This window comes from Lactuca virosa, chromosome 9 (assembly GCF_052849685.1).
Source record: "Lactuca virosa cultivar CGN04683 chromosome 9, Lactuca_virosa_CGN04683_v6, whole genome shotgun sequence".
Taxonomy (NCBI): Eukaryota; Viridiplantae; Streptophyta; class Magnoliopsida; order Asterales; family Asteraceae; genus Lactuca; species Lactuca virosa.
Window position 1 is genome coordinate 13003869 of NC_136434.1, and position 72089 is coordinate 13075957.

The 72089-nt window shown below is 37.8% G+C and overlaps 3 protein-coding genes across 4 annotated transcripts; all 3 read left to right on the top strand.

The window, feature by feature from the left end:
• Window positions 1-40309: 40309 nt before the first annotated feature.
• Window positions 40310-44586, top strand: LOC145136613 (peptidyl-prolyl cis-trans isomerase CYP63-like). 2 transcript variants are annotated; one of them, XM_079070723.1, is made up of 14 exons: window positions 40310-40434; window positions 40937-41032; window positions 41127-41181; window positions 41276-41364; window positions 41443-41467; window positions 41573-41611; window positions 41710-41827; window positions 41912-42072; window positions 42157-42481; window positions 42605-42711; window positions 43254-43449; window positions 43553-43843; window positions 43936-44016; window positions 44092-44586. In XM_079070723.1, the coding sequence occupies exons 2-14, from the start codon at window positions 40955-40957 to the stop codon at window positions 44366-44368; spliced, it is 1842 nt and encodes a 613-aa protein (XP_078926849.1). In that variant the 5' UTR covers window positions 40310-40434; window positions 40937-40954; the 3' UTR covers window positions 44369-44586. The 2 variants fall into 2 exon arrangements, with proteins under 2 accessions (XP_078926849.1, XP_078926850.1); XM_079070724.1 differs by having other exon boundaries at window positions 43553-43831.
• A 3214-nt stretch (window positions 44587-47800) lies between these two features.
• CARB (carbamoyl phosphate synthetase B) lies at window positions 47801-51964 on the top strand. The gene is made up of 4 exons (XM_079072895.1): window positions 47801-49287; window positions 49368-50060; window positions 50141-51656; window positions 51752-51964. The coding sequence occupies exons 1-4, from the start codon at window positions 47956-47958 to the stop codon at window positions 51784-51786; spliced, it is 3576 nt and encodes a 1191-aa protein (XP_078929021.1). The 5' UTR covers window positions 47801-47955; the 3' UTR covers window positions 51787-51964.
• A 5684-nt stretch (window positions 51965-57648) lies between these two features.
• LOC145138948 (uncharacterized) lies at window positions 57649-59017 on the top strand. The gene is made up of 4 exons (XM_079072938.1): window positions 57649-57945; window positions 58020-58172; window positions 58248-58497; window positions 58572-59017. The coding sequence occupies exons 1-4, from the start codon at window positions 57649-57651 to the stop codon at window positions 59015-59017; spliced, it is 1146 nt and encodes a 381-aa protein (XP_078929064.1).
• The last annotated feature ends 13072 nt before the right edge of the window (window positions 59018-72089 follow it).

Below are 72089 nucleotides of genomic sequence, written 5' to 3' on the forward strand. Positions count from 1 at the left end.
TTCCTTCGAATAAGTATCTAACTCTTAGACTTCTTGACTGCAGGCAGTGCTCGATCTTACACCCACTCTTTATCTTACGTTAGACTTTCAATTGTGACCTTCACGTCACAATCTCGATCTTTACTGGAGAAAAACTCAAGATGGTTTCTTTGATTACTGCAATGGACCGATGCGTCATATTCTAATGACCTATCATCGTGTAATGCAACGTTTAGACTCAGGTCTTGTAGAGTCAAATTCCAGAATGGAATATACCTTCCTTCATGTTCTAATGTGATATAATCACATTTTAACATGTAGCATTTCTAGCTACCAACTTCTTTAACAACGAGCGTGATACTTCTATTGATCGCTTTGATTTCAATCTTCTGGTTTAAGTCAGATGTGACATTGAACTTGGTTCTCTGAAGCACGTAACATACTCGTCTTAGTCGGACTCGATTTGATATGACCACTAGGGTCGGAATAACAATCATCTTCTTAGTCATTACCGCAACGATGGTAACGACATACTTGAATAAAACGAAATCAATTACTAGCTTCTTGGTAACCTTGTGACCTTCCCTGATCCAAGTGTGAGTCATGTGCTTCCGGTAGTATAGGCCTGTACTACCATTCACACCTACTCATACTCGTCCCGAGTATTGTCTCGCAGTTTTCCAAGTCACCATAGAAGAAAATCACATAACAGTTTAACACACCAGATAAAAAAACGAAGGTATTATTATTATTTCTTGAAACTATTACATAGGTGTTCAAGTTCACCCTAGACTATGCCTCTAATAGGCTACATCATATGATTCTATTTCCTTGGCTACTTCATAACTCGATCTTCGGGCATGAATTCCTCATCCTCGATTCCTTGTGTTGTTTTCTGCTTCGTCGAGGATCATGTGGAATGCCCTTGGCCTTAGTGGCGTTTCTGACCTTGGTGCCTCGTTTTTCTCCGGGCAGTCTTTAGAAACATGCCCTTCTTTGTTACATCTGTAGCACACCTTCTTGTTGGATGCGCACTTGCTGGTGTAATGCCCTGTCTTTCCACATTTGTAGCAAGTCACCTCCTCCTTACATTTCCCAAAGTGTTTCTTTTTACACTTCTCGCACCACTTAGCTTCACCTCCTCCTCCTCCTTCAGTCTTTGAGAATTTCCTTTCTTTGTTGGATTTTGAAGATCCTTCATACTTCCTTTTCTCGCCAACTTCAGCTCTCTCCAGACCCTTTTCCCTAATCTGGATCTTAACATTCCTGGTTGCTCTAACGGCTGTTTTCAAGGTAGTTGCCATTTTGACTGTTGGGCCAAAGTCTGTGGGCAGTCCGTTAGCAAACCTATCGATCTTGGAGAGTTCAGTAGGCACCAAGTAGGGGAATAGCTTCATCCTCTCGATGAATGCGATGGCATACTCATCCACACTCATCTTTCCTTTCTTCAGGTTCTGAAATTCATTGTTTAGGTCTATCAGATCTATCTCTGAGCAGTACTGCATTTTCAACTGCTCCACGAATGCTTCCCAAGACATTCGCATGGCTTCTCCTCGTGGAATTGTATCTGCCAACAACTTCCACCAACTTAGCACTCCAATCTTTAGTTGTCTGACTGCAAAGACGGTCTTTTGCTTGTCGCTACAGTCATAACTCTCAAACACTATCTCCATTTCGGAGATCCAGTCCATAATCTCAACCGGTTTCGGGCTTTCGGAAATCTTGGTGGCTTGGCACCCAAGAAGTTCTTATACATTCGTCCATCCTTGTCGTTTCCCCTCTCCGGGCCATTCCTTCGTTCTCATTGAGTCCCAACTTGACTCACAGGGCGACTATAGTTCCCTTCCTCTGATTGCTCGAGAATCAGATCAGGTTGCTCAATGGGCATGGTAGGTTCATCCCTATTTTCATGCAACATCCTCCTCATTTCTTCCCTTTGTTCAGCTAACATAGCCTGAATCATGGCTTGTACTCCAGCCATGGTGATTGGTTCAGGTGTAGCTTCTACTACAACAGGTATTTTCTCAATCACTGGGGGCTGTTGATTCCTATTTCCATTTGCGTTCCCGACACCACTTCGGGTTCTTGCCATTTCGATCTATACACCAATTCAGACGTTCGGTGTGTAATGACGAGAATTAAGATAGGAAAGATTTTATTTACGATCGACTTGTAAATTTCCCTATTACTCCGAAAAGTTACATGCCAGTTCTAATACCGTAATTATACGTTTAGAAATCTGAACACATAAAGTTTCCAGATCCGGTCGGCAACAGACCATAGATCCGATCAAACGATAGCATAAAGCATCACAAATCATTTAGCACATAAAATCATGTTAGGCATTTTCCCTAAATAAGCTAGTGCTTGCGTCTATTTAGGTGTACTACCTAAAATATATTAGACACACTCCTCACAATCATCGCTTAGCATTCTAAGTTTAAGTCTAGAAATAAATCTTTATCCCTAGTTCGCTTATGTTAATGCTCTGATACCAACTGTGACATCCCCATTTTTCACGGCCAGAAAAGACCGATTTTGTTTATGCTTTATAAAAATCAGAGTACCCTTTTTAATAATAATGTTGCAGAATTTGTTCCCAGAAAAACATGATAAATACGTTATCAAATCATTTCCGAAGAAATGTATTTTATTCATTTTAAAACATTGGGATGTCATCGTCAATACAGAAACATAAGCATAAACAGAACTTACATTCGTTATCACTAGTGATTTATATCTCCTTAATCTCTCAGTGTAATGTAACTTCATATCGACACCTGTGATACAAATAAACCGAGTGAGTCAGATTGGGAAACCTGGTGAGTACATAGGGTTTTCAACCCACAGTAATATAATTATTATGTTTAAACATCAAACAATCAACCCAATTTCCCATCCCCATTATCTTCTTTACTCTTAAGGATCTACCCTAAGAATCAGTTATTCCTCGTTCATTCATTACTAAGGATCATCCTAAGGAATCGGCACGAAGTCCATCGTTGCCACGGTTTACACAACGGGCACTAAGTCTGCATAGTCGCCAAGGTTTAGGCACCAAGTCTGCATGGTCGCCGGGGTTTAGGCACCAATTCTGCATGATCGCCAAGGTTTAGGCACCAAGTCTGCATGATCGCCATGGTTTAGAGTACACCGGGTGAACACATCGTTCACAACACCTACAGGTTGCGAGTCTGCTAATGTTCCATTGGACTGTCTATAATAGTCTGTGGTTGTCATCCATACTCTGTTAGATGACGGGGCTACGCTTGGGTAAAAGGCTTCTCTCATTGTTCACCTCCCACCCTTATCTCATGGTCTATATCACCTCTTATCTCAACATTCAATTCATATTTCATCTACCCATGTCTTACCCAACATATTTTGTAGATATAAAATACATATACAGTTTAAATCATTTAAAACATGTATAAAATCTTTCATTCAGCATAGACAACAAGTATTCAGACAATATGCACACATAGCACGTAATTTATATTAAAATACTTCATATCTATGTGTAAGATGAAAGTAACTATGCACTCACCTGATAAGGTGGTGACTCGGTACTCGGACATCGCTTCGTTTACTTAAAACAACTTCTTTCGTAGTATCATTACCACTAGAGTTTAGTCTAAGGTTCGACGAGACTAATTAATACTCTAGCTATTATTACTATTATATAAGCATTAAACAATACTCTTCACCCACTATGTACAGACAGGGGCCAGGCATGGAACACCGGAGGGCATGATCATTTTGGCATAATGCACTTCTGAATCCAGCAACCCAAGTGGCCCTCCAAACCAGATTCCCCGTACCGTGAGTGGTTAAAAAGATATTATAAAAACACTTATATAACTCATAATAATATCCCAAATAATTATTATAAGGTCCTAATAAATTAACATATTGAAACATAAGTTATACTAAAGATAGGGTAGGCGTAGCTTACTTACAACGGGTTTTTCTCAAAACCGGGCTCCGCTTGGAGCAGCGTTTCTGAGCCGAAAGGCTCTTTTCTCGGGGCTTCCTTCGGGTGCTAGGGGGTTTACCAAGACTTTAGGGGGCTTAATGGGAGCTAGAGAGAGGTTCTAGAGAGATAAAGAGAAGTTGGAAGGTGTGAGAAATGAGGGTGCCCCGACACTCTATTTATAGGCTGGAAATCACCAAAACTCATTGAGTTGGCCTCCAACTCGTTGAGTTCCAGGCCAGGTGTCACCATCTGTTGGCTAGCCTTGGGGAGGAAGCAACGGCCAGGATTTCGCCACGTCACCCGATTTCGCACAGCAGCCTCCCGGCTTAGAAAAATCATAACTCTCGCATACGAGCTCCGTTTTCGACGTTATTTATATCCACGCGTAGGTAAAGACATGATCTACAACTTTCCTTTTGACTCTGTCGGATAATTCTTGACCGATATTAAATTTAACAGTAGGAGAAGATTAGACTATTAAATGACCGCGAAGAATTTGTAACTCCTTTATACGGACTCCGTTTTCGTCTGTCTTTGTATCGTTGAGTTCCTATTAATGATATCTTCAACTCTCATTTAGGTCGCATAGGCCAAAAACCGCTTGAACTAAAATTCGAGTTTCGGGTCGTGCACTGCTATGTCAAATCTTAGAAAATTCATAGCTTCCTTATACGAAGTCAGATTTGGGCGTTCTTTTTTTGTATGTTATCGGTTTAACGTATACTACAACTTTTTTTTAGATTATTAAGGCTAAAAACTCCTCTATTGTAAATTCACTACTTACGTCTCCCGATGTCGTGCCGGTTTTGCCGAAAAACTTCGACGGGCCATAACTTCTTCGTTATAACTCGGATTTCGGCGTTCTTTATATGTACGGAATCCTTGTAACATACACTACAACTTTTATTATTATTATTCAGTCTAAATAATCTTCTACCAAAAAGTCGTTTTCAACACTTATTGTCTCTATAATGACTAGCCCGGATCTACGGGCGTTACATTCTTCATCGGAATCGGGAGAAACTATTCCGAGGATGGTTTCGGTAGATCTGGATAGATCATTGATGGAAGTGTTAGGATTGGTCAGCAACTCGTTGAGAGTTTGGCAGAAAGTGGCCTCAATACGGGCGAACTATCGGTAAGTTAGGTTATTGTAGATTTCAGGTCTCAGAAGGTAGAAGTGGCTTGCAAGGGTTGAAGGTTCGGGTGTTATTTCCAAGATAGGAGTCTTGATTGCCTTGGGAAGACCATTGATTCCGCAGGGGTGATGGTAGTAACCCCGGGATGGTAGGTGTCAGTACTCGTGGAAACATCAGTTGGTTCATGGCAGTTAGTGGTGGCCGCGGGTATGGCGCGGGAGCTGTAGTCGGGGTAGGTGACCGCACCAGACTTCAAGGACGAAGTCTAGTTTAAGTGGGGGATACTTGTAACACCCGGTATCCAGAAGGCTAATTAAGGAAAGAAAATCTTCAATTAAGAGGCCAACTCGTTGAGTTTAAGGGTGAGAACTCGATGTGTTGGAATAATTGGACACGCAAGAATTTAAAAACCAACTCGACGAGTTGGATGGGGTTTGGGAAACCCTAAAATTAGGACTTTGCACCCTATTTAAACAACTTAAGCCCTAGGGTTTTGCCTCATTTCCAGACTCCAAGTCTCTAACCCTAAACCTCCAAACGCGAAAGCATATTTGAGTGATTATGAGCCATTTTGAGTGTTTTGTGGGTGCTTGAAGCTCTTGGAAGGGAGGGAAGCTTGAAGGAGCAAGGAGGAGTTACTAAACCCATAAAGCTTACTCTATTATCGACATTTTCTGGTAATCAAGTCTTAAACTTGCCAAGTAGTTGATTTGATCTCCATTTAGTGTCCCTTTTTTTTGTTTTGGTCCAAAGGAGATTATTAGTGAGGAGCTGGACGTCCCAAGTGAAAAACACTTCAGATCTAGGCTCTGAGGGGCTTTCATAGCATAAAGGTGCCAACTTTGTGGCCCTGGAAGCCCCATGGAACATCTAAGCTCTTGTTTTGACCTTTCAAGCTCCAAATGGTCATGTATGTGGGTAAAGTTTAAGACTTTACATGCCCTTCTAGTCCCTGGAGTCCAGATTTATGTTCTTATGTCTTATCTCGAAGTTTTGAGGACTCTTGGATTTAGATTTAAGCCTTTTTGGGTTAGGGTTTGAGCTTATTCTCTTTATGAAGGGATTAATGGGTAAAGTTGGAAACTTTATCCTTCTAAAAGGTATTTCCAGTCTAGATCTAGGGTATTGGGTTTAGATCTGAAGAAAAATGGCTTAATGCATTAAGAAGGAGGAAACAGACTGAAGAAATCGACAAGTTCATGAAGGAACTCGGCGAGTTGATGTGAGTATGACCCGATTCTGTTGAAAAGGAAAGAACTCGATGAGTTAAGGGAGAACTCGACGAGTTGATTCATAGTATCATGATTCTGTGGTTTATGGGAACTCGCCGAGTTGAAGGACAACTCGATGAGTTGAGTCAAATCGTAGCATTGACTTTGACCACGAATTGGATGTTGACTTTGACCTTGACTTGACTTGACCGAGGTTGACCCCTGTAGGGTTATGAAGTACAGAATGGGTTCTAAAAGGTAGTTTCATGTAAGGGTTTGGGCCCAATTTGGAAAATTGGGCCATTGATGGGCTTTCATGGATTTTATAGTTTGGGCCTTGATGGGTCGGGATGAAACGGTCATTTCACCCCAAGTAAGGATTATGGATCATGGTTTGGAACCTAATTGTTAACCGGGTGATGTTTTGGTATGGATAGCTCGGGGAATTGTCAGGGCAACAACTAAGGGTTTCGTGCAGTACGCTTCAGCATTTGAGGTGAGTCTTCTCACTGTTTGTATGGGTCGAAGGAACCAATGTCGGCCCATTTGGTTTATGTTTAGTAGGAAGACCCGGGGGTTAGCCCTAGGCATTATGTATGAAAGACAAGGAGGTAGATCCTGGCATATTGTATGCTAATTAGCTAAGTAGAGTAGTATGTATGCTAGTTGTCTTTGTGATGCTTGCATGGAAGACCAGGATGTGGCTCTTGGTAGTTGTCTGTAAGACCCAGGGGGTGGCCCCCGGCTTGGCAAGAAAGAACACGTGGCGGCCCGTGGCATAATGGCAAGACTATGTGTGGCACATAGAACCTCTATTGACTACGATATATGTATGATATGTTTGGCTCACGATTATGTATGACAATATGTGATATATGTGTTGGATTAGTGTCTAAGTCCATAACTATAATTGGTATGTACTTGACCCGATTTGGCATGGTCCATTTGGGTTGCATGGCATCGGAACAATTTGGATAGACTTTTGTGAGAAAAATGATATTTATGATTTATTAATATATTATACGTTCTAGTATATTAATTTGAAATCATATTATTTAATTAGTATTGATCAAGAATTAATTTGGAATTAATTCTGTGATCAAAAGACACTAATTAAATATATGGGGATTGATTGTGTAAATCATTCATTCTTATATATGTGAGCTTATGATCCATAGTTCTCCATGTTGGGCTAAACCCATTGATACTCCATGGAGGTTTTAACCCATAGAACATGAAGAATATGGAAAGACATGATTTACATGGTGTAACCCTAATAGCCACAATATATAAAGACCCCACAGCTCAAGAAATCGGCTTGAAGGATTCATATGAGAGGGCTAGCCGATTTTGAGCATAATAACTTTTTTCTCAACTTATTCCAAGTTGTTGGTGGTGTTGTGTGAACCATTTTAGGTGTCACACTTGGGGCACTAGGCTCTTAAGCTCCATGGAATCAAGCTACAACCAAGAGGTATGTTATCCTAACTAGTATCTTGTATTGTTTATGTCAAATTGCATGCTAGTTATAGGTTAATGCCTTGGAAACCATTTGCATGTATAATTAGTGAAAACATAGATCCAAGGTATCTAGGGTTGTATGTGCACCATAGGATGTTGTAGTATACCAAAACCCATCAGTGGTATCATAGCCATGGGTTGTTTTCAATTATACTTGATGCTATTTGCAAGAAAAATCATTTTTTTTGGGATCTGCCAGTTCACCACGAGGTGGTAGAATTTACTACGACGTGGTGACTGTTCAGTGAAAAAAAATTAGTTTTTTGGTCTGTTTTGGATTAAAATCATTACCACAAAGTGTTTTTGTTCATAAAATTTGATTTTGATGTTATGGTAATGTTTATTCTCATCCAAATAAAGGATAATTGTCAAAGTTTCAAGACTTGTTTTAGTTTATGTGATTAGCTAAGTTCTTGAAAATTGTTGATATGAATTATCTTCACTTATGAGTTTGATCTTGTTCATAGAAAAATTACTTGATTATTGTGTTAATTGGTAATTTGATCTTTATGGTTTCATGAACTCCATAACTTGTCCTCAAGTTATGGAAATGAAGAGTTTTTCCTTTTAAAGTGTCATTAAAAGTCATAGGTTATGAAAATAGAAGAGTCTCTAATTTTAATATCATCGTAAAATGTTTTTTTATGTCTTCCATAACTTGTCCTCAAGTTATGGAACTTGAAAAGTTTTTCATAAAAACCATATTAAACTCATAAGTTTTTCATAAAGTAGAATTTACTACGACGTGGTGACTGTTCAGTGAAAAATTACTTGATTATTGTGTTAATTGGTAATTTGATATTTATGTTTTTATGAACTCCATAACTTGTCCTCATGTTATGGAAATGAAGAGTTTTTCCTTTTAAAGTGTCATTAAAAGTCATAGGTTATGAAAATGGAAGAGTCTCTAATTTTAATGTCATCATAAAACGTTTTTTATGTCTTCCATAACTTGTCCTCAAGTTATGGAACTTGAAAAGTTTTTCATAAAAATCATATTAAACTCATAAGTTATGGAAATCAAGAGTTTTTGAATTGTTCAAAACTTGCCCTCAAGTTTTGGAATTTGTAAAGTTTCCCCCATGAATACTTTAATTCCAAATTAAACCCTTAGAATTTTAAAAGTTAAAATTCAACCCTTATACTATTATAATATTATAGGTTTAATATTTATATATATGTATAAGAACAAAGTCGGTCTTACCGTTAGTATGCCTCATTCACGAAGCCGGTTTATAAGGGGGGTATAAGGTTACTACCTATAAAATGGCAGTTTAATGGGTGTCCACTCTCACCCACTGCTTCCTTGACTGGTGGAGGTTCGTTAGCCGAACGGGTTTGACAGGACGTTAATTCTCCCTTCATTAAAAGTATAATGATAAATACTAAGTAACTAAACTCTTATAAATTCCCAATCTTAGTTACTTAGGAAAATGTGAATTTGGTGCTAACCCGTGAAATTACACTTTGTACCTTGCTTAATTCGTTAGTGGAGCGTGTGTGGTTAACCGACACACTAACTTGGATTTAACAAGGTTGGCAAAGGGTGGCTTAAGGTTTATCATAGATCGGTGGAGCGCGTGTGGTTAACCGGCACATCGATTAGGTGATAAATATTAAGGCTACCAAGTATATTTTCATGGTTATTCACACATTGTTTGTGATCCTCGGCATCCCAGTCACAAACTTGAGATGGCACAATCGAGATTTAAACATGTCATTGAAAAGTTCAACGAATCTCAAAAGATCTAGGAGTTTCAAACCAATTAAAACCTAATTCCTATTTCGTTTTTCATGGTGGAAATTGGTGAATCGTCATTCGCCTACCTTCAAATATTTTATAGCTTGGATTACGGCATCCCTCTTCCAAGTTATAAAATGTTGTGTTGGGTCCTAGCCTTAATATTTCATATTGGGTGTTATATTAAGGACTTTAAATCAACTAACTTGAATTTATCCCATTGTAGATGTCTGGTTCAGACAACTATGACCTTCCCAAATCTCTTGAAACAAGCTTTCCTAATGAAGATGATGTCCCGTGGTTGGATCATGGAAATCATACTTCACTTCCTCCACCTCCTCCAATTATTCTCCCTAACCCACAAGTTCAAGGTCACTCAAGCCCTATTGGCAGGCAAAGTCTGTGTGTGCTCACATCTTGGAGATGAAGCCATATATAGACAGGTCGGGAGAGTTGGGTGTCAAAGTCTTGAGGAAGTTGGTCGTTGACTAGGTTCTTCAATCACTTCCTAAGTCATATAGTGAGTTCCTTTGGGACTACTATATGACAGACCATGACATGACTCTTAATGATCTTACCTATTTGCTTGATGCTGCTGAATCAGCAATGATTTGGAGCACTGGTAAAGCAAATTTGATTGGAAGATCGACTTCCCAAACTTCCATGGACATTGACAATGGTAACATTGGAAATCCAGAAAAGCTTTCTCTTCCCAATGGAAAGGGATCGACCATAGTCAACCTGGTTGACCAAATGGTAAAGATAAAGGCTAAGTCTGAGATAGTCCCATGTACCATTACCAAAGATTCCATATGTTTCTATTGCCAAAGGAATGGACATTGGTTGCGAAGCTGCCCTACTTACTTGAAGAATCATAAGGATTGTAAAGTCAGAATGTATGACTCTACTTCAGGTAAGTCCACTATCTAACTCTATTAAGTTCCTATTTGGAGATTCTTATCACATGATGTGACTAGGTTACATTTTGATGAATCAAAGGAAGCTTAAAAGAAGAGTAAGTTGATTCTGATCGCGAAGATCAGAATTTTGAGTTGCTGCTTAAGAGTTATGATATATTGCTTAGGAATAGATAACAACATGTTTTTCATATGCATTTGCATTGTAAGGATAAGTTTTTCCGCAAGATTTAAATAAAAGAAAAGTTTTGATTTTATTTATTTTTAAATTTCCTTACAATGGCATTTGTGAAAATTTGTTGTTTATGTGATTCCATTGATAACAACATTGGAAAATGGATCTGATTCTTTCGTTTGTGGTAGTGTCATAATTTACCAAATAAGGAAAGATTCTCATCACCCAAGGTTCAGTTGGATAGAAACTTGGAATCATGCAACTTGAATTGTATGTTGAATGAGAATTTTCATCTTTGGGAAATTAAGACTAATGCCTTGTTCACATGTATATGCGAGTCAAGTAAAGGACTGGGAAATCGGGTACACTTGGTTGTGCGCCCATCAGGTCCACCACAGAGAACGATAAGACTATTCGTCATGATTTACTAAAGTTTAGTAAATATGGTTATACTTACAGGTTTTAGTATAATTCTGAAACATTGGAAAAGGTTCAATGTTTGGCAGAACGAATGAGAATAATCAAATTAGGCAGAAAGATAAAAGTTTCTCCAATCTGAAAAGATGGGAGAGTACTTGAGTATCTTGTTATATGATTATCTTAGTGATTATGAAACCATATCACAATTGATTCTCTAAGGACATCTTAGTGTATTTGATTTACTAAGAAGAGGAATCATGAATTGTTGAATTGGTTAAATCAAAAAGATAAATCATACTTCGTTTCAAAATTGAGTCTTAGAGTGATACTCCAAGATTGTGACTTGAGTGACATAATCTTAAGAAGGTTTATAACACTTGTCAAATGTAGAGTAAAATGTTTTCTTACTCTTGTACATTTGAAATTGGTATGTTGTGATGTTTTGGATAAAACAAAGACCAACTAAGACCAATTGTGTGAAGTGTTTATCTTGATAAGTATCCGCACTAACTCTTGAATATTTGCTTTGTCAATGAATGGTTCTTGACAAGAGAATCTTACATGTCAAGAGGTAATTGGGAGTCTTAAAGATCTTGAAAAGTTTCAAGAACTAATTAAGGGTATTGTTTATCACTAGCACACGACTTGAGGTTTGTAACCTATCGTGTTGACATATTCTTGTTTCTGTGCCCATTCCAGTTAAAGTTGACTATGTATGTGAGTTCTATGAGTTCTCAGTTGTTTGCATAACTACCTGGAAGCAATGGTAGGCCCTTATGCTGCCAAGTGGCAAGAAGTTACGATTGAAACAAGTTCAATCCATATGAGTTTGTATTTGTCACTAGCCTCCTCTTGCGGTTATGACAAGTTCACATGGATAGGAACACATACACCATAGAAATCTAAGTGTCATAAGGGTTCTCTTCGATTCATGAAAATGATGGTGAGGAAACGCTTTCACTAAGTAGATTTTAAGTAGATAGCAATTGTGATGTTTGCATTCTAAAAGTCGTTAGTGGAGCGTGTGTGGTTAACCAGCACACTAACATGGACTTGTGAGAAATGACAAAGGTCTAAACAATTGAGACTATGATTACGGCATCCCTTTTCAGAGTTCTAAAGATTGTTTAGACATACATGTGAGCTATCTAAGAAAAGGTGTATGATTTTGACAAAGTCTTATCAAAGCATCTCGTATCGGAAATCTGAACTTTGGTAAGAAAGTAAATAAAGTATTGATTTCTAGAAGTCCAGCTGATTTCTGGATACATGTCAAAGCTAGTGGGAGCACAAGTGTTATGCTAGTAATTATCATGTTAGTGGGAGCATGATTATTATGTTAGGTGTTGCGAGTTAGCAATGTTAATTATAGAAAACAAAAGTTTCAATTTGCAAAATGTGCTTTGCAGGGTTTGAAAAGTTGTTTTGCTATAATTAAGGGAGAGGAAATTATACTTCATTTCAATTCTAAAAGCTTAGATTGAGATTTTAATCATCTTTAGTCAAGGATATATATATATATATATATATGAATTTTATGTTGGAATGGTTCAACATAAGGAAATTCTCTATATATTGTGTTCTCAAAATTCGATTATGATTACGACATCCCTCTTCATAGTCGTATTTTGAGAACATGGCAAATAAAAAATATTGTAGCAAAAGACTGATCTAGGATCATGTCTTTGTGTGAGACATCATGAATTGTGTCCCATATGCTTCGGATATAGGATCAATTACATGTGCTAGAATATTTATCCTTTCTAAATATTCCAAATGCCTAGGGCATTAAGAGGGGAAAAGGTCTAGAATTGGATATGACTAAAATGATTAAGCAATTATCGAGGACAATCTGAGGTTTACCAAAGATTGGTTGCTCATCGACAATTGGAAGTATAATGTTAATTTTGGAAGGACCATATTGACATATTTTGAAATGAGGCAACTCTTGTTCAGAAGTGATAGTCAAAATGGAATATGGAAATGTTTCCATAAGTGGAAGTTATTCATTAAATCTGTGTAAGATTGGAAAACTTAATGCAGGAAGGATGTTCAAAGGAATGTACTTTGAATGTGAGACTTCGTTTCCATGGAATTGCTCTCCATTGGAATACTTTGTAAATGTCTGTTGACAAGTCTTTGTGACTTTTGTGCATAGTCATTACAAGAGGATCAATGCATATAAGTTTAGAATCTAACGGACTTCAGTAAATGGCAAAGAATCTTGTATTCTTACATTTGCGGTGAGGATTTTGGATTGTGAAATGAGCATCATTGGAATCATGTTCAATTAGTCTATTTCACAAAGTAAGGATCATAGACAAACATAGTGTGCATACTTGGAGTATGGCATAACTATCGTTTGGACAAACATAGTGTGCATGCTTGGAGCATGGCATGACTATTGTTTTGATTCAAGTATAAAGTTGATTATTCGAAACATTATACAATGAATAATGAGTAATCAATATGGTGTTTAAATAAAATGTGTTTTATTTACTCTCAAAGGTGCTTGGGGCCATATAGGATTAGTATTATTCTTGTGTTTGACTTTGCATGTTTTGACTTCCCGAATAACTAGGTTATTTAAATTCTCCACAGTCAGTCATATGTTGGAAGTAGATATGAATGAAGACTGTCATGAAGTTGGCTTGTAGATGTCTAAAGTGTTGGACATAGCAAGAGTTGCTACAACATTCATGAGTGCTCCTGGAATGAGATTCGAGTATTGGATTAAACCCACGCTCATTGGACTCACTTCATGGATTTTATCACGAGTGATCATGAGACGATAATATCTTATATTCTTCAAACCAAGATATATGAGTTGCAGTCTACAAGTCGGTTACACATTGATTATGTGAAAACGCACCAGTAACTTGGTGTTATAAAACGCATTTTTGTGTGTGATTTGATAAGTATATAGAGCAAGCATATGAGTCGAAGTTTATCCATTCCTTTTACCCTTGGAGGGATAAAAACGATATATGTGGGCCCCTCGATGATTTGGTGACGACAAACGTAAGTGCTCGGCCGGGCCTGGACTGATTTGATTTGTTCAATTAGTCAGTCGTCATAAATCGGAAATCGGGAAACAACAAATGGACATAGAGAATGAGTATAATCCATGTCTCATTCCATATGATATCTAGAATGGAGGAATATATGATCCCTTATCTAATGGACGCGTCATTGATTTGTTTAGAGTACGACAACGACTTTTAAGAGCTACGATTGCTAGTCAGGTTTTGGGAGTCATACTTGCAATAATAGTTTTACACTTATCCAAGTGGGAGATTGTTGGATTAGTGTCTAAGTCCATAACTATAATTGGTATGTACTTGACCCGATTTGGCATGGTCCATTTGGGTTGCACGACATCGGAACAATTTGGATATACTTTTGTGAGAAAAATGATATTTATGATTTATTAATATATTATAAGTTCTAGTATGTTAATATGAAATCATATTATTTAATTAGTATTGATCAATAATTAATTTGGAATTAATTATGTGATCAAAAGACACTAATTAAATATATGGGGATTGATTGTGTAAATCATTCATTCTTATATATGTGGGCTTATGATCCATAGTTCTCCATGTTGGGCTAAACCCATAGAGTAACCCATGGATACTCCATGGAGGTTTTAACCCATGGCGCATGAAGAATATGGAAATACATGAGTTACATGGTGTAACCCTAATAACCACAATATATAAAGACCCCATAGCTCAAGAAATCGGCTCGAAGGATTCATATGAGAGGGCTAGCCGATTTTGAGCATAAGAACTTTTCTCTCAAGTTATTCCAAGTTGTTGGTGGTGTTGTGTGAACCATTTGAGGTGTCATACTTGGGGCACTAGGCTCTTAAGCTTCATAGAATCAAGCTACAACCAAGAGGTATGTTATCCTAACTAGTATCTTGTATTGTTTATGTCAAATTGCATGCTAGTTATAGGTTAATGCCTTGGAAACCATTTGCATGTATAATTAGTGAAAACATAGATCCAAAGTATTTAGGGTTGTATGTGCACCATAGGATGTTGTAGTATACCAAAACCCATCAATATGTGCTTATATGTTATGCAGTATCCGGTCGAAAGGGACCGAAGGGGTAGGCGAACACCCGCATATGCTAGGCAATATGTTATTGTATGATATGTGGTATTTGGAGAACTCACTAAGCTTTGTGCTTACGGTTTTCAGTTTTGGTTTCAGGTACCTCTAGTTTTCAGATAAAGGAGCTCGGGACGATCGCAGCGCATACACCCGTGTTTTCCGCAATAGGTGATTTCTGGGAATGAACCCTAATAAATGTTTTACTTGAAATGCTTAAGTTGCAAATGTGTTTTAGTTATATTAAAAATGAAATTTTTTGTTCTGAATTTTGGGATGTTACACAATATTTAACCTATTTTTTACTCCATTTTTAAGGAAAAAATAGAAGTGGGTTGGAGATTGTAACGCCCGTGTTTCTAAGCTAATCATTAATGTGATGATGCAATAGTTAGGGTCAATAATTGTAACATATTTGACGTAATAAAGAAGAATTATACGAATATTATGTGTTTCATGATTATTATAATATAATAAATTACGAAAAATCAGCCGAATCGTCCGTAAATCGTAAAAATAAGTGCGTCAAAACATATATATATATATATATATATATATATATATATATATATATATATATATATATAATTAAATATTTAGAAAGTACATGTCTTCCCGATCCCGAAAATATAAATTTGTTCGAAATCCGAATCCGTATGAATTAGATATGATTTTTATAAAATATAAAAGTCAGTCGCGCATAAGGATTGTGTGACGTAAAAAGCTACGAAGAGAATGGTTGACTTTTAGCTAATGCGACCAAAAAGAAAATCGTAGTACTCCTTAAAATAGGAATTTTGAGAAAAATAATGCTAAAAACGGAGTCCGTACGAGAGAGTTATGATTTTAGCAAAATCATTTAATTTTATAAAAATATGGACAAAAATATAAATTCAAAATTAGCCGACGGAGTCTAAACGAAAGTTGTAGATCTCGTCGATAGCTACATGTGGATACGAAGAACGTCAAAAACGGAGTTCGTATGAACGATTTATAATTTTTAACAGCGTATTTACGTATTAAAATAAAGTATAAATCATATATACGTATACATATATATACATATGTATATATCATTAGAAAGGTATCAACGATGCGGTTGTTATAAGACTAGTGTTGAGTACTTTCGACATTAGTTTAGTACAAATATCATTAAATCTATTTAAAATAGTATTATAAAGGGGTGTTTAGTCGTTTATATAACTATAAGGTTATTAAGTAACTATGGAGGGTAGTTTTTGAAAATTCAATCACTATAAATAAGAGCTTCTAGCTCTCATATTTCTTGCACCATTCTCTTGATTCAAGAGTTTTTCCCTTCTTATCCCCCGAGCATTTCGGTCTCTCGTGATTCGACTTTTCTTTCTGTAGTTTTAGTATAGTAAGGTGAGCGCTGAAGCCCTGCAAGAATCTTTCTTAGAAAGATTCAGCGACGAAGTTCTGCCCCTGCCGAGTCCAACTCCTAGCTAAGTAAGTTATGCTACCCTACTTTAAAAATAGCTTATAATATCGTTATTATGAACCTATAAATAAAATTTATCAATGATTCAAAGTCGTTATACTGATTGAACTACTTACGGGAGAGGTGTCTAGAATGGTCACGTTGGGTTTGGTTGTTGGATTTCAGAAAAGCTATATGCCGAAATGGTCCTGCCTCCCAACTGTCCTGCCTGGCTGATCCTTACTTGATAGATCATGAAGTAGACTTTGAGTTAATGATGAACCTAGACTAATAATTAGTCGCAATAAATATTAGACTAAAATCTAGTGGTAATAATACTAGGTTTTTTCGAAGGAAATCATATTGTTAAGAAGCGAAGTGTTGCTCGAATTTCGAGTCATCACTGTAACAAGTGAGTGCATAGTTACTTTCATCTTACACATAGATATGAAGTATTTTATATTAATTACGTGCTATGTGTGCATATTATCTGTTTACTTGATATCTATGATGGATGAACATTTTTATACGAGTTTTAAATGATTTAAACTGTATATGTATTTTATATCTACAAAAATGTTGGGGTAAAACATGGGTAGATGAAATAGACGATGTGCGATAAAATGATGAGAGGCCTCGATGTTGACGATGATCCAATCATCTAGCGGAGTATAGATGACGACCACAGACTATTCTAGACAGTCCAGTGGAACGCTAGCAGGCTCGCAACCTGTAGGTGTTTGTGAACGATGTGTTCACCGGTGTACTCCATCCCCCTCATGGTTGTCTTAAGGACATTTATTGCTGAGGAACCCCCTTAGCAGTAGTGTCCATCCCGATGATGATCCTTAGGCTAGGTCCCTTATGATTGGTGTTTTAGGGACGTAAAGTGAGGATAACGGGAACGGGTAATCGGGTTATTGTTGGTTGATGAAATTAATAAACTTATTTATTGTGGGTTAAAAACCCTATGTGCTCACCAGGCTCCCAAACCTGACCCACTCAATTTCTTGTATTACAGGTAGTGGCACTCGAGCATAGATGTGATGTTTGGATGAGGGATTACGGATTATAGGCATGTAGATATGAATAAATGTTGTAAGGCTTATATTGTACTGTTTATGCTTTTGATCTGTATCGAACATGACATCCCGAGGTTTTTAATGAAATACATTTCTTTGGAAATGCTTTGATAAATCTTTATCATATTTTCTTTTGGGAACAAATTCTGCAACATTTTTCTTTAAAATGTTACTCTGATTTTTAAAACAAGCATAAACAAAACCGGTCTTTTCTGGCCGTGAAAATAGGGATGTCACAGAGATGGTCTTAGAAGTTAGAAGTGGATTTTTCATTAACTACTTTAGGTGATGGTTGTGGGTTACAACAATGTCATATCATTCTTTGCTTCGTATTATTCTGCATTGTTTTTAGACCAATTTCAACCACAAAACATTAATAACACTAAAATAATGACTTTTTAACGTCAAAATTTTTCGTTCTAACCATATACTAAAATTTTATAAAAAAATATATTTTAATGATAATATAATAATTAATACTTTCCTTATATATAATGATCATATTTAACTTAAATATTATAAGATTTAAAATTAATAATAACTAGAATATGTCCCGCACGTTGCACGGGGTGGAATGTATTTTTGCATGTCTCTTCATGTGAATGTTAGCTAGCCTGTAACATCCCGATGTTGAGGTATTTTCAATTTTAACCCTAAGTATGAATAAACATTGCATTCTAGTCTTTGTGCATGAGAAAGGGTGCCAAATGGCCCATAGTGGCATTTGGGTAATTTCTAGCCAGAACTTAGTATGATGGGCGTACTCTTCGTACGCATGGCGTACATGCGAGGGACCTAGTACGTTGGGCGTACTCTTCGTACGTTGGGCGTACGTGCGAGGGCTCCAAACCCTAAATTTTAGGGTTTGCACCCTATTTAAACAAGTTTATGGCCCAAGACCTTCACCCTAATCAACCTCCAACTGAGAATTCGACCCTCTACCAAACCCTAAGTGAGAAGAGTGCTTTTGAGCTCATTTGTGTGCTTTTTTGGTGTTCTTGAAGAAGAAGAAGTTGGTGCAAGGAACTTGAAGATTGGAAGCAACTTAAATTTGGGATTCCCCACTTGCTAGCAACCTCTAGGAGGTAAAAAGTTCATAACTTGATCACTCTATCTTGTAGATCTAGTCATTATTCATTTAAGGCATTTTTGGTCTCAAATATGCATGTTCACAAAGGAAGGACCATCGATAGACATAATATGCATGTTCATAACATGGCATGACTAATGTTCTCTAATTCAAGTGGTTAGTTGATTACTCAAAACATTATACAATGAATAAATTTGTAATTGTTATGGTGATTAAATAATAGGAATTTATTTATGATCAATAGGTATGATACCATAGTCAATTAGTTTATCATTGTGTTTCGCTTTGCATGTTTTACTTTCCTAAGTAATTTTAATATTATTCAAAATTCCACAGTCGTTCATACTTTTGGAAGTAAGTAGTGAATTAAGACTGTCATGAATTGATTGTAGATTGTCGATGGAGGTTAAGAGATTGCAATTGGAATTTCTACAATATTCACGAGTACTTTGAAAATAGAGATTTTAAGTATTGGATAAATCTACACTTAGAGATTGCTTCATGGATTTTAATCACAAGTAATTCTAAGATGATAATATCTTCTATTCTTAAAGCATAGATATATAGTTCATAGTTTACAGATCAATTGTGCATTGGTTTACTCAAACACATCTCGTAACTGGATGTTATAAAGGGTTATTCCATGTGTGATATAATATGTAAATTGTATGACTATATATTCAATGTAATTCTTTCCTTTTGCTTGAATAAGGAAAAGCGATATTTGTGGCCCCTCGGTGATTTGAGTTGATCTATGAAAACCAGGCGCCTGGTCCAGACTAAATTGATGCGTTCGATTTTGTAGTCTAAATTAATCATAAATCGGGAAATCGGTAAACAAATAAATGAATATGAGGTTGGTCATTTAATCCATGACTAAGTTCATACGATATTTTGTAGAACGAAGGAATGGTTGATCACTTATCTTAGGGCCAACGTTTGATTTGAATCCGAGTCTGTTAGTGCCTTTAGAAAACACTCTTTGTTGTTTAGTTCAAGGTCTATACTTGCAATTATAGTTACTGTAACATCCATAAAATTTCAGTAAAATTTAAACTTTTCAAAACGACCCTTTATTAAAGAGGTGTTTACAAAAACGTTGTTTCCAAAACATTTAATTAAAACCGGAATCATTTACATGTAATTTCAAAAGATTGATGTCATCAGAGTATCCCAGAAATCATAAGTCTAAAAATGCGAGGATGTGTACAGTCACACCTTCGCCTTGCCAAAACTTCTGAAGCACCTGGAACAATAAACTGAAACCTTAAGCACAAAGCTTAGTGAGTTCCCCCAAAGTACCAGCACACAAACAGTAGCACATATACAAATAACAACATGCATATAGAGTCTTCAGCATGACTGGACCGCTTCACAGGGCCTTCAGCCTATCTGGACCACTCTCAGAGCCTTCAGCATGTCTGGACCTCCTCACCGGGCCTTCAGTATGTCTGGGTCGCTCTCAGAACCTTCAGCATGTCTGGTCCGCCTCGTTGGGCCTTCAGCCTGTCCGGACCGTTCTCCGGGCCTTCGGTCTAACTGGTACTCCCCGATGGGCCTTCAGTCTATCCAGGTCGCCCTGGGTATGTTGGCCTTCAGCACGAAACAGGCCCGCCTCAACCCAACCACACACTCACAAGCCATGTGGACATATAACAAATAGGCATACATATAATGTACCGATATAAACATTACCAGGTTTGTTGACTGGCAGCACAAAGCAGTACAGTCTCAACCCAACCATACTACATCAACACAAACTACTGGTGAACATATAGCCATAACATATAACACGCAGATCTAACCGATCCCTAAGCATAGCAACATCCTATCTACCAGGATACCGATCTAACAGATCACTACAATACTCAATCATAAGATAACCAGGATAACAATCCAAGGGTCAGCATTGGTGCCTTCGACCCTGTTAGTACAGTGAGAAAAAATCACCTCGAATGCAGAAGCTCCCCGGAAGAAATCCTTAGTTGCTGCCCCGCCGGCTTTCCGAGCTATCAATACCATAACCATATAAAATCTTAGTTAACATGCCAAAACCCTCAAGTTTGGCCCAAGGTCAAACTTGGTCAAAAGTCAACGGTCAACGGAAGTCAAAGTCAACAAATCAAACTTCAGGCTGAGTACGCCCAGCGTACTCAGCTCGTACGCCCAGCGTACTCAGCTCGTACGCATGGCGTACTTACCAACCAGAATCGGGACCCCATACGAGTACGCGCATCGTACTCCAAGGTACGCCCGACGTACCCGGCCAAATGGTACTTTTCCATTAAGTGCTTAATCTGTTAAGTCCTTTCATCCAACACTCAGATCTAGTCCCACAACATCATTCTAAGTCATAAAGCTTCCACCTTTATGACTTTCCATGTCTAGAAAAGGTCCAAAAGCTAAAACTTTAACTTACCAATCCATTAAGACATCATGAAACTCTCATGGAAGGTATAGAATGATCAATATTACATTTTTATGGATCCTAAAAGATCCATAATGGATAAAGTTTCCAACTTTATCCATTAGAATGGTCCAAACCACCAAGAACTAGCCTTTAAGCATCAAATGGGACCAAAAGTGCATCTTTTTCAACTTAATCCATTAAGTCCAAGTCTCCAACCTTCATATATGAATCACAATGATGTTTAGATGGATAAAGTTTCCAACTTTATCCATAACAAGGTCACAAACTTTCAAGATCTAAACTTTATGCACTAAAATGACCAAAAGCTCATAACATCCAAAACTAGCTAGATCTAACAAATACATCAACAAGATTCAAACTTTATACCTCTAGAAGATAGATCAAGGTGAAAAAAGTCCAGATCTACAAGCTCCATTGCAACCAAAACTTCTTCAAGAAGTTCCTTCTTCTCCAAGGTGCACCATACATACTCCAAAGCACTCCAAATCACCTTCTTTTAGCTCACAAGGCTCATCTAAGGTTAGAGTTTCATGAGAGGGGTGTTGGAGGGGTGGAGGCTGAGAATGGAGTGGGTTTGGGGGAGTTAAGGAGCTTAAATACGGCTTAAACCACGGAAATAGGGTTTGGGCACTGATTGCGTACGCCCAGCGTATTCAGGATTCCATTAGTACGCCCAGCGTACTCAGCTTGGCCCAAAACCAGCCTAACTTCAAACGGTCGTAACTTCTTCGTTCTAACTCCGTTTTTGACGTTCTTTATATCCACGAAAAGGTATTGAGGAGCTATACAACCCTATCTAATTACTTTTTACTTAAAACACATCGAACTAAAATCCATAATTCATAAAAGAAGTCTGAAACACTACATTCCCATTTTACCCTTTGACTCCAAAGTGCAAACCGAACTATTGGGTCACATATCTACATTACCCACATCAAAATGGGCCTAAATCTTACCTTTTCAAAGGCCCTAATCCTTATGATGACCACCCTTCGGGCCACAACCTCGAATTAGGAACTGATTCGGAACAGGGCGTTACAGTTACAGACTTATCCAAGTAGGAGACTGTTGGATTAAGGTGTTGAAGCCAATAACTAAATTGGTATATTTTTGTAATTAGAAGCAAATTTCTTTTTTAGTTGCCCTCATAGCTAGAACTTGATTAGAATGACATTTATAGAGAGATGATGACTTATTAGATTATTATATGATTAATAAACTAATTAGAAATTATGAAAAAAAAATGATTTGTTAATATATTATATGATTAATATATTAATAGGAAATAGATAGTTGATTTATTAATTTATTATGTGATTAATAAATTAATATGAGATCAATTGTTAAAGTAAATTGATTTGTTAATTTATATGGTTAATAAATTAATAAGAAAGCAATTGAAATTAATTAATTATTAATCATAATTAATATGTAAATAATTTAGGATTAATGGGAACTAATTAAAGGCGCAATGAGTGAATTGTAATTGTTCAATAGTTGAACAAAAAGGGCAATTCTAGAACCATCGAATGGAGGATGATCTTAAGAGCTTCCTTGGGGTTTCCAGAAGCCTATTGGATGCATATAAGGAAATGATTTTGTAACAGCCCAATTTTCACGCCCAAAATTTCATTTTTATAAATTACTTTAATTAAAACATTCGGAGAAAAAACATTGTCAAATCATAACATCTCATAAACCATGTATAATGTCTAAAAATCCAAATCATAAATAGTGATAATGTCAGAGCACAATCCCAAGGAAACTCATAGTGCGGAATCTGGGGTGTGTGTATGATGTGCAGCTACCGCGCCGGCTTCTTCCCTTTCGATGAAGAGGTACCTGAAACAAAACTGAAAACTGTAAGCACAAAGCTTAGTGAGCTCCCCCATCATACCACATACCATAAAATCACATAACATGCATATTCTGTCAAGCATATCTGGGTGCCCGACCTACCCCTTCGGCCCTGTCGACCGGATAATGCCTATCATATCTGGGTGCTGGCCTCCCCTTCGGTCCTATTGACCGGATACTGCCTAGCATATCTGGGTGCTGGCCTCCCCTTCGGTCTTGTCGACCGGATACCGGGGACTATTTCACCCCTCTACCACTACCACATAGCATGTATCACATAATCATATTCTATCTAGTATGACTACCCCTCTTTGGCCCTATCGACCAGAGATCTTAGGGACTATCTCCCCTACTGCTACTGGCATATAACATCATATCATACTAGCACATAACATATCAGGTAGTAGCAAACCTAGATAAATATCACAAAGACAATCATCTAATATACAACTCCTACTGTTGGGCCGGCATTGTGGCCGTAGACCCACCGCTACTGGAAGGTAACTCACCTCAAACGAGTAGTTGCTGAATATCTGTGCAGGGAATCTCTGACTGCTGCTGCTCCGGAAGTCCTCCGGCTATAATCCCCACAAAACACTTAATCAAAATCCTAATATCTACCCTTAGGGTAAAATGACTATTTTACCCCAGACCAAGCCCAAGTCAAAATCAAAGTCAAAGTCAAAGTCAACTTCCAGTTGACCCGACTCGCCGAGTTGGGTCGTCAACTCGTCGAGTCCATATCTCTTCAACTGTCCTCCTCCACGTCCCTACTCGTCGAGTTTAGCAACGACTCGACGAGTTCTCCTTCTAACACAACCTCATATGAACCTTCATCCGACTCGCCGAGCGGTATGAACACTCGTCGAGTCCGTCTTCATCCTAAGAACACGTCCTGTCCTCGACTCGCCGAGTTGTATGAACAACTCGTCGAGTTCATCTTCAAGGGTTGGGAGATTGCCTTGGACTCGCCGAGTCTGTTCTAGCACTCGTCGAGTCCCATGAACTCCATGTCTAAAATGAAGTCCAATGCGTGGGGTCACTCTTTCTGTACTGCTACAACCCTACTGACACCCAACTGAGTCCTTTTGACCCTCAACAGATATGGGACTCAAAGCCTTGGACTCGCCGAGTCCCAAGAACGGACTCGCCGAGTCGGTAACGTCCACACCCTAAATCCTCGATTTCTGATGTACAACTCATGACCAAAAGATAGATCTGGGCTCCTACAATCGTTCTAGCACGTAAAGTTACAAACTTTACGTGCATGCATGGGACTTTGTGTCCAAGAGGCCCTAAAACAAGTTCTTGGGTTGCATGGAGTCTTTCTTGGGTGTAAAAGCACCCCCTTTCTGCCTTGTGACCCCTTTAAGGACCTAGATCCGAAGCCTTGTCCCCAACCACGCTTGCATTCATGGTTGGCTACCTAAAATGGCTTATAAAAGCCCTAAATCTCCACAAAATGGGATCTAGAAAATGAACAAGCAAGTTAGCAACTTTATACCTTCTGAGGACTGAAAATGAAGCACAAACTCGAACCCCTCTGGTCTCCTCTTGTTTCCTCAAGCCTTTCTCCTTCCTTCTTAAGACTATCAACACTAAAATCCACCAAAATGGCTTAGATTGCTTCAACAACGGCTAGGGTTTTCTATAGAGGGTTTCTGGGAGCATAAAGGGACGATGGAGGCTGTATAAGGTTTTTTAAATAGGGTGCAAACCCTTAGATTAGGGTTTTGTCCAGACAGAGCCTACTCGTCGAGTCCGGGACTCGACTCGACGAGTCCATCACTTAAATCCCGCGTCTCATCCCACTTCTACTCGGCGAGGTGGGCCTTCAACTCGCCGAGTCCCAGGCAAAAATGCAAAATTACTAACATAAAATACATACCAGGAAGCGGGTGCTACAAATCTCCCCCACTTATTTTAGACTTCGTCCTCGAAGTCTGATGCTCGATCCTGGGATAGCTCCGGGTAATGCTCAATCATCTCATCCACTGGCTCCCAGGTCCATTTCGAGCCCTTCCGGTGCTGCCATTGCACCTTCACGAGCTCCACCCTCTTGTTCCTCATATCCTTTGACTTTCGGTCGAGAATCGCTACAGGCCGCTCAATGTAATTCAGGTTGTCATCGACCTGAATATCCTCTAATGGTACCACTGCCGAGTCGTCCACCAGGCATTTCCATAGCTGGGAGACGTGGAAGGTGCTATGAATCTGACTGAGTTCGGCTGGCAGGTCCAGCCGATACGCCACCTTACCCACCCGGGCTATGACCTTGAAAGGTCCAATATACATGGGGCCCAACTTGCCCCGCTTCCTGAATCGAATGACGCCCTTCCATGGCGACACCTTCAGGAGAACCATATCAGACCTGAAACTCCAGGTCTGATCGACGCTTATCGGCATAACTTTTCTGCCGACTCTGTGCAGTCTGAAGTCTGCTCCTGACCTGCTGAATCCTCTCTGTCGTCTTGAGCACCACTTCAGTGCTCCCCATGACCCTCTGGCCAACCTCGCCCCAGCATATCGGGGTCCTGCACTTTCTCCCGTACAACATCTCGAAGGGAGGTCGATCGATACTCGCATGATAGCTATTATTATACGAGAACTCTGTCAACGGAAGATAGGTATCCCAGCTACCTCCAAAGTCTAAAACACATGCCTGCAGCATATCCTCTAGCATCTGGATGGTTCGCTCGCTCTGACCATCCGTCTGCGGGTGAAAAGCGGTGCTGAAATGCAGACGAGTACCCAACTCGTCGTGGAATTTCTTCCAAAACCTAGAAGTGAACCGAACATCCCTGTCAGAAATCACGGAGACCGGCATCCCGTGACGAGCCACCACCTCTCGAATATAAATATCGGCCAGCTTCTCGGCCGATATGCTCTCCTGGATCGGTATAAAATGGGCACTCTTGGTCAGCCGATCCACGATGACCCATATGGAATCCACTCCCCGCGCAGTCCTGGGAAGCTTGGTGATGAAATCCATAGTAATATCTTCCCACTTCCACAGGGGAATATCCAACGGCTGCATCTTGCCGTGTGGCCTCTGGTGCTCGGCCTTGACCTTCATGCAGGTCAAGCACCGCTCCACGTACCATGCTACATCTCGCTTCATGCAGGGCCACCAATAATCAAGACGAAGATCCCTATACATCTTCGTCGCCCCGGGATGAATGGAGAATCGGGATTTGTGCGCCTCCTCCATCAGAACCTAGCGCACGCCTCCGAGGTATGGAACTCACACCCTACGGTGTAATGTCAATAATCCCCTGCTGTCATAGTCGAAGGAGGAAACCTGACCCACTATACGCTCACTCTTCCGATGTTCCTCCTTCATAGCCTCCTGCTGTGCCTCTCAGATCTGCTCCAATAACGGGGTCACTACTGTCATCCGCATGCAGATATCTCTGATCGGCGTCACCTTGCGGCTAAGCGCATCGGCCACCACGTTGGCCTTCCCCGGGTGGTAGAGGATTTCGCAATCATAATCCTTTACCACGTCCAACCACCGACGCTGCCTCATATTCAGATTCGGCTGATCCATGAGATACCTCAGGCTCTTGTGGTCCATGTAAATGGTACAACGAACCCCATAGAGGTAATGACGCCAAATCTTGAGGGCGAATACAACAGCCCCCAGCTCCAAATCATGTGTCGGGTAATTCGCCTCGTGAGGCTTCAGCTGCCTCGAAGCGTAGGCAATAACGTGCCCTCTCTGCATCAAAACCGCGCCTAAACCCGAAATAGACGCGTCGCAGTATACCACAAAATCCTCTACGCCCTCTGGCAGGGCCAAGATCGGCGCCCCACACAATTTCTGCCTCAGGGTCTCGAATGCGGCCTGCTGCTCAGGCCCCCAACGGAAGACTACGACCTTCTTCGTAAGCCGAGTCAAGGGCACGACTATCTTGGAGAAATCCTGGATGAATCTCCGATAGTAGCCGGCTAATCCCAGGAAACTCCGAATCTCAGATGGAGACTTCGGAACCTCCCATCTCATCACGGCCTCCACCTTGGCCGGGTCGACCAGAATCCCGTTCTGATTGACAAGGTGCCCACGAAACTGCACCTCGCGCAACCAGAACTCACACTTGGAGAACTTGGCGTACAAGCTCTCCCTCCGCAGAGTATCCAAAACCTCTCGTAGATGCTCCTCATGCTGCTCCTGCGTCTTGGAATAGACCAACATGTCGTCGATAAATACTATCACGGACCGATCCAACATCGGTCTACATACGCGGTTCATGAGATCCATGAACGCGGCAGGAGCATTGGTGAGCCCGAAGGGCATCACCACGAACTCGTAATGACCATAGCGAGTCTGAAACGCCGTCTTCTGCACATCCTCCTCCCTGACCCTCATCTGATGGTAACCTGAGCGCAAGTCAATCTTGGAAAACCAAGATGCTCCCTGCAGCTGGTCAAAGAGGTCGTCAATCCTCGGGAGTGGGTAACGGTTCTTCACCGTTACCTTGTTCAGCTCCCGGTCTTCTATGCACATACGGTGCGACCCATCCTTCTTCTTGACAAACAAGATCGGGGCTCCCCAAGGCGAACTACTCGGCCTGATAAACCCCTTGTCTAGCAGCTCCTGCAGCTGCGTAGACAACTCCTGCATCTCGGGAGGAGCCAATCGATACGGTGCCTTGGCTATCGGAGCCGCACCAGGGACCAGGTCGATCCTGAACTCCACCTGTCGCTCTGGAGGTATCCCAGGAAGCTCCTCTGGGAACACACCTGCGTAGTCTCGCACCACCGGAACGTCACTCACCGTCGCCTTACCCGTCTCCCGGGTATCCATGACATAGGCGACATATCTTGTGCAACCCTGCTGAAGGTAGCGCATAGCCCTCGCTGCCGAACATAAAGCTGGTCCTCGCTGTGGCCTCTCGCCCTCGATCACCAGTTCTCCCCCACTTGGGGTCCTGATCCGCACCAACTGCTGCGCGCAGTCGATCACCGCCCTATTGGGGCTTAGCCAATCCATGCCGATAATAACCTTGTTCCCCCGTAAAGGTATGGGAACCAGATCCACCAGGTAGCGCTCCTCGAATAATCTCAGCACACAATCTCGGAATACCGCCGATGCTCGCACCGATCAATCATCGACAATCTCTACCTCTAGGGGCAATCCAACATGCCCGAAGACTCGGGAAACCTCTTGCTGAGTGCAAGAGAAACAAACGATCGGGTAGCACCCGAATCAAACAATACCTGAACTGGGATACCGTTCACATGGAACGATCCTAAACAGAGCACATATCAATATCATAAACATCATATAAATAAATCAGAGGGAAATAATCATACCCGTCACCACATCGGGTGCGGCGCGTGCCTCCTCGGTAGTCAACTGGAAGGCCCGGCTCCTCACCACTGGAGCCTCCGCCTTGCCCTGCCGGCCATCAGTAATCCGCAGGGTCGCTGGAGCTAGCGCCTTCACTGGCGCTGCTGCTGCTGTCAACTGGGGGCAATTGGCCTTCTTGTGGCCCCTCTGGTTGCAGTGGAAACACAGCAACTCTGATGTCTGAAAAATGGGTGCAGGGGCGGTACAATCCCTACTAAAGTGCCCCGTATTGGCGCACTTGTAGCAGCCAGACGCTCCCAATCTACAAACCCTCTCACGCGACTTGCCGCATTTCCTACAACGGCTACGGCTCTGTTGGCCTTTCGGCCCAGCATCTGATCCCTTGGGCTTCTTCCCCGAAGCCCCAGTCACCTGCCCCTCCTCTGCCTTCCTCTTCCGGATGTGCTCCAGATCAATCTCCCTCTCCCTTGCCCTGCCAATCATAGAATCCAGGGTGGGACAAGCTGAGAAGCTGACATGCTCCCGTATGTCGGCTCGCAGCATGTCGTGGTAGCGGGTCCTCCTCATATCCTCGTCACCCGCATACTGGGGCACCAATAAGGCTCTCTGTCGAAACTTGGCGGTGATCTCCGCCACTGACTCAGTCGTTTGCCTCATATCCAGGAATTCCCGGGCCAACTGCTGGAGTTCCACCGTAGGCGCGAACTCAACTCTGAACCGGGTCGCAAAATCCGACCACGTCATAGCCTCAACAGCCGAGGCTCCCAGAGAGTCACCAACCGACTCCCACCAATCCCTAGCCCGGTCCCTCAAACACCCTGCTGCAAATCGTACCTTCGACCCCTCGGGGCAGAAGCTGGTCAATTGCGCAGACTCGATGTCTGCGATCCATCATCTAGCAGCAATGGGGTCCTTCGCCCCATGGAAATCTGGCGCACCGCTGCCCATGAAGTCCTTAAAGGACAGTGTACGAGATCCCGACTGGCTGGTCGCCATGTCGCTCCTGAATGCTCGGAGGCGTTCCTCCATCAACTCCACGATCCCCTCCTTGACCGACCCAAAGATAATCGGGGTCGCATCAAGGATGCCTCTAGTGATCTCGGACGCGATAAACTCGCGTAGCCTCTCATCCACTGGTTCGGAACCTGAACCCGAACCCGATCCCTCTCCTGAACTGCCAACTGCTGGCCTCGGACGTAGCACCACCATTCTGCAATACATAATGACGATCGTCAGTGATACTGATACCTCTAGAGGGATCACACCCATCACAAGTTCCCTGGTCTTGCCTCAGCCTTCCTCGATTCAAGTACGGATCCTCTGCTTTCAGTAGTACGGGCCCATACTACCTTCCACATCTATCCGTACTTTCCTCAAGAACCACCTTGACTCCACCAAGTCCCTTCTACTACTACTGCTGATCTCATGCTAATCTCATCCTAGGCTTGCCCTAGGTAATCACCAACCCACTCTCCGCCATCAGCTGCATAAGAAGTCCCTGCTTTCTTCCCCTAACTAGCTCGTGAATACTATTACATATTACTCAGACTAGATAATTCTTCGAATGAGAGATCCTACCCTACAACGGTTGGACTCAAACAAGAGCTGCGAAATAGAGCTAGACCCAACCTTCTGAAATTATTTAGTCCTTGCAATATGTAGCTTAACATATTCGTTTACTAGTTAGTGAAAGACAACTAGAACTCCTAAAAGCACCAAGCAAGCAACATTCGGGCATTGAGTACACATAATCAAGTATATACTATTCTGGCTATCATACTGACTAATCTGTACTAGCATGCAGTTCTCAATAGGCTGGTACTCATACAATAGGCACATAAGGCATCCTTCCTAGATCCTTAGTCCTAATCTAGCATGCTGTTCTACTGAAACTGATAATCATAACATAAACTTGTATGGGTACTTTGGGGAATACTTACTTGAGCTCGGCCGGTCGCGCACATCACACACTTCGTTCTTTTTCAAACCCTTTATCTTAACCTTTAGAAAATCATTTTCTTTTATAAAAAAAAAATCCTCTAGTCCCTCGATTTCAGTCTAGACACTCCCGAAGGTGCGTCCGACTCCCTCAAACCAGGGCTCTAATACCAACTTGTAACAACCCAATTTTCACGCCCAAAATTTCATTTTTATAAATTACTTTAATTAAAACATTCAGAGGAAAAACATTGTCAAATCATAACATCTCATAAAACCATGTATAATGTCTAAAAATCCAAATCATAAATAGTGATAATGTCAGAGCACAATCCCAAGGAAACTCATAGTGCGGAATCTAGGGTGTGTGTATAATGTGCAGCTACCGCGCCGGCTCCTTCCCCTTCGATGAAGAGGTACCTAAAAAAAACTAAAAACTGTAAGCACAAAGCTTAGTGAGCTCCCCCATCGTACCACATACCATAAAATCACATAACATGCATATTCTGTCAAGCATATATGGGTGCCCGAACTACCCCTTCGGCCCTGTCGACCGGATAATGCCTAGCATATCTGGGTGCTGGCCTCCCCTTCGGTCCTGTCGATCGGATACCGGGGACTATTTCACCCCTCTACCACTACCACATAGCATGTATCACATAATCATATTCTATCTAGTATGACTACCCCTCTTTGGCCCTATCGACCAGAGATCTTAGGGACTATCTCCCCTACTGCTACTGGCATATAACATCATATCATACTAGCACATAACATATCAGGTAGTAGCAAACCTAGATGAATATCACAAAGACAATCATCTAATATACAACTCCTACTGTTGGGCCGACATTGTGGCCGTAGACCCACCGCTACTGGAAGGTAACTCACCTCAAACGAGTAGCTGCTGAATATCTGTGCAGGGAATCTCTGACTGCTGCTGCTCCGGAAGTCCTCCGGCTATAATCCCCACAAAACACTTAATTAAAATCCTGATATCTACCCTTAGGGTAAAATGACTATTTTACCCCAGACCAAGCCCAAGTCAAAATCAAAGTCAAAGTCAAAGTCAACTTCCAGTTGACCCGACTCGCCGAGTTGGGTCGTCAACTCGTCGAGTCCCTATCTCTTCAACTGTCCTCCTCCACGTCCCTACTCGTCGAGTTTAGCAACGACTCGACGAGTTCTCCTTCTAACACAACCTCATATGAACCTTCATCCGACTCACCGAGCGGTATGAACACTCGTCGAGTCCGTCTTCATCCTAAGAACACGTCCTGTCCTCGACTCGCCGAGCTGTATGAACAACTCGTCGAGTTCATCTTCAAGGGTTGGGAGATTGCCTTGGACTCGCCGAGTCTGTTCTAGCACTCGTCGAGTCCCATGAACTCCATGTCTAAAATGAAGTCCAATGCGTGGGGTCACTCTTTCTGTCCTGCTACAACCCTACTGACACCCAACTGAGTCCTTTTGACCCTCAACAGATATGGGACTCAAAGCTTTGGACTCGCCGAGTCCCAAGAACGGACTCGTCGAGTCGGTAACGTCCACACCCTAAATCCTCGATTTCTGATGTACAACTCATGACCAAAAGATAGATCTGGGCTCCTACAATCGTTCTAGCACGTAAAGTTACAAACTTTACGTGCATGCATGGGACTTTGAGTCCAAGAGGCCCTAAAACAAGTTCTTGGGTTGCATGGAGTCTTTCTTGGGTGTAAAAGCACCCCCTTTCTGCCTTGTGACCCCTTTAAGGACCTAGATCTGAAGCCTTGTCCCCAACCATGCTTGCATTCATGGTTGGCTACCTAAAATGGCTTATAAAGCCCTAAATCTCCACAAAATGGGATCTAGCAAATGAACAAGCAAGTTAGCAACTTTATACCTTCTGAGGACTGAAAATGAAGCACAAACTCGAACCCCTCTGGTCTCCTCTTGTTTCCTCAAGCCTTTCTCTTTCTTTCTTAAGACTATCAACACCAAAATCCACCAAAATGGCTTAGATTGCTTCAACAATGGCTAGGGTTTTCTATAAAGGGTTTCTGGGAGCATAAAGGGACGATGGAGGCTGTATAAGGTTGTTTAAATAGGGTGCAAACCCTTAGATTAGGGTTTTGTCCAGACAGAGCCTACTCGTCGAGTCCGGGACTCGACTCGAAGAGTCCATCACTTAAATCCTGCGTCTCATCCCGCTTCTACTCGGCGAGTTGGGCCTTCAACTCGCCGAGTCCCAGGCAAAAATGCAAAATTACTAACATAAAATACATACCAGGAAGCGGGTGCTACAGATTTGGACTGGGATTAAATCCATTCAAATCTTGCTTGGTCCCTAAGTTACCTAAACTATAAATAGGACCCCTTATGACCTCAATTTTGTTAATGTACTTCCCATAAGCTTTAGGAACGAAATTTTCCTATCCTCATCTCTTCTTAATTGTCCTTTAGTTCTTGGGTTTAGGTGTGATCCATTAGAGTCATCATACTTTTGGTGCTAGCTTTCCAAGATCTTCAAATGAAGAATTGAAGTGATTTGTTTACTACAACAAATCAAAGGTATGTAACCCTAATTCTTATGTTTTGATTATACTAGGTTTTTCAATTAGGGTTCATGTTAGTTTTTGTTGTTCATATTATGTTGCATTCAAAGTGTATGGCATAGATCCTTTAGGTTGCATGTGCCCGTAAGTGTTAGGTGAAATTTCACAAGCACATAGTTATTGTAACCTATAAAACCCATCATTTCTTGATGCTTTAGATCTAGATTTCGCTTGGTTTTATTTTTCAAAGAAGCCATGCGGTGTTAGATAACCGGTGAATAGAAGCTCCCAGATCAGAGTTCTGCCCGCATAATTCCCGATTTCATGAGAAACTCTATGTAAGTTAGGTTATACTTACTATGCTTTAACTATAGCTTATATTCATATTCATAGTCGTTGTAATGAATGTATACATAGGATTTATCAATATTTCCAATTATAATGTTGATTGATCTACTTACGGGATATGTGTATAGAATGGTCACGTTGGCTTGGTTGTAGGATTTCAGAAAGGCTATATGCTGAAATGATCCTGCCACCTAACTGTCTGGCCTGACTGACCCTTATTTGATAGAACTCTCGGTATTAATCGAGATTAGTGATAGAACTGGCTTTCATCACCAGATCATCATAGAGATTAATAAGTTAAAGTATTATAGGTGTAACACCCGGAATCCAAAAGACCAAGAAAGGAAAGAAAACCCTAAATTAAGAAGGCTACTCGTCGAGTCCAGGGAGGAACTCGATGAGTAGAGGTGGATTTTGGGTCGCGGGTTGAGTGATCTACTCGACGAGTTGGGGGACCAACTCGACGAGTAGGTCTGGGTTTAAGAAACCCTAATTTCGGGCTTATGTACCCTATTTAAGCATCTCATTCTCTACCCCTTGGCCTCATTTACAGCCTACATTGCCCCAAACCCTAATCCACGAAACCCTAGTGCATCCTTGAGCTTGTGAGCTTGTTTTTTGAGAGTTTAGTGTGTGTTTGGAGCTTGTGAAGAAGAGAGGAAGCTTATAGATTTAGAAAGAAGCTAGTAGATCCATCAACACCATCTCATTTCCATCATTTTCTGGTAATCAAGTCTCTAACTTGATCATTAATTCATTAGATCTCTTATTTTCTCCTTTTTGAGGGTTTTTGGCCAAAGAGTGATAACTTTTGGGATTTGGACGTCCCAAGCTAAGATCCTTTCAGATCTTGAAGCATAAAGGGTGGTTAAGGCATAAAGGTGCAAACTTTATGCCATTGGAACCCCCATGCAAGCTTTAAGGAGTTGTTATGGCATTTTTATCCCCAAAAGGCCATGCATGGAAGGAAAGGCGGAGACTTTGCGTGTTCTTATGATGTCTAAGGCCTGGATCTATGTGGATGTGCTTTAGTTTGGAATATTATGGTCTTTGGACAATGAATTTATGTCTCAAGGAGCTAGGGTTTGAGCTAAACCCATTAAGAAGGACTAGTAATGGGTAAAGTTGGAAACTTTACCCTTAAGAGATCATTTCCAACATGTAGACGAAGTTTGGGACTTAGATCTGAAGTATAGGGGCTTAATTCATTAAGATGGTCCAAACAGACTAAGGGACTTGACGAGTCTAAGGAGGGACTCGACGAGTCAAAGTGAGTTGTCCCGTTTCTGTTTTATGGGAGGGACTCGACGAGTCCAGGGAGGGACTCGGCGAGTTGATTCGATAAATCGCGACCATGCTTAGCAAGGGGACTCGGCGAGTCAGGGGCTGACTCGACGAGTTGGATCGCGATCTCAGGATTCTGAGTTTTAGAACTCGACGAGTTGAAGGAGCAACTCGGCGAGTTGAGTCAACTCGGACCGTTGACTTTGACTTGGACCAAGGTTGACCTAGTTTGACGTTTGAGGACATATTGGGACTAAGTGTATTTTGTTACAGATAGCGTAGGGAGCCGAGGGAGTAGCAGTTCGGGGAATTGCCAGCTAGCAGCCAGAAGAGCATCAGCAGGGCTTCAACAGTGCAAGGTGAGTCTCTTCATTGTGTGCATGGGTCTACGGCCACAATGCCGACCCATTATGTTTGTGTATAGTAGGAAGACCCGGGGGTTAGCCCTAGGCATTTTTATGATATATGTTCCGGATTACGATCCGATGTTGGGCGAGGCCCGAGGTATGTTAGTATGTTAGAGGTCTTTGTGATTCCTGCATTTGTTAGTAGTATGTTCCCGGACTAGGGTCCGATGCCGGGGTAAGCCCGAGGAATGTTATATGTTGCATAGTAGTTATACTTGTTGTCTTTGTGATACATGTATGTGCCTGGTAGGGAAGTGAGTGTGGGCGAGGTCCCGTATCTCACCACTAGCTGAGTACGGACGGGGTTCAGTATCTCATTATTAGTAGAGCAGGGGCGGGGCCCAGGACTGGAGAGAGGTGAGTGTGGGCGGGGGCCCGTATCTCACCATTAGCAGGAGTATGGACGGGTTCCATGACTCTTCAGTAGCAGGACAGGGGTGGGGCCCAAGATAAGCGAGGCCTTAGAATAGGAATACAGTAGAGTATGGTTGCTTATTGTGCTAGTATGTTTATGTTATTGTATGTGGTTAGCGGGCGAGGCCCAGAGACAGGCGGGGCCTAAGAGAAACAAATCTGTATAACGAGTGGGGATCGATGCCAAACGGGGCTGATGCCTGGCGGGGCCCGATACCGGAGTGAGTCCGATGCCGAGCAAGTCCCGATGCAACGGGCGAGGTCCTAATATGTGGTTATGTGTATGGTATGTGGTAGGTTGGGGAACTCACTAAGCTTCATGCTTACGGTTTTCAGTTTTGGTTTCAGGTACTTCCGGTAGTGGAGGGAAGAGCTCGAGATGACTGCATCGCACACACCATGATGTTTCGCCTAGGATGTTTTACTCTGATTTTTGATATGGAACTCTGATGACAATGTTTTGATGAAATGTTTTGATAACTTATGGTTTTATTAATTAATTAAAATGAAGTTTTTGGTCTTGGTTTTTTGGATGTTACAATAGGTTAATACTTGTTCGACACATTACCCACGAGTTGGATCGCTAGAAGGATCACTCATATAGCTTTCAATCATCTGAGAAATTGCCCAGATGAGTTATCTCACTATACTATGTATTACAATACATGTCCATGTATGTTAGGATAGAGAACTAATGGAGTATAGCCGATAAAATAGTCTCTATGTGCTTAAATGTAAACCGGTAGAGTAGGAAGTATGAATGTGCCTGTATTAGTAGAATCTAAAGTACAGTCTCTATGTGTGAAATTGTTGTGATATTGGACTTAGTTAGGGGATGATGGTGGAACGGTTAAAGAGGCTGAGAGCCTATAGGCCCACATGTTGACGAAATGGCAAGTATGTTGCAAGTACACATAATCCCATGTTGATGAAATGACATGTAGGCCGTAAGTACACGTAGACCCATGTTGAAGACAAAATGGTTGGGCCATAAGTCTAAGATACACATATTATTGGCAGATCTTGAGCCATTACATGTATGTATGTATATGTATTGTGGTATATGATATTTTGGGGAACTCACTAAGCCTAGCGCTTACCTAACTATTATAAATGTTTTTCAAGCACTTCATTGGTTCGTGAGAAGGGCAAAATTTGACTATACTTACACACATTCGCAATCATGTTTCCGCATTATACTATGATGTAATTGAATATTGAATAAATAAAAATGAAAATTTTAGGTTAAAAATCGGAACGTTACATACCACCTATACTAGGATATGATCAATCTCTAGCTCTAGTAATTTAATGGTCATAAACAACTAGGAATACACATTCATTTAATCAATGGCTAGTTAACTACATGAAATTTGAGGGAAAAGCAATAAAGATAGAAACATTAACATGTTAGGATTAATCTATCAAACACAAGTAAAAACCAACATTAATAATCAATAAAGCTAAAATTAATTCATTATCAAATAGGGTTTGTCTACTTCTAAACGAAAGTTAAAGGGTATTAACCCATAATTTTAGAAAAAATTACTAAAAAAGTAATTAAATAGACTAATCATCATGCAAACCAAATGAATTAGTGGAATTCTTGCTCGTTACTCTTATTATCTCTTCTCTTTGTTCGAAATCAGGTCTTCTATGGTTACTTTAAAAGTATTCTCTAAAACAATCTCCTATAATCCCCTTCTAAATCGTCCTTTAAATAGGAATAAAACTTGCCATAAACTAATCGCCATGCCGTGGGAAACATTTTCAACCCGTAACCGACAATGCATATTCCTTCATTCGAGAATCTTCCAAGTGCCACGACGTGGACCAGAGTTTGCCACACCGTGGATATCTGTTGAATGTGTGTCTTTTTCCAGATTCTGCAAGCTTCGTCCCCCATATTTCCAACATTGTCATTTTGGCCCCTTTCTTTTCAATAATGCCTTTATTTGGATGCAAAGTATAATTTATATAATAAGTACCATATATATATATATATATATATATATATATATATATATATATATATATATATATATATATATCAAAAGCATATGGCAATATCAACTGTACATTCACATCAAAGTTATATTGTTATTCGACTTCCGCTTGTTTTTTGTAAATTAACCCAATTTAAACCCTATGCTTTTAAAATAAATTGATATTATGATATGTTTTCAAAAACAAGTTTTGAATGTTTAACTTGGTTTTAAATGAAAAAATTGGTTTGAAATTTGGGATGTTACAAGGTGGTTTATGGTCACGATTTAATTTGTTAGATGTGACTAAAAGTAAATAATCTATATGATAAAACATAATACTTGTAACTATAAGTACATTACCGTCACGATTTAAATTATTACGTGTGACTAAAAGTAATTTATGGTTATAATTGAATTTCTTTTGTGTGACCGAAAGTAACTAGTCTTCATGATAAAAGACAAAACATGTGTCATTAAAAGTCAATAATAACAATGATAAACGAAAAATGTATGACTAAGTCAACCATACTCACGACAAACAAAAAAATGTGTGACTAAAAGTCAACAATATTAACGACAAATAAAAAAACATGTCACCGAAAGTTAGTAATATTCATGAAAACAAAATAACCTGTAACGAAAAGTAGTTTATCATGACATTTATCAAAAAACTAATAGAAAAAACTACAAAAATTGCTACGATATATCGACAGCTTTTACCTATAAGATTTTTAATGAATTATAATCACCATAATTAAACGTCACCATAACTTATAAAAAATGACACACCTTTAATAATGTTTTTAATGAAAAAAATTATGTCAAAATGTCTATGGTCATGATTTCTTTGCATCACTAAAATCCATATTTGTACTAGTGTTACTAAAAAGATGTTTGGGCGCAAGCAAGGCAACCCCTAATCCATGTTCTCCGTTTGCTGCCAAAACACATTTACAACCTACCCGAATCAATATGTCCCCAAATAATTGAACCGAAATATTTGTCGAAGTACACTTTGAGTATGAAGATTTTCTTCTTAGCTTTTTTCCCCATAAACATAGTTCATCAATAATTAAAGGTCTCTCGATAATGTTTCTACAAAGCCCAAAAATGGATTGAAACTAGTTAGTCACCTTCCCAATTACCCGTTTTAAGTCTATTTACAAGGAATTTAGCGATGTTTCTATACAAACATCTGATAGGGTTAATTGGAAGGTAGCCGTTTAGAGTAATCGTGTCTTTAATTTTTCGTACAAGTGGGATAAAGGAAAAGTTGCATCCTCTAGCCAGCATACCACTTTCTTCATATTGTCATATAAAACACAAGATATTTTCTTGTAATAACGAACAATATTTCTTAATAAAACTAAAGTTGAATCCGTATAACAGAGGGTCTTTTCGCAACCACAGTTCCAAATCCCAGTTTTTACTCCATCGGTCCCAATAGTATCCTCAAGCAACGAACAACCATCAAATGTTATAGCTTTAAACATGGGGCTACATAATTTAGGTCCATTATTATGAGAATTCGGATTCAAAGTAATTATATACTCAACCATAATAGGATATGTCTTTACTGTTTGTGTGTCGTTTATTGATAGCCTGTGTATTCGATTCCTCATTTTTTTGTTATTATTTTGGAGTATTTATTACCACCAGTTAACCAATTGAATCGTTATTCTTTGCTTCAAATCTAAAACCACCTTTTTCTCGAGCTCATAAGTCATCGTCTATTAGCTCTTCAATACGATAACTGAACCAACAAGAGTTTTCTGGTTTCAGCCATAACATCAAGATCATTTAATTTTTCCGTCACCTTTTCCTACTTCTTGAAACTCATTTGGAATTTCACTTTTGCTCCATTCTTTTAGGGTATGGTTTAGATGACTGAATTTGGTAGTAAGAAGAATATCACCATTGCCTTTGTTCGAGTAACATGTCCATACATTCCTACTGGCAAAGTCAATCCTATCTTTGGGTAACAAGAACTGAAGAACTAGGGGGACCAAAATCCACATGAGAAGTTTTGAGGATGATACGAGGTGGTCAAACAGGCCACAAGGCAAAACAATGGTGGAAGAAGAAGACACATACAATTTTTTTTAGGATACATAAGGAATTGGTCGAGGTTGCTTTGTTTCATACAATTGTTACATAAGTAGGTGAAACGACAACCCCCAAGCTAAGTTCCATTAAACATGTATATGAACTTACTGAAATCTAAAGCAATACGAGGGTTGAAAATAACTTAGTTTTTTTAGCTCTTTTAGTTTTTATCAAAAACTAAATAACAATAAATCCAAGAGAAAAACTATCTTATAAACTAACTCATATAGTCGTCAACTATAACCTTAATTATAAATAACTATGAACCATTTTAAAGAAGTTAAGATTAGGAAGGTGTTTGGGATTTCATTTTAATATTCAAGATGATTTTTAGGCAAAATGACTTATTTAGTTATGGTGATGAGAAAAATAATCTTTTAAAAAGTGTATGAATTAAACTTTGTTGTGGAAAAATGATTATTTACTTATGGTGATGAGAAAAATAATATTTTAAAAAGTATATGAATTAACCTTTGTTGTGGAAAAAGACAATAAGTTAATACATTGTTTTTTAAAAAATGTTTGTTTTAGCTTACACATGTTTTAAGGGGTATTTATTTTTTACAACCAAAAAAATTATTAAGAGTTTTGAAAAGTTAGAAATCCTAACTATTACAAAGAGTTTTGAAAAATTAGAAATCTTAACTTATTGAAATCTCATTTTTAAAGGGTTAATGAAAAGTTATTTTGTTTATAGTGCCAAACAATTTTTTTTTACTTATTGATTTGTAAAAAATAAATAAATTATTCCGTTATAAAAAAAAAACAAATAAATCAATAAATCGTTTTAAATAAAATTCCAAACACCCTGAAAACAATTTATTAGTAGGCAAAGGAAAAGTTTTAGAAAACTATTTTGCTATAAGTCATTTTATATTTTAATCCCAAACACACCTAAGTCACCGATTGCTAGTTTTCTGGTGGAGCAGTGACCATAGGCGAAAACAAGAGGAAAAATCACCAAGAATCTCTTCTGCTCGCCACCGCCGTCCGCCGGTGGGTTCTGTCTCTCTTAAAGTTCATCAGATTTTCCACCCTCTCTTTACTCTCAGACTCTTGCTATTGCGTTCAATCTCAAATCGACGCATGCACTATTTACGGATGTCACCTCAAAGTTCTAATTAACCGATCGTATTTTCGTGTTATATTCCATATTTGTAGTTTGTTCCTGAAATTTACATCTTAATGTGAGTTTTAGGAAACAAAACATATTTGAAAAATTATTGAGACTGCTTATTTGTTGTTCTGGGGCTGCTAGGGTTTAGGGTTTTATCCATTAGTTAAAAGCATTTCTAATAGCATGGTAAATTGAAAGTTTCTTCGTGTAAACATGTGCATTTATGTAGCTGTAATCATTTTCCCATGTTGTTTTTAATTGATACGTCACTAGAGTATACGATTATATTATACCTTTTTGTAAATTCGAGGAGAGCGAGTTTAGACCTTCTCTCATTTACCTAATCTGAAGCTATATGCTAATGGTACTTGTTCGTTTTAGGATCTGCTTTGAGAAGAGATGAGTAAGAAGAAAAACCCTAGTGTGTTCTTGGACTTATCAATAGAAGGAAGTCCTGCAGAAAGAATTGTCATCGAGGTATTTATGTAACTCTATATGTAGTCATGTAACTTTATATCTCTTCATTATGGAGTTAAGATACTAATGGAAAGTAACGACTTGAAATTTGCAGCTTTTCGCTGATATTGTCCCTAGAACAGCTGAGAATTTTCGAGCACTATGCACAGGTACTTGTAAACTCAAGGGCTTAATGAACCTTAGGCATCTGAAATACATACATACACATATGCATTGTTATTACATTGTGAGTTAACTGTGTAGGGGAGAAGGGCACTGGAAGTGTTACTGGAAAACCATTGCACTACAAGGGAATTATATTCCATCGCATTATTAAAGGCTTCATGGCTCAAGTATGTTAATTGGTTATCTCTTCTTATAATAGCAACATAACTTTTGCATATGAAATAACTTTTTTTCAATGTGTGTAGGGAGGCGATTTCTCAAAACAAAATGGTATGCATTTTCTTTAAATCATGTTCTTGACAGAGTGGAGAAGCTCTTTTTAACTTCCATCTGCATGCCCAGAGTTGTAAGGGGTGACGTTTTGATGGTTTGCAGGCACTGGTGGGGAGAGCATCTATGGAGGAAAGTTTGCAGGTATAAATTATAATTCAAAACATGTTTCCTTTCAATTTTTATATGCAAGATTTATGACTTATCATTTAATGCTCTTTCTAATTCTACTATTTGTGTAGATGAGAACTTTAAGCTGGATCATAGTGGAGCTGGAATACTCTCTATGGCAAATGGTGGCCCAAATACAAACGGATCTCAGTTCTTTATACTCTTCAAGCGCCAACCCCATCTTGATGGGTAATTCATTGCCTCGTTATTACAAGTTATCTGATTTTATCATCTTTTTATTAACCCTAGCTTTGTTCACTGGTTATATGGCAGGAAACATGTTGTTTTTGGTAAGGTAACAAAGGGAATGGAGACAATTAAGAAGATTGAGCTGTTGGGAACAAGTGATGGAAAACCTTCTGGCGTGGTAAAAATTGTGGATTGTGGTGAAGTTATTGAAGATAAGAAGAACAATGTGGTGGACCCCGTAAAAGGTATTGCTATTGTTATTTATCAACTATGAATAACATTTATTTGATTATGCGCAAGTTGTGATGCATTGTTACTTTTATTTATAGGTAAAAAGAAAAAAACTGTGAAGAAAGATGTTTCTACTGATGACAGTTCCGATGGGCGAGTAAAAAAACGCCGTGGATCAACTATCAGGGAGAAATTGAGGAAACGGAGAAAGTACTCACCATCTGATTCAGATTCCGAGTCTTATTCTTCGGAGAGTGATTCCGATTCCTATTCGGAGTCGGAATCGGAAGCTGATTCTGATTCTTCAAGTTCATCTGCTGGTGGTAAAAGAAGGAGGAAGAGGTCAACAAAAAAAGAAGTCAAACAGCGTAAGAACAAACGGAAAGAAAAGAGACGGTTGCCTGGCAAAAGATCAAAGAGAAGGTCCAAATAGTTGCCTTTTGATATATATATATATATATATATATATATATATATATATATAAAATGTAAATCTCTTTTCATATAATATTGTATTTCTAACTTGTAAAAGTGGACTTACTTTAGGAGCTCTGGGAGTTCAAGTGAAACAGAAAGTGGAAGTAGCAGTTCTGATGATGGAAAAGCAAATCGACGTGTTGCAAAGGCCAAAAATAGACCTTCAAGTACTTCTGGTATCCTTTTTTTTCCCCTTTTTTTTAAGGGCATATTGCAGGAAATAACAACATGCTTTACTCTTTCTACCAATATAGGCATTGTACTGTATTTTTACCCATAGCAAGAATATTGCAACGTCCTTACATTTATTTACCAATAATAGCAATATGTCACTCATGGTAGCAACAAACTTATATTTTTTTTTACAGATAGTAGTAATATGTAGTAGATAACGTAAAATGCTTATATATATATATATATATATATATATATATATATATATATATATATATATATATATATATATATATATATATAGAAAATGCAACATTGCCATTTTGGGTAAAAAATAAAGTACGTTGCTATTATGTTAGGTATAACTTATAAGTGTTATTATAAGTAAAAAATAATAATCAAATACATTGCTATTATTGGTAAAGAGATGTATGTAAGTAGGTTGCTGCTATGGGTAAAAAATAAAGTAGAAAGCACATTTCAGTTTTCCCTACTCAACTGTTAGTGAGATAGATGATTACAAATGTTGTTATGTAATATGTAGTGAGGAAAAGTTCACCAGATCTGTCACGAAAGGAACCTGAAGCAAAGGTGGAAATTAAGGATCAATATTCAAAGAAAACCTTGGAAGAGCAAGAGCTTGTTAAAAATGGGATTGTGAAGGAGAAGGAGAAAGAAACTCTATCTAATAAGCCATCTGGCAAGCAAAGTCAAGATTCAGATGACTCGAGCAAATCCAGGTTTGAACTTTGAAGACACACACACTGACATACATTGATATTGTGTTGTGTGTGTGTGTGTATATATATATTTTTTATTGATAATTTTTGTTTGTTTGTTTAGGAGTGGGCGAAGTCCTGTAAGGAGAAGTGGAAGCCCAATCTCAAAGAGGGTTTCAAAAAGTCCTTCACAAAATGAAAAAGGGTCTCGACCTTGTGACAAGAATGAAAGAAGGGGGGGTGATGTATCAAGAAGCAGATCACCAAATGGAAATGGGACTCCAAAAAGAGTAAGAAAAGGGCGCGGTTTCACCAAGGAATATTCCTTTGCACGAAGATACCGCACCCCTAGCCCCGACCGCTCCCCCCGCAGGTCTCATCAGTTTGGCTACCCTCAAGGAAGGTATCATGATAGGTATAAATCAACATTTTAATTATTTACCAAATATGACTTTTTAAAAAAAAAAACCATGTATATAATATAATAATACCCATGATTTGTATCAGATATCCAAATTATAGAAGATATTCTGAGCGGTCCCCACCACGAAGAAACAGAAGTCCTCCGAGAGGCAGGAGCCCTCCCAGGTTCTCTCTCTCTCTCTCTCTTAAAGTATTTCTTTGATATTTTAAAAAGGAATTTACTAATTTGCCCTTTTGTAGGTTTAGGAGAAGGAGTCGTAGCCACAGCCCAGTTGAAAGGCGAGCAGATATAAGCGAAAAATTAAAGTCGCGGCTTGGACCTCGGGTGACATCACCCTCACCCTCACCCTCACACAAAGCCAAAAGGTCGGCTTCTCCATCTCCAGGTAAGCATCAACCTAAGAAAATGGTGGCTGTGGTTTCAAGCAGGTCAAGGTCAAGGTCAAGGTCAAGGTCAGTCCCACCTGGTGCTGGTGGTCAAAGGGGTCTTGTTTCTTATGGTGATATTAGCCCCTAAAACTCATATGCTTTCACTATGTTATGTTGTCTACAACTATCTTTGATTGCTGAATTGGTTTCTGTTTTTGGCCTTTTTGTTTTTTGTTGTGATGGATTTTGCTGGAACCTGAACTTCAAAACTAGGTGAATATGCTAATTTATGGTACAAGTCATTCTGTTACAAAGTGATTCTTGATTTCGGAAATTGTATTTGTTGAAGTTGAACCATTGTATGAATATGTATATGCATGGTAACTTGGTAAGGTCATGTTCTTATCTCATTAAGTGCCTCTGGAATTGAATTTTTTTTTTTATTTGTCATTTGTATAAAATTGAATTTAGATTAGTAATGGTCATGATTTTTCTTTTATTTGTCATTTGTATAAAATTGAACATTTTCTGTAATACATTATGAAAGAGGAGATGATAATACGATTCTTTAAATAAAAAAAGAATTATAGCAAGGGTTAGAGTTGAATTTGGGCATTAAACTATCGTATTTGTGTTCATTTAGTCGGTAGTTTTGTTTAAAGATTTAAAAGATCACCGAATTTGTTTTTTTAGTCAATTACCAATGATTGTAGGTTTACATGTCTCTTTTTCTTTTACTATACAAGCTCATTGAGTATATAGGGAAAAGATCTAAAAGGTTGAGCACGCGAGAACAATTTTGGACCAATCAATATATAAGGGCATATTAGTAATTATGTTTTTTAATTAAATTATAATAAAATAAGATTTCCCTAAAATTTAGGGATTATGTTTTATTGTTACCTAAAAAGAATTTAATGCTTTTTTATTATAAGCGGAGATATTCCTTTTATTTTTCTTAAATAATCTTGTATTATTGATTCATACGATTTCTATCAAAATGATTAAACCCACATTTTGGTATATAATTGTAGTGGTTTTGATATTTAACTCTATTTTTATCAAGATCGAAAAATAATTTTATGGTATATTCATTGATGAATTAAAACATACATATAATGAATTTTTAAAAATATTATTTAACCGTATTATGTTAATCATGAATGATTATAAGTAAAAATAAATATTAGAAAAAATAAAACATCATGTATAGATCAATAACACGTTCAGTACATTTGGAATCCTAAATGAATATAACGCAATAAAAAACAATGTAATCGTAAATGAATATAACGTAATAACAATACAAAAAAATACATTTGTAATAAAAAATGAATAAAGCATCATCTATACATCTACATTAAAATGATGATTCATCTTCAGTCATATCTATCAACACCGATTTTGAATGATCTTTTTTGAACTTGTTTAAACAGTATCAATATGTATTTTGTAGACGTTCACTTTTCCTTGTTACTAGTCCTACAAAATGAAAAATCAAATTATATGAATTCAGTCATGTACAAACAATAAAGAAGAATGTTATATTCATTATGTCTTTCATTTATATACTATCAAAGTAAGTCAAAAGTTGCTTACAAATGATGATATTTTTAATATTTATTAATGGTTTCACAAATACATCAATGAATAAGCGAAAATAACAATGACACTTTATTTATTATGGCTTAATCACAAATAAATAAAAAATACAATTAAAATTTACCTAATATTTGTTAATCATAAATGATTAGAACAAAAACACGCTTAAACTTTACTTAATGATTGTAATATTATTTTCTTCCTATTCGACAATGAATGAAAATAAAACCATAATGTTGATCAAAATATGAACACATGTGTACGTTGATATAAAAAATTACTAAGGACTTTTCACAAACACCTAATATGCAACTTCACATTTTTAATTCTAACAGAATTATAAAATACTTTTTTATCAAGGATTAAATAATTTAAATTGAACATAATATATCAAAATAACCCAAAAATCAATTACTTACTGATTGTAAAGGTGGGCCATAAGACAAATTTTGAAAATCTCAACATTTGCAAAACGAACTTCTATGAGAGTATATCTTGGAAACCTTGACCTGTGAATTTAATTTTGACCATATTTTCTCTAGTTGTATACGTCTCCTGAGAAAAGAGTCGTCATAAAAATATGTTGACTACCTTTTTTTTTTATGTTCGACAGTCGCCTTCATCGCAATCATCTCCATTGAAGATCTGACAGAGAAATATCAAAGAGATTGTTCGCCTTCATCACATCTTTGATCGTCGCTTTCGGTCGGCATTGCGTACGCTGATGGTGGTTGTGGCGCAAAATGATGAAGATGATGAACATATTTTAATGGTGCTCAAAGATGGTTGCGGCGTGAGATGATGAGGAGGATGATGCAACTTTATTGATAAAACCCTAGGTATAAAGAGAGAACGAGAGAGATACGGGAAAATAAGAGGAAATAAGTGAGAGAATAAGAAATTATAGGAAATTAGAAAAAGTTGTGATTACTATTATGCCCATTTGACCATTTAAAAGTTACATTTTAATACCAATAATTTTAGAATTTACATAAATGGCTCGTTTGATAATAGCCATGGATTTATATATTTAGATAGTTCAGATCTGTTTTCGCGTTCTCAACCTTTTTAGTGTTCTCGTTTGATCTGCTCCTATATATATATATATATATATATATATATATATATATATATATATATATATATATATATATATATATATAGACTAAGAATTGGAAGGGGACAAAAAAGTATGACCTTTTATGTGGCTTTTTGAAAGCGTGGAATTTAGGCCAAAAATTTTACACAGTATGTTACTTTTTTTACATGTTTTTTCACAGTATGTTAGTTTTTTACATGTGTTTCCATAATTTTTTTGTTAATCCAATTTTTTTTCTAAAACACACACATATTCATTCCCACCCACACTACCCACCCCTCAGCCAATGCCCAACACTCATTGGTATATAATTGAAATTTATTCCTATTTACACCGAGATTTTGAACAAAAACCACCATCATTGGGCTTTCAAAATGGTACTTCACCGGATTCTAAAATCAGAAAACTTCTCGACCAGTATCATTTGAGGCTTTGAGCCTTGGATTGGACATGTTCACATTTGAACAACAGATTAAACAAACATAACAATTATGAAATTCTACAATCAACTCAAAATTTTGAAAAAGAACTCCGAAATATACAATTTTTACCTGAAGTATATATATTTTTTCCCGAAATTTCTACAACATTTTTTTTGTCAAAGTTGTTTATTCTGAAAATAATACTTTTTGCCAAAAAGTTTATTTGGGAATTTACTTTTTTGTTTGAAATATCTATTTTAATACTTTTTGTTTGAAATATATTTTAATACTTTTTGTCGAAAATATATTTTCGAATGACATAAATCTTATTACAAGCACATAATAGACTTAAATACGATGTTTAGATAATTATTTTAATAAATAAAAAACTTATTGTGATCTTATTACCTCCTTAAAATAGGTAATCATATTCCCCAATATCACGATCTTTTTTTGCGACAAACCCTAGTTAATATATGCGAAAGGGACGAGCACAATAGCAAATTGTGGGTAACGGAGAAAACGCCGAAAGGTAGAGGAGGCGTGACACATTTGGGCTAAAACCTATCTTCTTTGTCCCTTGCGCCGCTCTCGTCTTCCGTCGTTACCGATATGGCGGTTTGCTTCAACCCCTGCGAAAATATGCTCATTTCATCCACTAATACCGCCGCCGCCGCCGCCGCCGCCGCCACCTCCACCTCCGCTTTCATCTCCTCCAAACCAAAGTCTTTCCCTTTCTCCTTATTCTCACTAAAGAAGTCCAAAATCACCCACAATTTATCAGCACCTTCAACCCGCACACAAAACGCTTGTTCCATTGTCTGCAGCTCTACTAAGAGCACCCAACCAACTGAAACTCAAAAACCAAATGTCGGTAAGCGAACTGATATCAAAAAGATTATGATTCTTGGTGCTGGGCCTATTGTTATCGGCCAAGCTTGTGAATTTGATTATTCTGGTACCCAAGCTTGTAAAGCTTTAAGAGAGAATGGTTATGAAGTTGTTCTTATCAATTCAAACCCGGCTACTATCATGACCGACCCGGATATGGCTGACAGGACATACATTGAGCCGATGACACCGGAGTTAGTCGAGCAGGTGATTGCAAAAGAACGACCAGACGCGATTTTGCCCACCATGGGTGGTCAAACCGCGCTTAATCTGGCGGTGGCGTTGGCTGAAAGAGGTGTGCTTGATAAGTACAATGTGGAGTTAATCGGAGCTAAACTTGAAGCTATCAAGAAGGCTGAAGATAGGGAATTGTTTAAGGAAGCCATGAAGAACATCGGCCTCAAAACTCCCCCATCCGGAATTGGTACTACCCTTCAAGAGTGTCTGCAAATCGCCAACACAATTGGTGAGTTCCCTTTGATTATTAGACCGGCTTTTACTTTAGGTGGTTCTGGTGGTGGAATTGCTTACAATAAACAAGAATTCGAGACAATTTGTAAGTCAGGACTTGCAGCCAGTGTCACATCACAAGTTCTAGTTGAGAAATCGTTGTTAGGATGGAAAGAATACGAGCTTGAGGTTATGAGGGATTTGGCAGATAACGTTGTTATTATATGTTCTATTGAAAACATCGATCCAATGGGTGTTCATACTGGGGATTCAATCACAGTTGCCCCTGCACAGACTCTGACAGATAAGGAGTACCAACGCCTGCGTGATTACTCCATCGCTATTATAAGGGAAATTGGAGTTGAATGTGGTGGTTCTAACGTACAATTTGCTGTGAATCCCGAAGATGGTGAGGTTATGGTTATTGAAATGAACCCTAGAGTTTCAAGATCTTCTGCTTTAGCATCAAAAGCTACTGGTTTTCCTATTGCAAAGATGGCTGCTAAGTTATCTGTTGGTTATTCTTTAGATCAGATTCCAAATGATATCACAATGAAGACACCTGCTAGTTTTGAGCCTTCAATCGATTATGTTGTCACAAAGGCGGGTATTATCTTCTTTCCTTTGTTTATATATATAACACATAATCATATTCTAACAGTAAAATTCATTGAATTATACAGATTCCCAGGTTTGCATTTGAGAAATTCCCAGGATCTCAACCGGTGTTGACAACACAGATGAAATCCGTAGGTGAATCAATGGCTGTAGGAAGAACATTTCAAGAATCTTTCCAGAAGGCAGTGAGATCACTTGAAACTGGGTATTCGGGTTGGGGTTGTGCACCAATCAAAGAGCTGGATTGGGATTGGGACAAACTGAAATACAGTCTTCGTGTTCCAAATCCTGATCGAATCCATGCTGTATATGCTGCAATGAAACGAGGCATGAAAGTGGACGCCATTCATGAATTAAGTTTCATCGACAAATGGTTCCTCACACAACTTAAAGAATTGGTGGATGTTGAGCAATACATCATGTCAAAAACTTTATCGCAGCTTGATAAAGACGAGTTTTATGAAATCAAAAAAAGAGGGTTTAGTGACAAACAGATATCATTTGCTACAAAATCAACAGAAAAAGAAGTTCGTGTGACACGTTTGTCTTTGGGAGTTGCTCCTGCTTACAAACGTGTTGACACGTGTGCTGCAGAATTCGAGGCAGACACTCCTTACATGTATTCATCTTATGATTATGAATGCGAATCATCTCCAACTAAAAGAAAAAAAGTTTTAATCTTGGGTGGTGGACCCAATCGAATTGGTCAAGGGATTGAATTCGATTATTGCTGCTGTCATGCTTCATTCGCCCTTCAGGTTCGTAAATCGAAACATCCATTCATCACTACTTTATATAATTTTAAATTTTTTTATTTAATCTTTGTTTGTAATTGTAGGAGGCAGGCTATGAAACGATCATGATGAATTCAAATCCCGAGACTGTATCAACCGATTATGATACGAGTGATCGACTTTACTTTGAGCCACTCACAGTTGAAGATGTTCTTAATGTAATTGACATGGAACGTCCCGATGGAATCATAGTCCAATTCGGAGGTCAAACTCCATTGAAGCTCGCTCTTCCAATTCAAAACTACCTCGATGAACACAAGCTTCCATCTTCTTCCAATTCTGGGTTTGTTCAAATCTGGGGAACATCACCCGATTCCATTGATGCAGCTGAGGATCGAGAGCGGTTCAATCTGATACTAAACGAACTACAAATCGAACAACCGAAAGGCGGAATCGCAAAAAGTGAAGCCGATGCTCTCGCAATCGCATCGGAAATCGGGTATCCGGTTGTTGTCAGACCTTCATATGTGTTAGGAGGTCGAGCAATGGAGATTGTTTACAGTGATGAAAAGCTAATCAAGTACCTCGAAACCGCGGTTGAAGTGGATCCGGATCGACCCGTTTTGGTGGACCGGTACTTATCGGACGCAATCGAGATCGATATCGATTCCCTCGCGGATCTACACGGGAATGTCGTGATCGGCGGAATCATGGAACATATCGAGCAAGCCGGAGTCCATTCCGGTGATTCCGCTTGTATGATTCCGACCAAAACCGTTTCCGCTGCGAGTCTGGAAACAATCAGAAATTGGACTACAAAGTTAGCTAAACGGTTGAACGTTTGCGGGCTTATGAACTGTCAATACGCAATCACGAATTCCGGCGATGTTTTCTTGCTAGAAGCGAATCCACGGGCTTCCCGAACAGTCCCGTTCGTGTCAAAAGCAATCGGGAGGCCATTAGCTAAATACGCTTCACTTGTAATGTCGGGAATTTCACTTCCTGATTTGGGTTTCACAAAAGAGGTTATACCAAAACATGTATCAGTGAAAGAAGCTGTTCTTCCGTTTGAGAAGTTTCAAGGGTGTGATGTGTTTTTAGGGCCTGAGATGCGTAGTACGGGTGAAGTGATGGGGATTGATACGGATTTTTCAATTGCTTTTGCTAAATCTCAGATAGCTGCGGGACAGAAGTTACCGGTTTCAGGGGCTGTGTTTTTGAGTTTGAATGATATGACAAAGCCTCATTTGGGGAAGATTGCTAGGGCTTTTTTGGGGATTGGGTTTACGATTGTTTCAACTTCTGGAACTGCTCATGTTCTTGAGATGGATGGGATTCCGGTTGAGAGAGTGTTGAAGTTGCATGAAGGGCGTCCACATGCAGGTGATATGGTTGCTAATGGACAGATTCAGTTGATGGTGATCACCAGTTCCAATGATGATCTTGATCAGATTGATGGGCGTCAGTTGAGGAGGATGGCTTTGGCTTACAAGATTCCGATCATAACAACGGTTTCTGGGGCTTTGGCTACTTGTGAGGCTATCAGAAGCATGAAAACCAAGAAGTTTAAGATGGTAGCTCTTCAGGATTATTTTGCAAAAGAGGAGGAACAACCCATTGGTAATATAAAATTATATTATTGATATTGATTGATCTAATTCTGTGTGATGTGATATTTTTATTTGATATCATTTTGTTATATGTATATGTTTCAGGTAAGAGTGCTGCAGCAATCTCGAGGGAGTTGTAGGTCTTTGCTGCCCACTGATTTTGTTCTTTTAGATATTTATTTGTGTTTTCGTTGGTTTTATCTTATGTTTGTTTGATGATGATATGTTATTTATGATCGGGATCTGTTAATTTTTCACCTTTTTTGTGTTGCTTGTTTTAATAAACGAGACGTAATAAAGGTGGTGTTTTTATGTTAATGTGACACACTCTACAAAGAGAGTTATGTGTCTAGTTGATGTAGGCTTTAGAAGGAAATGTTAATTGCGAAAAGTATTTGCATATTAGGGATGTCAACCTCTCCCGTTTCCCGGACCCCCTAATTCTATCATCACCCCGTTTTGTGGGCTTAAAAATGCTCTTTTGGGCTAAAACATGCTTAATTTTAGAAGCCTAAAACGTAAAATCGTAGACTTTTAGCAATTTAAAAATTAAAGTTTTTTTTTTTTTTTATTTTATTTTATTTTATTTTATTTTATTTTTTTGGGTAGAATTTTGCCATCTCAAAATCATGATATTACTTGCTAAAAATATGAATCATGTTTTTGGCAGCTCAAAATCATTACAAATATAGAACACAGCAAATTCAACTTTACAAAAAAACAAAAAAAAGCACGATATGTTCAGAAGTACATAATCAATTCACTACATTATCGATATCTATTCAACTCTTCAAGACTTCAACATTTGAATGTAATCCATAAATAATAATAATAAAATACATGTCTATACTAGTTTAGTCGATACAATATTTATTACTCTATTCCTCTATTTTTTTATTATCATGTACATCATCACCATCATCAATAACACAACCTAACGAAAAAAAGTAAATAATAGTGATATACAAAATATGTTAAAATGAATAAAACAAATAACAAGTAAAGTCATATATATATGTTTTTCCCATCCATAATCAATTTTGAATGCATATGATAGCTTCAGTTGTTTCCAAAAGAAGTTTCTCATATGTGGACTCATGATTCTACCACTTGTAAAAATAGAAGACTATGAAGCAACAATGTAGATAAGAATAAATAATATATCTCTTGTAATCACACACAATGTAGGATATTTAATCCTATTTAACTTCAGCCAATTTAACACATCAAACTCATGATTTTAGGTAAAGTGTTTTAATCTAAGTACCTTTCTAATTCATTTTTTCCACAAAGGACGTTAGTAGAAAAATTCCATGAAAAGAAAGCATGCAATGACTTCATGTCACCTCCAGGAGTTGCATTTTGACTAGAAGTGAGCATACTATTAATATCATCATTACTTGCTTGTTCACAACTCTTGACTCATATTGTTGATGTATATCTTCACAAATATGACACACATTTTGAAATTCATCTTTTGTTTCCTCTACTCCATAGATAAGAGGAAAGAAATACTCTAGGATCTTCATCTTAAACCTCAGATCCAATATGATAGCCATATGCATTACCTAAGAATATCGTTCCAATATTTATCAATAAAACATGTTGGTCGTTGGATATTTTGTTCCCAAAAACAATTACGTGACACTATAGAAGATTTTGTTTGTCACAATGCTCATTTACCAAATCCCACTCAGTAGCAAACGTCAAATATATAGAATACAAGTGTGTTTTTACATTCAAATGTTATTTTTTTTTTCCATAACCAATTTTTAAATGTTGTGCAAATTGTTCAAATGTCTTAAGTTTATTGAGTGTCATTGTCTAAAAACCAACAATGCTACAAATTTATTCAATCTTTAACCAAAAGAACCCAACCAAATCCTTAAGAATTTTCTCAATCTCATAACTAAATGAATCCAACACATGATGACACAAAATTAGTGTCACTATAGCACCGTCTATCACTACCGCTCCCACCATAACTTTCTGATTAGAAACAACGAAAATCTATAAAGAAATAGAAAAATTATTAGCGAATTTCCTGTTGGCCGATGTTTTGGATATACCTAAAGTCGTTGCTATTTAGGCTTCTTAAAGGTCGCCGTTGGCGGCACCTGCAACTTCAACTTGGTTTTTCCATTTCATTTTTACCTTTTAGGTGGCAACAATTTAGGACATGATGGGTGAGAGAAATCGTGATGAAGATGGACGAGATGAAGTGAGGGAGTCGGTAGACATTTTATACGAAGGAATGTCTATTTATTGGGGGTGAAGTGGGGTGGGTGGGTGGGGTTCAATCCTATATTTTTTTTAATTAAAAATGCCTAATAAAATATAAAATAAAAATGAAAATGAAAAATAACACCATCTAAATGGCATGCATCAACCAATCTAGGTCCATATGCGAGGTTAATCACAAAACATTAGTAATATTTTGGGGACAAAACGGCACAAATGGTCCCTGTGGTTTGCTCAAAATTGTCACTTTGGTCCAAAAAGGTTTGGACTAGCACCAGAGGTCCAAACTTTTCATTTTGTTGCGAGTTTGGTCCGATTTGCTTTGAAGATTTTATAACGACGATTTTGCCCTTGATTTTTTCATTTTTTATTATTTAAATATTTTTCTGATTAGAAAAATTAAAAAAAGCCAAATCTCTCTCTCTCTCTCTCTCTCTCTCTCTCTCTCTCTCCCCTTTTGAAGAAAATATCTCATCTGGGTATCTTTCCAATCTCGTTTTCATTTGGGTTTTTCTAAATCACAACTCAATGGAAATCATTTGTGGGTTTTTTTTTCAAGGGTAACATAAGAATCAGATTCCTAAATTCGAATCAAAAACTAAAATCGTGTGTGTTTGTGTTTCTGGAAATCAATTTAAGAGTGTGTATGTGTTCTAAATTTCTGGAAATCGATTCTTGGTTGATCATCCCTCATCTTTATCTGGAAATCGATTTTGTGTAATTAGATTTATGATTCGATGGTTGTTTACAGGAATAAAAAAGATGAAAGAAAGTTGGATGACTATATATGAAGAGGAAGAGGGGTTTCAGATCGACATATCTGAAGAAGGTTTTCAGACTTCACTGGTGCATATCCGTTCTTGTCCGAGGAGGAGATTGGAGACATGAGCTCACGACTGAAGACTATCGTTGGAGAGATGAGGTAGAGAAGCGGATTTCGATTCAGGGTTTTTTCCTCCGTCGTTTCGTCTTCAGATCATTGTGTGTGTGTTCAGATGAAGAACCCAAGAACCCACAAACTCGATTTGATTTCGTCTTCATGATTATGTCTTTTGATTTCGTTTTCTTCTTTCTCCCTTATTCGATCTGCGCTCTATTTCGTCTACTGATACCGTGGTACTGGAGGGTGTGGTTGGGGTGGGTTTTTCAGTGACAGTGAAAATCGAGCCACAGATGGTGAAGATGAACTGAGAAGAGGGTGGTGCTGTAAACCGATCATGACAGTGATGAAGAACACAAACATATATGAAAACAGATGGAGAAGACGAACATATCTGAAAACAGATGGAGAAGACTAACCCTAGATATGATTTCTCATTCTCTTTTCTCCATTGAGAATTGGCGTGTTCAACAATTTATTCTAGGTGTTTTTTTGTTCTTGGTGTCTTTTCTGTTCATCTGGACAATTTTCAGAAAGAAGAATATGGGTATTTGGAGAGAGAGAGAGAGAGAAATTTGTTTTTATTTTTTATTTTTTTAAATCTAAAAATCAGAAAAAACAATTAAGAAAAAAAAAAGAAAATCATATTAACAGGGGTAAATCCGTCATTTTGAAAAAAATCAGAATAGATTGGACTAAACAAGCAACAAAATGAAAAGTTTGGACCTTTAGTGCTAGTCCAAAACTTTTTGGACCAAAGTGGCAATTTTGAGCAAACAACAGGGACCATTTGTGCAGTTTTGTCTATTTTGGGTGTGTTAGTGTTTTAACACTAACACTCTTCAACCACTAGGCTTACATCTTAAGGAGAGAATATATATAAATAAAGTCTAAAATAAATTAAAGACAAAACATCAAAAATGGTCCATATGGTTTGTATTGTTTCACGATATTAGTCCAAACCCTGGAAAATTTGGATTGATGATCCTTTTCAGTATGTTTCGTTGTGGATTTGATCCTTTCCGAAATTGAAATGACTATTATACTCTTTATATTTATTTTTTGAACAAATTACTGAAATAGTCCCTGTGGTTTGGCTAAAGTTGCGTGTTTGGTCCCTATCTTTTGTTTTGCACTCGGACGATCCTCACATTTTCTTTTTATTACCCGCCTGGTCCCTGGGTCCATTAGTCGTCAATTCCAAACGTTAAGTCCCCCCACGTGCTTCGCACATGAGGGGTATTTTCGTTATTTTATACATGGAACCTAAATGCAATGCCAATCGTTTCTTCATTCCGATCATTTTATGATCACTTCCCTCTCTCTCTCTCTCACTTAATCTCTAACTCCTCAAAATCGAGTAGAAACCCTAACTCCTCAAAATTCTGCAAAAATCATCAAAGCAACAATGGTGGGTTGGAGGATTAGAGCAAACATGGAAGAAATAGACATTGTAAAACATTACGGTAACCCCTTATTTTCAAAAGTTAAATTTATCACCTACAAATTTCAAGCTAATAAGTTGAAGCTTTCTCTTTTACAGCTGGTCATCCAACTATCTTCTCCATCAGATTATTCTATGGTGGAGAGTTTACGAAGTTTCCTGGAAGGAGGTACATTATGGGCAAAGAAAGATACATTGATCTATTGGACATTGATGAGTTTTGTGTGCACGATATTGATGAGATGATGGAGACCCTAGGCTGTGTTGAGGAGGGTAAGTTGCTTTATTACCACTTCAAAAGACCCTTTTCAGATTTGGACTTTGGGTTGTTTGCATTGGCTAGTGACAGTGACATTTACCATTTGGGTACATACGTGGGTAAACATAAACTGATTGAAGTTTATGTTGAACATGGTAAAACAATGTTGCATATATATACAATGTCATCTACCCCTAGTAAAGTTAGGATAGAAGAAATCGTTGATCAACATTCGTGTAGTAGAGGAGTAGAAGGCTATTTTTGGAATGGAAGGAAACTGAAACAAGGGGATTGTATTGGATCAAGTAAACCAGATGTTGTGCCAACAAAAGAAACTGAATGTGACCAAATTGATGCCCAATGTGAAACACAAGGTATATTTGATGAATTTGATGAAATTCTAAATGAAGAACCTGGAGGGATTACTAATGAAAGTGACAATAGAGATGATGCTGATGATATTGATGATAGTGAGTTCATAGTAGACTTAGATAACCTCCTAGATGAACCTGAGATAGACATGAATGAGTTTTTGTTACATATTGATGAAGATATAGAGTGGGTGGGTGATCTTGGAGGGTCAAATGTCAAGGAAACATAAACAAGGTAAATTGATAATATTAAGGTTGTAAACAATGAGGTATTCTTATATGAGTCGTCATCTGATGAAGGTGGGAGCAACAAGAGAAGAAAGTCAATTAAGGCAATCTGAAGGGCAATGGAAAATAGTGAAGTAAGAGTTAGTGATCCATTCTATGTGTACCAAAAATTCACCTCGTCTGAAGAATTGAAAGATGCAATAAGAAAACATGCTGTGGAGACAATGAGGGAACTAGACTTCATAAAAAAATGACAAAAACAGAGTGAGAGCTATTTGTAAAGGTACTATCCCATACCTTGGTCAACTTGACCCATGTGGGCCCAGTCAACGCAATAAAGAAAGTGAAGAAAACATGTGTCCATGGGTACTTTATACTAGCAAGTGGGAACAAGATGTTGACTGGGAGATCAAGACCTATGAAAAATAGCATAGATATCTACAAACAAGAAATGTGAAAGCTTGTACCTATAAGTTATTGGCAAAGAAAATAGTGTAGCAGATTGAAAGCAACCCTACAGTCCCTACATGAGCTTTACAAGAACAACTTCAACGTGAATACCAAGTAGATATTTCGAAGATGAAGGTATTTAGGGCTAAAACAGAAGCATTGAATCAAGTAAGGGGCGATTATGTAGGGAAATATACTACACTAAGAGACTATGTTCAAGAACTTCACACTCGAAACCTAGAGACAATAGTTAAGATAGAGGTCGAAAGTGAGCCAAACCCAGCTTCTGAGACTAGAACTTTCAAATGGATCTACATCTGTCTAGGGCCATTGAAGAAAGGTTTTCTAGCTGGTAAAAGAGATTATCTTGGTTTGGATGGGACTTTTATGAATGGGCCTTATCCTGGAATGATACTCACAGCAATGGTAAGATGTAAATACATATCTTGTGTCATTTTATTCCATTTTATTTAAATTACTAACTCCTTCACTATGTTTAGGGTCTTAATGGAAATAACTGTACATATCCTTTGGCATATGCTGTCGTAGAGGCTGAGAATATAAATTCATGGACTTGGTTCTTCAGGTACTTGGGTGATGACATTGATTTGCAAGCTAATTGCAACTTTACCTTTATATCTGACAGACAGAAGGTAAGTAATTTCAATGGACTTGGTTCTTATTGTACATTGTATAGATTACATCTAATGTTGTTTATTTTTGTACAGGGCTTGTTGCAAGCAATTGGTACATTGTATCCATGTGCAGAACACAGGTTTTGTCTGCGACACATTCATGAAAACATGAAGAAAATATGGAGGGGAAAGGTGTTTCAGGACATGTTGTGGAACTGTTCAAGTACAATAACAATACAAGAATTCAACCATGCTATGGAAGAGTTAAGAAAGTTAAACAATGACTGCTACGAATGGGTCAAAGCTATTCCACCTCAGCATTGGTCTAGGGCACACTTCACAAGTTAGTTTTATTTTATTGGGTTAATTGTTACAAAATGATTCACTTTCTCACATAATTTTTTATTTATATTGTAGGGAGGGCTCATTGTGATGAGTTTCTGAATAACTTGTGTGAGACCATAAATAATCAAATTAAGAAAGCACGCGACCAACCAATTATCACATGCCTTGATTTCATTAGAGAGTACCTTATGTTAAGGATTGTGAGTGTCCAAAAGGTAAATGATAAGACTGTTGGACCATTAACTCCAACTGCAACAAGTGTGCTTGAAAAAAACAAATCTGATGCAGCTCAATGTGTGGGTAAGTTCTGTGGGAATGGAAAATATCAGGTGAGTGGTCCATGGATGGACCAATGTGTGGTAGACATAGTTCATCACACATGTTCTTCTAGAAGATGGGAACTCACTGGTATACCCTGTAAACATGCCCTTGTTGCTATATGGGACATGCGAAAAAATAAGCAGAATGTTGGCTTACCTGAAGAATGGGTTCATTCTACTTACTGGTTAAAAACTTAGAAGGAAATGTATTCTTTCAAGATTGAACCAACTAATGGAAGAAGAATGTGGGAAAAGTTTCCATGTCCAACCACTTTGCTTCCTCCCATTCATCATGTCCCCATTGGAAGACCAAGGAAGAAAAGAAAGAAGTCAGCTGTTGAATTAGAAGATATGGTGAAGGGTGGTAGGGCATCAAGGAAGGACAAGAGTGTGACATGTTCAAAATGCAAAAAACTTTGTCATAATAAAAGAAGCTACAAAGGTCAAAGTGCATGTGATGATAGTTCAAGAAAGAAAGGGAAGGCTGGGAAGAAAGCTAAAAGTGTAGGTGATGGTAGTTCAAGCAAGAAAGGGAAGGATGGGAAGAAAAATCAAAGTGCAGGTGATGGTACTTCAAGAAAGAAAGGGAATGTTGGGAAGAAAGCTCAAAGTGCAGGTGGTGGTAGGCAAAGTGGAACTCAAAGTGCATATGATGGAATTTCAAGCAGGAAAAGGAAGGCTGGGAAGAAAGGGAAGGGTATAGCTTAAGTTATGACTGTGTTTTCATATTTTGTGTATGTGTTATGAACCAATTATGGTGTTATGATCTTTTGTGTTTGTTATATTTGTCATTATGTTTTGTGTCTATGTTATGAACAATTATGGTATGACTTTTGGGACATGTTGTCTATGCATGGTATGACTTTTAATGTATCTCCATTTTCAATTATGGTATGAACGATTGGTGCTATTAATCTGTTGCTATGTTCTTGTTTTAATTCCATTCCATTTAATTCAATTCTATTCAATCATTCAATTCAATTCCATCAATCATTCAATTCAATTCCATTCTAAGTCAATACCATTCAATTCTATTCAGTCATTCAATTCAATTCAATTCCATTCCAATAGAAAAACAGTCAATTGCATTCCATTACAAACCACTCAATTCCATTCCATTATAAAACAGTCAATTCCATTCCATTCCATTATAAAACAGTCAATTGCATTCCAGTACAAACCACTTAATTCCATTCCATTACAAACCACTAAATTCCATTCCATTATAAAACAATCAATTCCATTCCAAAAGAAAATTGCATTCCAACAGACAATTCTATTCCAATAGTCAATGTCATTCATACATTGCCATTCTATTACATTACTGCCTTGATGAAACAAAAGATAAGTACATTGATAACATAAATTAAAGCTTGTAAATTAAAATTGACACAAAAAAACCCAACTGAACACTAATAACAGCCTCAAGGCCCTATTCTCATGTTGAAGCTCGTCCAATGACTTCTACAAATCAGGGGAGATACTTTTTTTTTTCAGTTTTTTCACCATTAAAGTTGTCCTCATCAACCCAATCAATAAAACCACATTTTGCTCCCTGCATTTTGAGTAATTTGTTGTGTGTTAAAGGTATGTGATATATAGATATACTTAAGAAGAAATTGCCCTTACCTTCCCAGTACAACAATAGAAAAGTCTTCCAGGGTTTTTCTTGGTAGTCGATCTTCGTATCACAGCAACTTGACCACACTTGCAGGTTTTTTCCATTAGGGTCGATCGACACTTCACATAAGAGGAAATGAAAGATACGAAGAAAGGGCGTATTTGAAAATAGAGAGAATCAGGGTTTAGGTGTGTTATAATAGATTTTTTTATATAAAATGACGAAAATACCCCTCATGTGCGAAGCACGTGGGGGGACTTAACGTTTGGAATTGACGACTAACGGGCCCAGGGACCAGGCGGATAATAAAAAGAAAAGGTGAGGATGGTCCGAATGCAAAACAAAAGATAGGGACCTAACGCGCAACTTTAGCCAAACCACATGGACTATTTCAATAACTTGTTCTTATTTTTTATTCTTCTTTCTTTTCTTAAATATTCTATTATTATTAAAAATAAAAATAAAAAGGCCCACATCTCGTTCAACATGGAGTGTGTGTGGTTTGGAGAGAGAGAGAGAGAGAGAGAGATGCGGGTTTGTTGTTTTTAATATTTTTTAATATTAAAAAATAAAATAAAGGTATAATAGTCTTTTTAGTTTGGACATAAAAAAAAGCAAACTAGTTGAAAAATACATTATATGCAATTTTTAAGGGATTTTGTTTTTTTTTCCTAAAAAAATACATATACCACAGAGATTATTATTTTTACAGTTTTATCTCAATTAAAAATGTATTAAGGTATATGACTTAGACGACCATACAAGAAATAGAAACCATTGGGACCATTTTCATTAAAAAAAAAAAACTTAAAAGTAAACTTGTGACTTTTTATAAAATACAAGGACCATGTATGTAACTTTATCTAATTATAATCCTTCTTATATTATAAAGTGATAAATATGGTTTACTTATCATCTAATTCCAACATATGATTTTCATCCCCTTCTTTCTCGTACACCAACCTTAAAATATATTTTTATGAAAAGGCCCACATTTTGCCGTTCTGCTGCACATTTGGTCTAATTAATTAATAAAATCTATCAATAATATTATTTTCATACAACCGAACAAACTCTGATTTTTCAATTACTTATTAAAAAAATGTAAAAGAATCCAATTATCTTTTCTTTATTTGTAAGAAAAACCCAACATGCAATTAGCTAAATTCACAAAAATATCTATTATCACATGCATTGTGTATTCTTCAAAAATCTTCCTCATTAAATGTCGCATAGCATAAAAACATTAACCATTATACATGGTGAAAACCGAAGGAAAGGACAGTAATTTATATAGTTTTTTAGAGTTAACTAGTAAAAATTTATAATACATATTTAAGGGAAACTACCGAAGGAAAGGACAGTAATTTATATAGTTTTTTAGAGTTAACTAGTAAAAATTTATAATACATATTTAAGGGAAACTGAGTAACCTAACCACAATTTGAATTGTAGTTAACAAAACTAACCAACTTTTTTTTTTTTGGAAAACTAACTACTTGGTCCGGAATGGATAATTTCGGGCCAGAATAACGCGTCCAAGCCAAATATTGTAGCCCAATGTTATATATATGGGTCCCACATACAAAAATTCAGAATACACGTTCCAGATTCTGAAGTTCCGAAGTTCGTTTACCCCACATTTTGGACCTAGTTTCCAACATGGATTCCTCAAACCAAGCGAGTTCTACTCTTTAATTACTTGCATTTGAGTTTTCTCACAAATATACGTATTCCAACATGCGTTTAACACTTCGGAATATGATGAACGAGTCCATAATGCCTATTTTTTTTGTTGTAGGAATAAAATGTGCATTTAAGTAGCTTAGAGTGTGTTTAAGATTATTTTTTTTAGTACAAAACTATGTTTTCCAGCGAATCCGAAATGGTCCTGTAGGTCCGGAATACGAAGAATTTATTCCGGAATACGAAGAACGAGTCTAAAATGTCCATTTTTTTGTATGTTTTTTGTGTTGTACATATAAAACATGCATTTAAGTAACTTAGAGTGTTTTTATGATCATTTTTTTAGTTCAAAACTATGTTTTTCAGAGAATCCGGAATGGTCCTGTACGTCTAGTGTAACGTCCCGATTTTTCAACCCAAAGTTTTCATTTTTATTTAATCAAATATATCAGAGTATGATTACATTATGCATAAACATGTAGTAAATACGTGCGTGTACAGTCGAACCTTTCCCTTCTCATGATTCGATGAAGTACCTAAAAAATATTTATATTCAACTGGGTAAGCACGGGACTTAGTGGGTTTTCCCAAAATATCATATACTACAATACATATATCGACCCCCACTCACTAAGCATATAAACTGGCCCTGCCCAAACTACCTAATGGACCCCACCCAACCTCCTTATAAATGGGCCCTGCCCAAACTACCTAATAGGCCCCGTGCAGCCTACTTATAAACGGGCCTCACCTAAACTACCTATTGGGCCCCACCCAATCTACATGATGGGCCCCACACGATATACATACATAATGGGCCCCGCCCGACATACATAAACATATTACACACATAAAGACTGCACTTTTAGGTTCTACTACTACAGGCACATTGAGGCTATATTTTCTACTATACTAGCTTCGAACACACTGACATGGAGCACATATAGACTATACTATCGACTCTATTTTACTAGCTCTTATATCCTAACACACAAGGATATGTATTGTAATACACAGTATAATGAGTAGCTCACCTGGACAATTGCTCAGACGATTGACAACTATCTGGATGATCCTACTAGCGATCCAACTGGCGGGTAATGCTTCTATTAAGTATTAACCTATAATACTATAACTTTTTAATCCCTATGACAATCTGGTAATGAAAGCTAGATCTTTCACTAATACCAATGAGTACCAAAAGTTCTATCAAATAAGGATCAACTAAGCATGACAGTTGGGAGGCAGGACCATTTTGGCATATATCCTTTCTAAAATCCAACAACCAAGCCAACATGACCATTCCAAACACCTCTCCCGTAAGTAGATCAATCAACATTATAACTAGAATTACTGATAAATCTTATTTATATATCCATAACAACGACTATAAATATAAATATAAGTTACACTTGAAGTGTAACTTAACTTACACGGATCCTAGCGAAAACCAGGAAGAATGTGGGCAGAACCTCGACCTGAAAGCTCCTTATTTTCGGGCTCCTAAATACTCCAGAGCCTTTCTAAAGTGTTCTATAACTCAGAGGAAATGACCTCGAGGCGTGAAGGGTTTCTAGAGAGCTTGTAATGAAGAGAGGGGTGAGAAACAAATGAAACTGGAGCACTCTATTTATAGTAGGGAGGAGCGCCGTACATCTTGTTGGGGCTAGTGATGTGGCTCCTCTCATACGATGACATGTGGCAAAAACTTGATGGGCCACGTCAGGCTGTCTTTGCGCGCCGCACGCCTTGTCAATGCACGCCCATATGCGAGTGGATTTTCAGTTTCTTTAAAAATTCATATCTTCTTCATACGAACTCCGTTTTCCACGGTCATTATATCCATGCGTAACTATCGACGAGATTTACAACTTTTATTTAGACTTCATCGGTTAATTTTTACTTTGTTTCATTTAGACTCCATCGGTTAATTCAAATGCCTTGGAGTACCTTCTACTCACAAAGACCAAGTTTGGGACAAAAGCGGAACAACTTTGAGCTAAAACTAGATCTATAAGATTTCTACACCAAGGTTGAAACTTTGTACCTCCACAAGGTGCACAAGAGGAACAAGATGTTGGATCCAAATCCTTGAGTGAAACACCACCACATCAATGCTCTTCCTTCTACTCCAAATGCTCCAAATGGCACCAAAAATGGCTCTACAAGCTTCACAATGCATGTGGCCATAAATGTGTTTAAATAGGGTCCAAACCCTAAAATTTAGGGTTTGCACCCTGGCTGCGTACGATTTGCGTACCAGAGTATGCGCAACGTACTACTGCGAACCCGAGTACGCCCAACGTACGAAGGTGTACGCCCCGCGTACTCCAGCTTCCTCCAAAATTACAAAATTGCCAGTGGGGACTAAACTTGCAAATAAAGCACAAATCAAGGGTTAAAAAGAATACCTGAATAATTAGATATTAATTAGATATTACATGGGCCTTCCGGAAACAGGTTAATATCTGAACAAGTATATCAATCTTCTTTTTCACAATTCCAAACACCAAACTCAGATGAACTCATTCTCAACGTATTTCTACGTTTACGATGCATGCTAGATACATATTAATAGTCTGAAATGCCATGTCCAAAATAAGTGTCCGAAATGAGATGTCTGGAATGTGACTTTCCGGAATATTAGGCAGTGACTCATATTTGTAAAGAAAATATGAAATTTATGATTGATTTGACTTGACATGAATGATTTGTATGAAGTCTAGAATGTTAGTCCGGAATGGAACTCCGGAAGGACATGTAATCCATAATGAACCACTATAAAAAAGAGACTGGAATTGTAGAAACTTTAGAACTTCAGAACTGTAAAACCTTTAGAACTCCATAACTGTAGAACCTTTTGAAGTCTAGAATGATAGTAAATCAACCCCAACCTTGGACTACAAAAGAAGAGATCACGCTCGTTTACTCTTGGGTAATAATTGAGGATGATTTGGTTGTCCTCATGCCGACACATCTAATATTCTAATGTACTGATTGCGATGAGCACACTTGAAAAATATGTTTCACTTTGAGTTATGTGTTCTACAGTATCAAACTGAAGAAAAGTGAATGCTAAGTTTCTATACATACGGTCAAAGGTGAAGAATTTTATCAAACTTTATCACAAGATCGACAATAAATTAATAGATGAAGAGAAACAGTTAATTTTGCAGCTAGCAAGGGTGGAATACAGACAAAAAAATAGCGGTGTTGATTTTCCATACGAACATGCTTGGGACATTTTAAAAGATGCCCCGTATTTTTAAATTATGTACTTTGTTATTTTTATGTTAAATAAGGTTATAATACTTCTAAATTATGTTTTTTCTATGTTTATAATATGTAACAAATATTAGGCCAATAATAATATCGTTCATTAATCACTCCAAAAATCGATTACAAACATAATTAATTGTGATTCCCTTACATAGGCAACAAAACGACCATCAATAGGTCTGGTATTTCCCATTCAGATGGAGGGGGAAAAGGGTGCACATTTTGGGTCTGTTAGGTGATTCAAAATACATCAGCTCGGTAATATATCTGAACCATATCGGCTAACTTATTGATGCTTGAATAACTTGATGGTGCAATAGCATGACCGCACGCTATACCCAAACTGCGTCATTTCCCACATGAACATGTATGATGGTTCAGATCTATAACACAAGTGGTTTTAAAATAAAAAGCAAAGAAAATGTCTGATGGGAATGGAGACGGGGTCTGGGGCAAGATCTTTGTTGCTTGCCACCGAACAAACGTCTGCATCATTCTCTGAAGCACCATCTCTACATATGGGGTTAGTACACTAGTCAACCTCCCTGAAAAAGTAAATATTATCATTTATAGTTATTATACAGGTAAAAAATTCATTATTTTATAGTATTTTACTTCCCATGAAACTGCGTTCAACAAAAATTAGTTGAATGAAGTCACAAATTGCCTCAACAGGCGTTATTATCTGTACGTTGATTAACTGATAACACCAACATAAATTGTGGAATATCAATGTTCAGTACATTCCAATGAATGTTAGGGAAATAGGTTTTTGCCCATTTCGCATGACCGATGTTGAAAAGCACCTCACGTGCATCATGGGTTAGCCGATATAAGTGTTGCTCAAAATCAGACATAAATATGAGTTGGATGTCATCCAGAACAAAGGTTCCAATGTTCTGTTTCCACCAACTCTTCTGCACATATACATGAACATAATTTTACAAGCAACCCAAGGGAATACCTGACCTATGTAAGAACTAACTACATCGTCAATATTGTTTATGAAGTATACTTCCCTAGCCTTCCGAGAGCTTCCTTTAACTTCGTAACGAACCAGGTATAACAATCAATATTATTTTCCACGACCAGACCAAATGCTATATGGAGGGTCTGGTTGTTCCTGTCGATAGCAACCGCTACGAACATTGTGTTTAGGTTGTCCCCTCTTACAAGAACACTACTTATAAAGATGACAGACACCAAGCAACCTATGAATGCATAGAGATGTATTTTTTGGGGAACATAAAACAATTAGTTTAGATGTAGAAACATTATAATTTTTAAAGAAACAATAGAAAAAAGGAAAAAATATACCACACATCCAATAGCCACAAAACAAGCTTGGAAACGATCCATCACATCAGTTTTGATGTGCGTGTAAGTATGCGGGTTTGTTCGTCTAAGGTTGTGCAGGTAAACAGGCAGGTTGTTAAAGTTTTCTTCGTACTCACTCTCTGTGAAGCTCATCTTCAAGCAATTATAAAAGATAATAACAAATGATCGGAAGTAAGCGTCTAAGCATATGCACACACACATTCATACACACACATACATATATATATATATATATATATATATATATATATATATATATATATATATCTATATATATATATATATATATATATATATATATATATATATGTGTGTGTGTGTGTGTGTGTATGTATGTATGTATGTATGGGACAGATATTTAGTTTTTTAATCCGAAATAACTCTTCGGAACGGTTCTTCGGTACTTGTATCTATGACTCCGTGTTGTCACTTCAAAGTACGAGCCTAACAATCGTACATACATTCCTGTTTCGGACATTGGTACTCCAGAATGTAAGTCCGGAATGTACGAAGATTCTTATTTCAGACCAGAGCTCCGGAATAAAACCTTGACTCCGGAATGCCCTATTCCGGAGAAAGTGTGGTCAGCAGGGCTCCAAAATAAAACCCTGACTTCAGAATGCCCTATTTTCGGAGAATGTGATCATTTTTCAAAAAAAAAGTTAATTTGGTTATTTCTATTTAAATACTTGTTTATATGTGTTAGTTGACTCAATTTCCCCATATTTAGAATAGAAATTAAGTAAGCTAATCATTATAAAATGAGCATTTTAAAAATATAATCACTTTTCTTTTTCAGTTGTATTTTTTTGTTCCATAAACGCTTCTTTAGTTATATCCGAAATATTCGTTTTGAAGTGTTTAATATTATTGTTTCAATCAATTGTTTGATTTTAAGCAATATTATCTTATATATTTCCTATTTAATATGATTGTTTATTTTTTTTGTTAGATTCTAATAATTTTTTTTTGAAATTCCATAAATGTTCACCGAATGTCAGATTTGTTCTTGAAATTTCGTTTTTTGGAACTTCGAGATTTCAGTCCGAACTCTAGAATATTGGTTCGGAACTCTGGAATGTTAGTCTGACATGTTTTTTTTTGTCAGCAAAGTATTTTTTTTCTCAATCGTCCAGTATCTTCGGTTCTGGACTTGGTGATTATTTTTCCAAAACCAAAATTTTTAATTATTTTTTTCAAATACACGTTATATTACATTATAGTTAGACTATTTAATTTCACTATTGAAAATGCTCAACTGTAAAACATATACAACTCCATATATTTAATACTTTATACCTTAAAAAGATTTATAAGTGGTGTGATATATAGTTATATATATATATATATATATATATATATATATATATATATATATATATATCCTCTAATAAGGAATAAAAAGGTGGTGCATACAAAGAGTTTCTACACAACGGTATTTGGTGTTGCCATTTTTCCTTTTAACGTTGATGGTTCAAATCCCGTCATAAACATAGATGAATTTAAGTAATAGATGGATTTACCGTTCAAAGAAAACGATGCATACAATAACAAATTTCAGTAGAAATACCAAATCGAATACTAAAGTAACGGGTACGAATTAAAACTAATGGCTTTGGGTCGGCCAACAAATACATATTTGTCCATATTTAAAATCCTTTTTTTATAGATAATTAATATATGTCAAATATAATTAAATCGAATTGTTGTAATAATAATCTAAATTTTCTAAAATAAAATAGTTTTGGAGATTAGTTGTATTAGAAATTCATTTTGCATGCTTTTTGGCCGTTTGAGTGTTTGATGAGGCTTTGTATCTTTTCAACTCAAATTTTGATTAATTAACCAAAATGTGGGTGGACACCTATTGTGCGGATGTAACACCCAAAAATTCAAACTAATTTAAACTTTTTAAAAACATTTCAAACCATTAAAAATCATTACAACTTTGTTTTCAAAATGTATAGTATCAGAGTTTTCCCAGAAACATAGACAAAACATGAGAAGTTGTACGATCACGCATTCGCTTTGCCGTGATCCCCTGATGTACCTGAAACAATAAACTGAAAGTGTAAGCTCGAGAGCTTAGTGAGTTCCCCCAAAATACCGATACACATACAGTCCATATAAACATATCATAACAAACTGAAAAACATGTAATGGGTCCCCAACTTTACAGACTGGATTACCCCTGAGCCCACAGTACGAGTCTCTCTTTAGCCCGTAACTGGAATGCTCCCGAGCCCACAGTACGAGTCTCCCTTTATCCCGTAACTGGAATGCTCCTAAGGTCTGTTGGCTACCGCACGGAGCAGTACAACCTCAACCTATCCCGCATAACATATAACATACCACATAACCACTGAGCATGCAATAATCATATAACATCACAGGTAGTCCTACAGGTCTACCTAACTGGCATAACTACTAGCATGCAACACTAACTTATACTCAACATCTAACACTGCTAGGATAACATATCCAATGGGCCGACCTTGGTGCCTTAGACCCCTTAGTATAGTGAGGATAACTCACCTTGCAACTGTCGTCTGAAACTAGAAAGCTCAACTCCCGGATCACCAACACGAACTCCACCACCTATAGTTACCATAAAACCCTTTTTCATAAATCTCCAAATTACCAGAATACCCTCAGAAGTCAACTGGTCAACTTTTGGTCAAAGTGAAAGTCCACAGTCAAAGTCAACAGTCCATGTTGACTCGACTCGTCGAGTGCAGTTCACCGACTCGTCGATTCCTTCCGGAACTCGAGAAGTCGTGAAATCCTTGATTGGCTCGTCGAGTTCCCCTTTAACTCGCCGAGTTCATACGTGTCCAAGAATTCGGAGAAACCCTAGCGGACTCGCCGAGTCTTCAAACGACTCGCCGAGTTCAAGGCAATCTTCAACGGACTCGCCGAATTTGTTTATCAAGTCGACGAGTTCATGACCATCTTCATATGACTCGCCGAGTTGACTATGAAAATCGCCGAGTCCTTGCAGACCTTCATCCATGCAGACACTTTTCAAGCCATGCCAAGGTTCCAGATTATAGATCCAGCTTCTAAGGCATGTTTATCACGTAAAGTTGCAAACTTTACACGCATGCAAGGCCCTAAAGGCTCTAAATGACCAATCTAAGCTTCTAATGGAGCTTTACACCATAGGAGAGTCTCATCCTTGCAAGAGCTGGAAACTTAATGGACTTTGGACTCAAAAGAGGTTCAGATATGAAGTTTCAACTTCAGATCTAGCTCCCATACCGAAATCCCTTCATGAATAACTAAAGAAAACCCTAGTTTCCACATATGAATGATTCTAGAAGAAAAAGAGGTTAAGATAACAGCTGGTTACCTCCAAAACGTGCCCAAACTGAAGTAGACTCTGGATCCACACAGAAATCTTGATGCTAGCCTCTTGATCTACAAATTTCCTTCACAAAAGTCACTTCCCAAAGCTCCAAAACACTCTCCAAGCTCGCACTCATGGAAATTAGGGTTTCTGGGTCTCAAGAGGGTGATAGAGGACAGTGGGAGGCGCTAATGGTCCAATATATAGGGTGCAAAACCCTGAAAATTAGGGTTTCCACTGCCAGCTCCTACTCGTCGAGTCCCTCATGCCGACTCGACGAGTCACTCATTAATTGACGTGTCCTGGCCCGCTGCTAGTCGACGAGTCAAGCGCCAACTCGTCGAGTAGACCTTAGACATGAAGTCTAAATGGAAAAATTAATAATACCTGACGGTTGGGATGTTACAGCGGATGTGTGGATAATGTTATTGTATGAGAATTACTAAGAGAATAAATTGTTTACTATTGTGAATACATTCAATCTTACACAACTATCGTCATTTTCATTCATTCTCACTAATTCTTATTCGTTTTTGTTCTGATGCATCCTTTTTTACTCATTTTCATTTTTACAGAATACGACTCAATAAACATTCTGACAGAATGTGAATAAAAAAAAATCTATAATAACCTTATAGACGATTTAATTAGTGAGAATACGTGATAATTACAATAGTTATGTATAATTGAACGTATTCAAATTATCAAACAACATATTTCTTTGTCATTCTCACAGAATAACATTATCCACACGTCTTCACAATAGATGTCAATCCACATTTGAACTCAGCTCTCTCTCTCTCTCTCTCTCTATATATATATATATATATATATATATATATATATATATATATATATATATATATATATATATAATAACCTTACACGAACGTATTCAACTGTGTAATAAAAACAAACAGTAGGAACCTTCCGAGTTAAAAAAATAAGTTAGGGACCAAACGCACAAATTACACTAAACCATAGGAACCATTCGTGTAATTTGCTCTATATTTTAGGACTGTAATGACTGTGGGCCATATTTTCAGGGATGTGCTAAATTGACCTATGTTTTCTCAACCAAAAAAAGCTTAAAAACTGCTTCTATATGAACGAAACAAGGGGACAAAAGGCTCAAAAATATATGATCTTGATAAAAGCGTGCGGACTATTTGATTGCTGATTACCAAGTAATTCAGTGAATATGAGTTCTATCGTGTCAAAGTCTCAATTACAACATAGAACAAACCTATTTCTTTCTTTCTTTCTTATTTATTTATTTATTTTTATATCGAGCTTGTAGAATTGGTATACTTTGCATAAAAGTTACGAAAATAATTCAAATTTCAAGAGTCATTCAATTATATTAGCATTTTACTGCTCTCGAGTCAAAATTATCTAGCAATTAGTTTTGAAAATTAAGTATATTGATTTTAGTAAAAAGAAAATTTAAGTCTAATTACAAAATAATAAGAAATTAAGTTTGTTTTGTTGTTTATTTCAATCTAATCAAGTTTGTAATCAATCATCATGTGTCGTGTACGTATCAATTTGCTTGTTATTGAGTTTCTCCCCGAAAAGGGTATGAACCCTAATAATTTAAATCATGCTAGACAATAAATTCCTAAATATTAGGCAAAAAAATATCATGCGCGTTTTTGGCCTTGGAAAGATGTTAGGCTTAAGAAAGCAACACACGTTCATATTAATTTGGCTCTTCGAGTTTTCATGGTTGATTGACTTGATTCTTCGACTTGTTGCAAGGTTCTATGGTTGGATTTGTGTGACATTCTTGTTATACATTGATTATCAAATACATATTAGCAATTTGTCATAATACATTGATTAATTATCATATCCAAATTATTTTATTACAAAATTGCTTTCAAGTTTTCTAGATTATTCTTATTTTCTTTGGTCTTTTGGGGTTGCATTTAGATTTTTTATGTTCTTGGAAGGAACCTTTATCAATGGTGGGAATGAAGGAACCTTCATTTTGG

Excerpts from the sequence above, each read along its gene's own strand:
- LOC145136613 (XM_079070723.1), top strand. The coding sequence starts at position 40,955 with ATGAGTAAGAAGAAAAACCCTAGTGTGTTCTTGGACTTATCAATAGAA. Across the intron at positions 41,033-41,126 it reads CAGAAAGAATTGTCATCGAG|CTTTTCGCTGATATTGTCCC; the intron begins GTATTTATGTAA and ends TGAAATTTGCAG. Across the intron at positions 43,844-43,935 it reads CAAGGAAGGTATCATGATAG|ATATCCAAATTATAGAAGAT; the intron begins GTATAAATCAAC and ends GATTTGTATCAG.
- CARB (XM_079072895.1), top strand. The coding sequence starts at position 47,956 with ATGGCGGTTTGCTTCAACCCCTGCGAAAATATGCTCATTTCATCCACT. Across the intron at positions 50,061-50,140 it reads ATGCTTCATTCGCCCTTCAG|GAGGCAGGCTATGAAACGAT; the intron begins GTTCGTAAATCG and ends TTGTAATTGTAG. Across the intron at positions 51,657-51,751 it reads AGAGGAGGAACAACCCATTG|GTAAGAGTGCTGCAGCAATC; the intron begins GTAATATAAAAT and ends TATATGTTTCAG.
- LOC145138948 (XM_079072938.1), top strand. The coding sequence starts at position 57,649 with ATGAAGGTATTTAGGGCTAAAACAGAAGCATTGAATCAAGTAAGGGGC. Across the intron at positions 57,946-58,019 it reads GAATGATACTCACAGCAATG|GGTCTTAATGGAAATAACTG; the intron begins GTAAGATGTAAA and ends CACTATGTTTAG. Across the intron at positions 58,498-58,571 it reads GTCTAGGGCACACTTCACAA|GGAGGGCTCATTGTGATGAG; the intron begins GTTAGTTTTATT and ends TTTATATTGTAG.